Raw genomic sequence first — 66,430 nt, 5'->3', positions numbered from 1 at the left:
CTATTTTCCATCACAGCATTTCACATATTAACAAACATTGACAAGGTGTCAATCGTATCTACAGGAGAAATGCTATCTGTGATCTCAAAGACAAGACATTCAAGGCAGGTAGTGATTAATTAATTACCAGTGGCTTTAACAGACCCTTTGGCACTAACGAGCCTATGCTCTGGTCCGTGCTCCCAATCCACTGCTGTTTGGAAAGAGATGCATCGAGAGGGACAGTTTCCATGTATGAGGGAGTTCCCAGGGAGGGAGGGCAACAGGGGAGAAAACAACAGGTGATCTCACTTCAGGATGTCAGTGCCTTGAGAAACAGGACAATGGTGGGTACCGAGACTCGGTTGGGACGCAGCCCACTGCGCCAACGTGGACGGGGCACTCTGGATAGGGGGACAAAGCATCTCGGGAGAGGAAGGAACGCTGAGAATCAGAGAGGAAAGGCAGCAATGAAAATATGCATGTACAAGACTGTAAAAAAATAAAAATCCATCTCAACCTCCTGTTTCTGCTAGTGACTCCCATTCTGCTGTGCACGCAGCCGGCATCAACGTAATCCAGCACAACCTGTGACAGCAGAATGGGTTCAGATGCTTTCAAGCACAGCTGTTTGATTGCTTGTGTCCCCCCACCAGAAGGCAGGAGGGGAAATGGGAGGTGGGTCTTGATCCTCTCCTCTGAGGCCATCTCCCTGCAGATCAGTCTGATAGCCCCAACAGCACAAAACCTGCAGTCCTTGACTCTACAGCACAGCCCGCAGCCCCCCTCTCCCTGTAACTGCAGAGAGAGGATAAAGCTGATTGCTGCGGTTTTTCTAACTGTTGGGGAGCTCAGCCAACAAGCAGCTTCTATGCTAGCAGGTACAGGCACTAGGTATTCTTTTCCTCTTCAAACCTATGTCTAAATGCCAAGTAACACTGGCCTGCGAGCTTCTGGCAAGCTGCTAATGCAGCCCCTCTAGGTCCCAAAGCCCAAGATCCCTGCTCTAGCATAAGGGCTTCCTGCTATTCGCACAGAACTCTGTCATATATAAACTTAGCAAACAAAAGCGCCCACCCACAATTTCCCCATGTAACAGGCTCACCTGTCACCATTGGCAGATATGGCATCAAACTTGGCTTTCTTCTTTGGGATTTCGTTCTGAATGGAAGAGGTGGATAAGGTTTTCTGGCTAGAAAAATGAGGAAATTGTGTGTCAGAACCTGAATGACTTGCAGTCTAAGACAGAGAAGCAGATAAATATTCCCACCTACTTTGAACCTATTAAACCAATATTTCCTAGCGCAAGAAAGAATGATAAAAAATTCATTCCTTGAAGAGTAGCTGGAGACTAAAAATAAATAGAAAACAATGTGTCAGTCAGATCAGTACGTAGGTGAAGAACTCATGCTTCAAATCTACATTTCAATTATTAAATTTTACAAATGCAATTTAACTTTAATTGTGTACAAGTTCAGTAAGGTGAATCACTAAGAAGCACTGTCGGACTACGGAGTCTATGCCAGCACAGCGGGGTTTGCAAACTAGCAAAGCCTGACTTGGCCAGATTCTCCTGAACAACAGAAACTGCCAAAACCCATCACCAAGGTACCGAGCCCCCAGGCACTTCTCCCAGTGACTTCAGGAAGCGCATCTAAGGAGCGTGGAGCAGCCAGCCACCCCGTTTGCTCACCCCAGGGGCAAGCTCACCCTGCACAACAAAAAAGCTCGTGCGGGTTACCTGTTATAGTGGCTGCCACTGCTGAGCCTACTGTACTGTTCCTTCTCTTGCAGGCTTGCCCGGGAAGAGCTGCTCAAGTGTTTGCACTGCTCTTTGGTCTTCTGTAGGACTCGTTTATAGGATAGCGTGCATAACCAGCATAGCAGCTTTCCATCCACCTGGAAGGTGAGAGGGAAAGAGAGAGGGAGAAGTTTTGGTCTTGCTTCTTCCCCACAAACCAAATGCAGAGCAGACAAGAAGCACCTTCAGGCTTAACATCACATACGAAAAAGCAGTGCCTCAAAAAGGATCCCTTGAGTGCCTGGAAAGGGTAAGAAGTGCATCTGGCGTGGCTGGTGCAATGCAGCCAGTACTCATTAATAGCAGCTAGTCTGTCGTAACTACAGCCTCTGCCAGGCTTTGCTCACAGACCATCTTATAGCACCCATTCACCAGGACAGGCGAGCTCTAGTAGGATTTCTGTCGAAGCAACACCAAGGAATGCTATGTGACAGGGTAGTCACTGGAGACCAAAACAGCAAGGGTCTCTGCTGGAGGAAGAGCAGCAGGAGGACAGGGATTATCAGTGCAGCATCCCAAACAAACAATAGACGTTTATAGCCTGCAGAAATACACACCTCCTAAGGAGCACTTACGTTGTTTAAGCAAAGGGTGTGCAGAAGCCATGGAATGGGTTTCCTGGTGGAGGTATGACACTTCCAGCTCCTCAGGCTACCGCACATATATCGTTCCCCAAGCGGGCACCTCACATTTCAGAGGCCCCCCCCTCCTTTGCCAGCCCACCTACCCTTAGGCCAAATTCAAGAGATCTTTCTCAATAGATCTGGCAAAGGAGCAGAGGGGCTTAAAGATTAAACAGCTCCAAAACACAGCTCCCACAGCAAAGCTCAACTCCAGAAAAATACTTTCTAACCAAGAGACACCCCCTTTTGAAATGCTAGAGAATATGTGAAGGAGATAGCCAGACGATCACTGTGATCAGCCCTTTTACCTTTTTGGCCTCTTTTTACAGAGATACTGACCTTCTTTCTATCATCCTTCCGGTCAAACGCACACTGCTGCTTGCACTGCTCGCAGGAGTGCGGAGGTCCGTACTTCTTTTCAGAGTTTGTGCAACGCTGGCACTTGTTTCCAATAAATGCTGCTATAATGTTGCAGTACTGGCAGGGTTTTGGCTTTAAGAAACAAGAACAACTGATGCAGCAGTGCCTTCTAATTACATTAATACATTGCTCTTTCCCCTTCTCCCCATCACTTCGAAACTTTTATTTCCCCGTTCCAAGCTAATCGTAATGCTGATCCAGGAGACATAACTACATTTGGACCCTGGTCTCTGGCTAAGTGTATTTACCCATAGCACCCAGACCATTTATCAAGTGCTATTAAATCTTTAGAAAATACATATCACCAAAATAGAAACAATCAAAATCGCTTTTTCAGGTTTCAGACAAGAGGAAAAAAAGATTTATCACTGCTTTCTGCAGCAACCTCGGTTTGTGTAAGCACACTCTTGTTTCGACTGGATATCGAATAGTTCATTTCCTGGCCTCAAATGATGCAGAGCTGCTTTTTTCCGTACTAAAAGAAGAGAAAAGGTAAAAGCTTCACGCTTGAGGGACCCGCATATTATTGATCAGTCATGCTATTATAACAGAGCCAGCCCATAAAGTGCTCTGGGATTCAGCAGGATAAAGACAAGAAAGATGAAAGGAAAAGAGGCTGGTGAGAACGAGCCCCGCTCACTTACTGTTCCGTAGAGCTTCACGTTCTGAGCACACTTCTTGCATATTGTGTTGGTTTTGCTGTTAAAAAGAAGGACAGATCATTCTAATAACACTTCCCCAAAGAAAATTAAACCTCTGTGGTTAGGATCTCAGTCTCCCCTAGGCTCCATCTCTAGAGGCAAGACTGTATTCATCTTCACTAGGAACTCTGATGTCAAAGTGCATTTCCTATTCCCATCTGGTTGAGGGTATTTTGCCAAAAAGCGATATTACTAGGAGGTATCTTTTAATTAATGCAACCCCAGAAAACACCAGTTTTTTGTCCTTACAAATACAGGAATCTGATCACTGGCTAATTGGCAGCAGGTGTTATTCAGCACTGGTGACAGCCTCAGTTCTGGAGGAGGTCTGCTCCGGATGACAAGGTTAAGGCCAGTCAGGACAGAGATGTATTTGTCCAACACAAGAAAGAACACTCCACACAATGCCCACGCACCGCTATTGGGTTTACCAATCCTTCCTCTGTAAGCTACGTAACTTGCAAAAAGGCAAAAGCACAGCTAAAGGAAGCACATTAGGAGATATTTTTTGGATACCAGAAATCAGGTAAGAGGAAAACTCATGGGAAGATGCACCCAGATCCTTCACTGGAAGATGCATCTGAGTACCAACCGAAAATAAAAGCCAAGCAAAAGGTGCAAATCTAAGGACACTGCAGAGGCACACTGACTCGCCCAGCAGACCTTTGAAGAAGGCCAAAGGTCCCCTAAGCCTTCCACAGCAACAATCTACAGGTTAAGGCTCAGTCATCAAAGGTGTGGAAACATTACAGTTCCCCGGGTGCGTCTGTTCTAAAGAAAACATCAGTCTCCCCAGCTCAGCGGGCATTTACCTTTCCTGCTGGAATTCGGTCCTGCAGTAAGTGCATTTAACAATGGGATGTGCAATCCGGCACTCCTGCAACAACAGAAGCGTTTGATGAGATGCAGTGCTTCTCCCGCACACCATTTCCCAAAATCCCAGATCACTTGCTGACCTCCACTCCCACCACACACACACACACATCCGTCAAACTTAAAACATTTCCTCCCTATACAGTCATGCTGCTCTTACAAGGGCTGAGAGCAGAGGAAGGGTGACAGCAATGGTGTGTGTCACAGGTGAGCCAGAAGTAAACTGAGATTCCTAACAAGGGCTTATTTGTGCCCAACGCCTACAGACAAGGGTCATGGTGGTTGGCTGCACCTCCCAGGGCAGGAACAGAGAGAGTCCTGCCATGGTTATTCACACCTCTGCCCTCCACGGGCTTCCTGTGCCCGGAGTGCCTCGGGCCCGTCTCTCTTCTCACCCCATGTCTCGGAGGGTCCCCTGTGCCCGCCTGCTTTGCCCCACTTGCCTCAGCAATCCCAGGCTACTCCATTTCCTGCCCCTCATTCTCTATCTCATCCCTGATCTCATTCTTCCTCACCCAAACTGTCCCACCCACCCAGATTGTCCCCCAAGACTCACCTCCCTCCTTCAAGATACCATAAGACCTCCTCCAAATGTCCAGAGACCCTTTCAAACACCCTGGCATCCCCCAAATGCCCCGGGCCTCTCCCCTTGCTAACAGCCTCCCTCTCAAACAGCCCTTCAGTTGTGCCCAGACCTTCCCTCACGAACAGCATCCACCTCCCCCCCAATTTCCCCCCACACTCCCTTCCAGCACCCCCCAAATACCCCCAGCACCCCCAAACAGCCTTCAGTGCCCTCAGGTACCCCTGACAAACAGCTCCCCTATTAGCCCCTCAATACCATACCCCCACCCAACAGCCCCCAGGCTCCACCAGCTGCCCCCATGCCTCCAGCCCCTCAAAACCTCCCAAAAGCTCCCAGGGCCCCACCCGCACAGCCCTTAACTGCCCACCCCGCACCCTCAGGCCCCAAATAACCACCCCGAGGCCCCAGCTTCCCCAGATGCCCCCAGGGCCTCCCCATAAACACCTCCAATTACCCCCAGGCCCTCCAAAAGCCCCCAGCCCCCTCCAAAACACCCCCTGCCTACCCTCCCTCACAAACAACTCTCCAGTCGGCCCTTGCCCGCCCTCAAGCAGCTTCCTCACAGACAGCCCCCCCCCAGTCCCCTTCCCCAAGCGGCCCCGCCGGCCGCCCCGGGCCCCGCCGGCCGCCCCGGACCTTGCAGAGCTGCTGGCCCTGGCTGAGCGCCTCGAAGGGGAAGCGCTGGTGGCACTTGGTGCAGGCGTAGAGCGCCGCCATCCCGCCGCCCCGCTGACAGGCGCAGCCCAGGCCGTCCGGCCGCCCGTCCCCGCCCCCTCCCGCCGCTCCGCTCTCGCCATTGGCCATCCCCCGCATCACTCACTCCTCGTCTAGTTCTCATTGGTCAACACGGCCATCGCTCCTGGTAGGGGGCGGAGCTGGGCCGCCTCCTCCCCCCGCCCTTTCCCTCCGCGGGCGTTGGGGAAGGGGAAGCGTTGACGTCACGCGGGGAGCGCTGCGCGCACCGCGGTGATGCAACCAACCGCCCCGCCCCGCCCGCGCCCCTCCGCGTGACGCGTCCCGGGGGCGCGCGCGGCGCTGAGGAGGTCGCGCGAGATCGCGCAGGGTGTGTGTGGGGGGGTTGGCCGGCCCACAAGGCCTTGCGGGAGGGGACCCGGAAGTGGGGCCGGGTCAGGCAGGGGGCTGAGCTGGGCCAGGCCGGGCCAAAGGAGGGGGCTGAGCTGGGCCAGGCCGGGCCAGGGGAGGGGGCTGAGCTGGGCCAGGCCAGGCCGGGCCAAAGGAGGGGGCTGAGCTGGGCCAGGCCGGGCCAGGGGAGGGGGCTGAGCTGGGCCAGGCCAGGCCGGGCCAAAGGAGGGGGCTGAGCTGGGCCAGGCCGGGCCAAGGGATGGGGCTGAGCTGGGCCAGGCCGGGCCAGGGGAGGGGGCTGAGCTGAGCTGGGCCAGGCCGGGCCAAAGGAGGGGGCTGAGCTGGGCTGGGCCAGGGGAGGGGGCTGAGCTGGGCCAGGCCGGGCCAAAGGAGGGGGCTGAGCTGGGCTGGGCCAGGGGAGGGGGCTGAGCTGGGCCAGGCCAGGCCGGGCCAGGGAAGGGGGCTGAGCTGGGCCAGGCCAGGCCGGGCCAAAGGAGGGGGCTGAGCTGGGCCAGGCCGGGCCAAGGGATGGGGCTGAGCTGGGCCAGGCCAGGCCGGGCCAGGGGAGGGGGCTGAGCTGGGCCAGGCCGGGCCAAAGGAGGGGGCTGAGCTGGGCCAGGCCAGGCCGGGCCAAAGGAGGGGGCTGAGCTGGGCCAGGCCGGGCCAAGAGATGTGGCTGAGCTGGGCCAGGCCAGGCTGGGCCAGGGGAGGGGGCTGAGCTGGGCCAGGCCAGGCCGGGCCAAAGGAGGGGGCTGAGCTGGGCCAGGCCAGGCCGGGCCAAAGGAGGGGGCTGAGCTGGGCCAGGCCGGGCCAAGGGATGGGGCTGAGCTGGGCCAGGCCAGGCCGGGCCAAAGGAGGGGGCTGAGCTGGGCCAGGCCAGGCCAAGGGATGGGGCTGAGCTGGGTCAGGCCGGGCCAAAGGAGGGGGCTGAGCTGGGCCAGGCTGGGCCAGGGGAGGGGGCTGAGCTGGGCCAGGCCAGAGTTGAGGCAGGGGGCTGAGCTGAGCTGAGCCGAGCCGGGCCAAGGCCAAGGGAAGGGCGAAGGAGGGGGATGGCCAGGCTAAGCCAGGGCAAGGTGAAAGGGAGATCCGTGGCTGGTGTGTGTTAGGGGAGGGCAGGCTGAGGGGGACGTGCAGGCCCGGGGGAGGAAGGGAGGCTGGATTAGGGCAGGGCTCGGGGCTGGGCCGGGAGGAGGGAGCCCAGCGGGGCTGGGGAGGTGGGGAGCTGCTGCAGGGAGGGGAAGGTCTCTGCGGAGGTGGGTGAAGGAGGGTTGGGTCTGGAGGAAAGAAGGGAGCTGAGGACTGTGGGGAGAAGTGGGTGTCTCCACCTTTAGAGTGGGGCTGAGGGGAACAGAGCCACAAGGGCTGGAGGCAGGGGCAGAGGGAAAACTGTGCCTGAAAGGTTGCGAGAAAGAGAATTGGAGGAAAAGGAAGGGAGAATGAGGGAGGAGGTAGCGTCTGCAGCGAAAGGAAAACCTTCACGTGAACTTGTTTCCCTCTTTGCTCCGACTCCAGCAGCTGCTGGCCCGCTGCTAGGGCAGCTGCTCATCTGCAAGTCCCAGGCACAGCCAAGACTGGGATTTGCATGGGTGGATCTGCTTCTGGTTTGGGGCAGGGTCAGCATTGCAAATTGCAGCTTGCTGTGTTTACACCACAGCTTGAGTGCTGGAATTCGCAGCTCCAGACGCTGGGAAGATTTTCCCCCATTTCATTTCGGGTATGAGGTTGGACTCCAGTCGCTGCAGCAAGGGCAAATCGTTCACTGCACACACACTGAATAATTGCTTTTTTTTTTAAAAATCAAGTCGTCTTTTTTTACAATGTGACACAGAACAGGTGCTGTGAGCTTACGTATATACTGCCTGCCTGAACAAATGGGGGAATTAAAGCATTTTGGAGTTAAAAGTTCACTCTGTAGATCCAAGATCAAGTGGACAAAAAGCAGTAACTACTCACGGTTGTGTTAATAAACCCACAGCAGTGTGGCCTGGTCCCTTTTGTGCCTGTGTTGCCTGACGTTCTTGTATTCTTTACACCCTGCTCTCTCTCAGGCCATCAGGGATACCTTGAAATCTTTGGGAAACTTCTTTCCCCACCTTTTTTTTTTCTTTTTTTTTTTTTTTTTGCACCAGATGACAGAGTATTCCCAGTCTGAGCTTGTGCAAGTGGTGAAGCTGAAATATGAGATGCTCACCGCAGTGCACAGTCTTTCCCAAGAAGGACCGGGGGAGTGTCTTGGGTTTTTAGTAAGGCTGCGTGGGTGTGCATATTAAACTGAAATTCTGCTGTGCTTGGCTACCTCGGGGACTAGTTATAATCACCGGGCAAATATGCTGTGTGTAGGAGAAATCCTTAATTTCATGAAATTCGTTGCATTGTGCTGGATGCTATATTGTGATTGGGAAATGTCGGTCAGTGAAAGCAGAAGGCAGAGCTTGGCAGAGGCGGCGGATGGCTTTAAACAAAACCCTCCTCGCTGCTCAGGGGCTGCCATGATCCGAGGAGAGGTTCTGGGGGAAATCGGGCAGAGGTAGAGGGCTGGGGCTGCCCAGCTTTCTGGGGTTTGACAGTGCACCTGGAAAACGTACGTGCCGCGAGCGATTTGTTACAAGAAATAAAACCTCCTAAAAGTCATGGGAGGGGGTTGCAAATCTCTCGAGCTGAAGGAAAAGGAACAATTTCGTTTCAGAATGTGAACAACAAACCTGCCAGAGCAGTCATGGTCGCCAAGGGAAAAACATTTGGCTAAGAAAGAGCATTTGTAAAGCTGCTACTGAAGAAAGTCTAATAAGAAACATTTAAAAAGCCACTGCCTCGGTGATTTTCCAGGATAGCCTCGCTAGCAGTAAAGCAGTTTCTAGCTTTGCAGAACTTGGAAGACTGTTCAGATCACATTGGATGCAACCATTTGTACCCCAAAAAACCTCCAGTTACCATATTAGAAGGCAAAAGTGAGATGGCCTCCCCCTGGATCATAGTCTTTGCCATCCCAAAATCTCAGGGTTCTGCAACACGTGTCCTTTCCCTCCGTGAACCACCCAGCTCTATCCTGATCCGGAGACCCAGACCCCCAGGAGCCCCTTCCCCAGGACGTAGGAGTGTTGTTGGGAGCTTGTGATCAGCCCCCCCGGGTTGTCTGGAGCATTCGGGAGCCAAGAAGTTGCCAAAGCAAGTTTGATTCAGCTGCTGTTCTTTGACACCGTCTGTGGTTCTCTGTAAATCACTAGCAGATAATATTTTCATATTCTGGCTCTCTCCATGTCCCCTGCTTTCTGAATAATTACCTTGTTTTGTGCAAGCTGTAAGAGGTTTTCACAGATAATTCATCCAGCGCTGAAAGGCAGCCAGCTTTTGGGCTGGAGCACGTTTTCTGGCCACCTGGCATTGCTGCACAGAGGTCTGCGCTGGAGCGCAGCTGCCTCCGGAGGGAAGCGCCGTATCCAGGACAGCGGAGGGCAGGGCGAAAAACCAAACCCAGCTGAAATCCCAGCCGCCCTTCCTCGGAGAATAATTTAGCTTGGCAAACTCAGCCCACCCCGAATTTCTGGATGTGTGGACAGATTGATCCCACAGATCTGGATGCTCTCACCCACAGAAAGGCCGTTGCACTGGAAACAAAACACCTCTCGGGAGCTGTTTGTGGCTGTGTGCTCTGTCTCAGCTCGCTCCCCGTGTCCTGGCTGGCACTGGGCTGTGTGAGAGTGGGTGAGTCGGAGCCCAGTGTGGAGCTGGGATTGCCCCAAGATTCCCATCCTCGGGGCTGAGTTGCTCCGGGGCAGGCAGGAGGCGTGATCATCGCTGTGCCAGCTTATCTCAGCGACTCCCAGAGCCAAGCCACCAAAGATGTTGGGTAATTGCTGGCAGCACTGTACTGAGGGGCTTCAATGAGACAACATCAGCAATCCTGGCTTACAGCCTCCATCATCTGATGGAGAGCGCAGTGTCCTCATCTTTAATGCAGGCTGGGAGGGGCATCAGCATCTCCATCTTCACCGTAGACAGAGACGTTGTTGAGGTGAAAGTCATGGCTGGAGACACTCAACCTGGGAGGTGATGACTTCAACAACCAGTTGGCGGGCATCTTCATGGATGAATTCTTAAAGAAGCATCAAGAGAGCATCAGGCAGGATGGATGAGCTGTTTGGAGGCTCAGGAAAGCCTGCGAGGTGGCCACACAGGCTCCCACCTCCAGCATGAAAGCCACCATCAGCTTGGACTGCCTCTAAAGGGATCAGCTTGCAGGCAGACATTACACAGGCTCGGTTTAAGCACCTCAGCACCAACCTCTTGGTTGACAGATGCCAAGGAGGGGTGGCTGAACAAGGAGGAGACCCTTAAGGTGGCAGAGGACCACAAGAAATACCGAGTAGAGGACAGGGCGCAGGACTGGAAGCTGGTTGCCAAGGACTACCTCCGGTCCTGTGCTTTCAGCCTCTGGAGACATCTTGAACTACTTCACCCTGCAGACTGAGAAGATGGGGTTCTCAAGGGGGCATATGGGAGGTAGGTGCCAAATCCTCTCGGCTTTCACTCTCTGGGCAGTGCTCGCTCCCCGTAAAGCGCCAGCCTCAGCTGGTGTTTCACCATCAAGGTATCAAATTTGGGGAGTTTCCTGCATAGCTGGCAAGCTGGAGATGCAGGGCATGCAGGCAATGTGCCTCTTCCAAAGGAAACCTTAGATGCATACCTTTAGGCCAGCTTTGCTTGCAATATAAAGCAGGGTTCAGGGTGGTGGTTCTTTGCTACGCTCTGCAAAACCTGGAGCGACTCCGAGGTTCGGGTGTCGAGGGAAATTTGGAAGTCACAGCTCACTCGAGCTGGGAGCCAGAACCCAAGGCTGGCTCTGGAAACAGCAAACCTCTCTTCAGGTATGTCCTTTCTTATTTTCTCCTTTTTCAAATACAATAAATGGATCTTTTTTAAGTTCCTAGCCATCCTTAACTACCCATGCTCAGAACTGCTGTCCCTAATGCCACAAATGCAGAATTTCAGGCTCCTGCTAAATGCTTCCTTGGGGTGCAAAACCTCCAGCTCTGGAAGCCACCTACGTGTTCAGCAGCAAATTCAGAACATCACCTATCCAAAGGGAGCCTGAAAGTCACAGTTCCCTGAAAGTCAAAGCATGTTTTATTGACTGCAGTCAAGAGAATCAAAGATCTGGAGACCTGGACTCCCACAGAATAAACCACATTATTCCTGCGCAGTGATCATTTCTCTCCCAGACGCGAATTCGAGTCAGCACCCCTGCTGAGAATGATTAAAGACCACTTCAGAAATCAGTGCAGCAAATTGTAAAATAAGCAGGTGAACAAGTGAAAGAAAACAAGAAAATATTATGACCTGCCACCCTCAATTGGGAGCAATCACGTCGCCTGGGAAGAAGCGCTGCTCCGGGTGCCGCCGGCCGGTGCTTGCAGTGAGGCAGCACTGTGCCTGACCCTGGCCATTGGCTACACAAAATACGGGTGTAGCCATGGGGGACGTCGCTTCTCAACTACCAGAAACCCATTTGGGGGGAAGACGCAGCCGGTGCACATGCTGATACAAGCCAGGGCTGACTTTTCCCCTTTTGTAGGCTCTCCTCCCCAGCTGCCCGCCTGCTAATTGGGCTCTCAAATTAGGAAGGCAGAGCCTGGCAGTGCCAACAGCTCTCACCTGGGAGCTCTGGGCTGCCCACCCATACTGCCTGCCCAGCTCCATCCCCAGGGTGGATGTGAGCAGAGCACCAGAGCCCCAAGAATGAGCCCTCACACCATGCTGATACCCAGCCTGGACACCCCAAGAGCAGCACTGGCCTCGCCAACCCCTTGGCTCTTGGTCAGGCTTCCCCGTGGCCATGCAGTTATGGGGTAAAGCACTGGAGAAAGGGGAGATGAAAGGAGCATGACAGCTCTGGGGTGACAGCTCCGGGCCTGGCTGCTTCCAAGGAGGTTGGACAAAACCCCCCTGAAATGTCCTGGATGAAATGAGCTTTGGGTGTCCTTTGGGTCCATTTGGGCTCCCGCCATCCCAGAGGCTGTCGGCAGCAGGATGAAAACCCCCAGAAGCTCTGCTTTCCCCCCAGACTGGTGGGGAAACTGAGTCACCAAGCAGTCACCCACGTAGGAGCCTGGAGAGATGCTGAGCAGAGGACCCAGGTGTCCCAAGAGGCACCAGGCACTGGGGACTGCTCTGTCTGGTCAGGGGCAGCCCCCTTGTTCCCGGCATGATGCCGGCTGCCGGGACAGGGCAGAGTCCAGCTGGGAACCGGAGGGCCCTGAGCCCAGCCCAGCTTGCGAGAGTGGATTCAGGCTCCCTCCTGCTGCTGGGGAAGTGGGTGCCGGCACTTCTGGGAGTGGCACTGAAAACTCTGGGGTTAGGGCACACGTAATCCAAACAGGGGTGAGCCTGGGCTGAGCGTTGGGTGAAATTCATCACACAGAGGGCTGCAGAAGGCAGTCATGGCGAGGGCTGTGGTTGGCGGGGGACAGGCTGGGGCTGGCAGAAGACACCCCAGCATGACAGACAGGATCACTTCTACAGGCTTTTATTGCCAAAATGGTAAAATACCTCTCCAGAGGGCTGGCGGCATCCCCCGACCCCCCAGCTAAGCTCCCCGCCTCTGCCTCACAATCACTTCCTGAGGCCCCGCATCCCTCTGCCAGCCCCTCCATCCATCTGGAGCTGCCCGAAGGGACAAGGCACATGTGGGACCGTGTCCCATCAGGCCAGGATGGGGAAGGAGGCGGCGGTGGCCACACCGCAGTTGTTGTCCTTCATGGCCATGAGGATGTAGCCGTCATTGCCCCAGTACGTGGACCAGGAGTTCTTGATGAGCCAGTAGCTCTTGCCGTGCAGAACCCCGTAGCCCACGGCCAGCACGGCGTGGTCCAGTGCTGACGTCTCGTTTCCTGGCCAGAAGGAGAGAAGAAAACAGAGACATCTCAGTCCCCATCCCTTGGAGCTGGAGGCTGTTCCCGATGCAGCGAGTCGCCCTGTATCCCCTGGCCAGGAGCTTAGCGGGGAGATAAATCCCACCCTGCAAATATTTTTGCCTATCCCAGCCCCAACGAGCAGGACACGGAGCCTCCTGGGTCGACTGGACTCACCGCAGCGGGGCTCCTCGTAGACGCCATTGGCGTAGAAGGCGAAGGACTTGTGTGAGGCGTCGATGTTGACGGCCACGGGGCCGTGCTTGACCAGCGCAGCCTTCAGCGCCGCGGTGCTGCCTGGCTCCACGCTGGCGTAGCCGGCGAGTTGGGCCACCAGCTCTGACTGGTTGCAGTGGCAGTAGCCATTCTGGAGGGGGGGGAGGCTGAAGTGGCACCGAGGTCCTGGGGCAGGTTAGGGGGGGTCCGACCCCCCGCAGTGAGGGGGAAGGAGGGAGGGGGGCAGCTCGGATGGAGCATCCGTAAACCAAAGTAGAGCCTCCATCCGCTGCCAAAGGGCTGGTGGCTGTTTTGGGAGACCCTGGAGGGAAGGATGGGTGAGGGGGTGGCACTGCACACCCCTGCCCCGAGCGGCACTGCCACCCTCACCTGCCCCAGGTATGGCCCGTAGGACTCGGTGCTGGCGATGCCACCGTGCTTCATGATCCACTCGTAGGCTCGCCACTCCTCGCCCCCATCACACGCCTGGTTCCCGAAGCCCCAGGAGCAGTCGATGAGGACTTGTTGGGACAGGGGGGTCAACATGCCGGTCTGCGGTGGGGGACATGCTGCAGGGATGCGGCCGGACACCCTCCAGGCCCCCCGGCCATCCCTATGGGGCACATCCCCGCTCTCACCTTGAGGAAGAGGGCACCCTCCATCGCACCCGTCGTAGCGAAGCTCCAGCAGGACCCGCAGACAGCCTGATCCTTCACGGGTGTCACGGCGCCTGGGGACAGTGGGATGGGGACACATTTAGCAGAGCAGTGGAAGATGCTGGCTGTCCCCACGCAAACCCCGGCGTGCACAGCTGACCCCCAGCCTTGTGCACGGTCCGGGCTTGCATGCTGGTGGCACCGGCTCCCTCACCGTACAACCGCCAGTCGAGGCTCTCGGGCAGGGTGAGGCCGGCGTAGAGCTCGGTGGGGAAGGGCTGCCCGTTGTTGGGAGCCCCACTCCGGCGGCGGCCCCGCAGGGCAGCCAGCTCCTGGGGTGTGCGGTCGGCCAGGTGGTTCAGCGCCAGCGTGTAGGAGAGCGCGGCGCGGTTCCTCGAGTGCACGAACCTGCGGCGGAGCAGAGATGCTGCAGGAGACTGCGCTGGCCACCCCATCCCTGACCCCCCCCCAGCCCATGCCCCTGGCATCCCATACCGCATGTTATGGATGAAGGCGCGCTTGCGATGCTCGTGCTCCTCCTCGCTGCTGTAGCTCTTCCCGAACCGCTCCTTGTAGCGGTGGAAGAGGTGGTGGTGGACGTGGTCTGTCTCCGGCGCCCTCCCCACAAACTCCTGCATGGGGTTGGCCACGATGCGGTGCTCGGGACCGGCTGCAGGCCACTGCTCGCACTGCACCCCTGCCACGAGGCACAGACGGTGGCTGATGGCTCCCGAGCAGGGATGGGCTGTCCTGGCCCCCCAGCTGACATACACGGCACGGTCACCCCCAAAACCATTGGGGCTGTCTATCCCGTATAGACACGTGCGTGCAGGGGGGATGTGCACTCACACCAGAGCTGGCTCCCGAGCGCCCGCTATCCCACCCAGCACCCTGCGCTCCAGGAGCACGGAGGAGCCAGCACCGGGAAAACACCCGCATGGCCCCAGCTATCAACATTAATTACATTTCTCCCCTGCTTTTTTCCCAGCCAAACCAATTCCCACAAATTATCAGGCTTTTGCAAAAAAAGAGAAAAAAAAAGACCCAAAAAACCAAATTAAAAAGGTGGAAGGGGTGCTGCGTTTTGGTGGCAGCACCGGCCGCAGGCTCGGTTGCGGGGTGGCTGTGGACACTCACCCTCGGGGAGGTGGAAGACGCTGGGGGGAAAGCGATGGCTGAAGGAGGAGTAGTCGATCTCGTACTTGTCGTAGTGGGAGCCCAGGAGGCTGTTGAAGCCGCGCACCTCGTAGTGCAGGGGCACGGGGCCGCGGGCAGAGCTGCCCACCCGTAGCGTGTAGACGTTCTTCTTGCGGCCCCAGTAGGAGACGTTCTGCCAGACGGCGCAGTGCTGCCCGCGGAAGCGTTCCTCCCGCACCCACTGGGCACAGCGCATGCATCAGGGACGAGGGTGCCACGCCGGCACCAGCCCCGGCACCATGCCCCCAGTGAGCTGGGGCACCCCGCAGTGATGGCACCCCATCCTGCATCATCCCACGCTGGATGCAACCCCTCTACCTCCGTCACCCATGGACACATCCAACCTTGCATTTACCCATTCCCAGCCAGAGAGGGCTGCTCCGCCCTCGAAGACCCCCCGTGGGGGTCCCTTGTCCTGTCCCCTGCCCCATCCCGCATCCTGGAGGACCATTCCCGGGGCGCACCTTGAAGTTCTCCAGACTGGGGAAGACGCTCTGCGGGGCGATGAGGTCCCCATCGGTGCCGTTGATGCGGAAGCACTTGCGAACATTGACCTCTGTCTCCGTGGTCTCGGGCGTCACCTTGAAGCTGGCACCGAAGGGCTCGATGGAGCCAAACTGGTAGGTGACCACTTGGCCTGGGGACAGGGACAGTGCTAAGGTCAAGCCAAGCCCCCATGCCCTGGCGTGGTGATGGCTCCCAGGGCTTTGCTGGGGCACCCGAAGGTCCTGGGGCAGAAGGAGGGGGGTGGTAGGGGGTGGTGGGGTGGACCCCTTTCTGCACCCACCGCCGTAGTACTCGATGCGGCTCTTCCCCCCGGTGAGGTTGTACCAGGCTTCGAAGGGCTCCCTGATCTCCGCGTAGGGCAGGCTGATGACTCCTGCGGACACAGAGAGGACGGGCTCGGGGGGCTGCGGGGGGGCGAGTCCCGAGGACATCCCCCGTCCCCCTGCCCCAAGCCCGTGGCTGGGAGGGGAGTGCGGAGAAGGCAGGGAGCACCCGGGGCCCCGCAGCATCACCCCACTTCTCCCACCCATGGCCACCGCCGGCAGCACCCCACAGCAGCAATGCACCCCAGCCTCCGGGTTTTGTGGAGGGGTGCCCCGTCCCCGAGCGGTACCTGTGACATGGTAGATGTCCCCAAATGTGGGTGTCTCCAGAGGAGCTTTGCACTCTGCTCCTGGAAGAAAAACAAAAGTAAACCCAAACCCCTTCACGCTGCTGATTACCCACCTCTCCACGCCGGGGGAGACAGCGGTGCTGGTCCCTGACTCGCTGTCCCCTGGGAGAGGGGGACAGACCTGGGGAAGCCCATATGGGGAGCAGGGCTGGGAGGGCTCCCCCCTACCTGGGCAGGCAGGACAAGGGGTCCCCAAGCCGGGCGTCCCCGCTCCTCTGCCAGCCCTCTGGCTGACTTAGAGCCCCCACGTGCATCCCTGCTCTCCCTGGGGTGCAGCCAGCTTGGGGACACCCCAAAGCCCCCCCACGCACACCCCAGGGTGTGAGGGGCAACTGTATGCACCCCCGTATGTCACGCGCAGAGTGTGCCCACTGCCCCTGCACTGCTCCAGGCATGGGGACAGGGACAGAGCAGCCCCCTCCTGGGGCGAGGACCCTCACAGCAGCCCAGGACCACCGCAGTGCCCAGGCTAAAGGGCAGGATGGCATCACCCCGTGATGCGGGCACGGCATCCATCCCCCCCGCCCCAAGCTCGGCCAGGGTGGGTGCTCACCCAGCAGCATGGCAGCCCCCAGCACCAGCAGCCACCCCAGCCCCTCCATCCTGCGCACCCCAGCCCACGCTGCTGGCCTGCACCCACGGGTGGCTTAAATACCACTGGTGGGCGGGCAGGGAGCTGTCGGCAGCCAACGGGCAAAGCCCCGTCCTTCTCTTGGCCGGGGCTATACCAAGAGGGAGGCGTGGCTTTATGTTGCCCCCCTGCTCCCCCATGGGCACCCATGGGTGCCTTTCCCACCCGCAGCAGGGTGGGTGCTGATATTGCGTGTTTGTGGGGCTCAGGGCGGGGGGAGCAGGGTGGGACCCAGACCCCCGTGGGCACAGGTAACCCATGGCAGGGCCATTCCTTGGAGAGAAGGTGGGTGCCCCATGGATTGGGGGGCCTGGTGGTGGGTGCCGAGGGTGTCTCTGTGCTCCCACCCTCCCTGCACGGCAATTTGCAGCCAGGCTTTGCTGCACGCAGCGTGCTGCGAGCAGGGGGAGCATCGGCAAAACCCTGGGGCAAGGAGATGCAGTGAGACCCTGCCAGGCACCCCAAAGCCCCTCTGGGTGCTCCCCACCCTCCTGGGACGGGATCCAAGGTGTCCCCACCAAAGGCAGCGCTGGGCAGTCATGGTGAGAGAGGGGCTGTTTGCATCCCTGCATCCTTCTGGATACACCATCAGGACAAGCCCAGGACTGCAATTAGGGGATTTTAATTGGAGAAAGGGGAAAGATGCAGGTGAAATGTCAGGAGCTACATGGAAAAAGAGACCCGGGAAGGAGAGCAGCGCTGTCACCCCGGCAGGGTGGCCTTCACCCCTCCCGCTTGCTGCACATCCAACTGGCCCCCAGCCCAAGGTGACAGCAAGCGCCCGCGGGGCCGCCCGAGCCCAAAACAAAGCCGATAAGGGCTCGGCGTGGGCTGGCTGCACGCGCCACCGGGGACGAGTCGGGCCGGATTCGGCTGCACCCCCGGGTGCGGGGCTGGGCTGATGCACCCCATGCTGCAGCACCTGCCCAGGGACCACGGCCACTGCTGTCGCAGCACAGCGGTGCCCAAGGCGCATCCTGCCCCGAGGAGGTACCAGCAAAGATGGGAGACCACCAGGGTCAGGGCAGAGAGAACTTCCCACCCTGTTTGCTTGATCCTTGTGCACTGACCCCCCCCTCTCCCAGGAGGGCTCGAATCCAAACTAGGAGCACCCAGGTGAGCCGTGGTGTAAAGGGCCTTTCCCCGGAGGGGAGCAGCCCCAAGGGTGAAGGGGAGCCTGGCTTGTGGCATTGGCAAACGCCGCTGGTGACATCCCCACCCGTAGCCACAACAGGGACCCGGGCAGTGGGGCAGAGGATGGATGCCTTCCCCCCTCCCCAACACCCCGCGCCAGGAATTCCTCATCTCAGCAGAAATCCCTGGGATTGTTTGTGCTCCACCTCGAGAGATAGGGCTGGAAAAGCCGCTCCCCTCGCCCTGGGTGTCTGGGAGTGTGCGTGAGCCAGCTGGCTCTGCCAGGCGGGCACCGTCCCCTCCCCGGGAGGCCCCTGCCATCCCATGGGACAGAGAAAACAAGCCCGGAGATAGGGACCTGTGCAGGGGACATGTGTCACACGCTGTGGGCGCTGGGGTCTGCAAAGGGGGCAGAGCCGGCTGGGCAGCAATTGAATCCCTCCTGTAGAAGCAAGCCAGTATTTTTCCAGGGTCTTTATTGGCAAGCCCACAGCGGGGTCCCCATCCAGCCCCTTGTCCAGCACCCCATGGCCCTGTCCCACCGTGTCCCCGGCTTCCTCCTGCGTGATGTGTGACACCAAAAGGGCTGATCCAGGGATGGGTGCTGAGAGTATCACCAAGGGCTCTCCCCGCAGAGCCGAGGGGTGGCTCAGGCCAGGATGGGGTAGGTGGCTTCGGTGGCCACGCCGCAGTTGTTGTCCTTCATGGCCATGAGGATGTAGCCATCGTTGCCCCAGTACGTGGACCAGGAGTTCTTGATGAGCCAGTAAGTCTCTCCCTGCAGGACCCCGTAGCCCACGGCCAGCACGGCGTGGTCCAGCGTTCCCGGCTCGTTTGCTGCAGAGGATGACATGGGAGATGGCTCGCCTCTGTCCGGTGAGCATCCCTGCTCCGGGGGCTGCCGGCAGCGCTGGGGAGGGCTGCAGGGCTGGTTCCCTCCTCCACCCCTGCCCAAGCAGGGAGGAGAACCTGGGTGTCCTGGCACCTCCCTGGGCACCCAGGTCCTCCCGTGGCCCGAGTGCCACCCGACTCACCACACTTGGGCTCATAGTAGATGCCATTGGAGTAGAAGGAGAAGGTCTTGTGCGAGGCATCGATGCTGACGGCCACGGGGCCGTGCTTGTAGATGGCAGCTTTGACTGCTGTGATGTTGCCCGAGGTGACGTTGACGTAGCCCGTGATCTTGGCCAGCATCTCAGACTGGTTGTAGTGGCACAAGCCGTTCTGCAGCACCCAGGGGGGACAACACTGTGTCATCAGGAGCCCCCAGGTTCCCTCACTGGGACCCTGCCCACCCTGGCTGCCCCCATGCAGCTCTGCTCTGATGCAGGGAGTGATCTGGGACTGGGGCTGTGACAGCATCCAGGCTCTGACCCCTCTGTCCTCCCCTGCCCACCGTGGTGGGGACATTTTCCCGGTTGCTGCAGGGACACAGCATTGCCTGCACGCAGCGCGGGGAGCTGGCTTTGCACCCGAAGCCCTGGGGGGGCTGTTGCCTGCGTCTTGCAGCCACGTCCCTGTCCCCGGGCAGTCCTGCTCCATCCCTGCACCGCAGGGTACGGAGGGACCCATGGCACCACCCATGAGTGGAGGAGCCTTGTCCCTGTTTTGCAAGAAGAGAAACTGAGGCACGCAGTGATGAAACCACCGGGCTGAGCTCCAAGGCTTGGCTTTGAACTGTGCTTTGAATCACAGGGAGCCTGGTGCCTTGGGGACAAGGTGACATCCCCGCCTCCAGAGCCCATTAGCACCTCTGACCCATCCTGATCGGCCCCAGGGGGCACATCCTGAGACCTGGGGGACCCCGGCAGGGCCACGGGGCCACCCTCACCTGCCCCTTGTAGGTGCCATAGGACTCGGTGCTGGCGATGCCACCATGTTTCTTGATCCACTCGTAGGCTCGCCACTCCTCGCCCCCGTCGCAGGCGTAGTTCCCGAAGCCCCAGGAGCAGTCGATGAGGACTTGTTGGGACAGGGGGGTCAACACGCCGGTCTGCGGGGGGGGACACGCTGCAGGGATGCGGCCGGACACCCTCCAGGTCCCCCAGCCATCCCTATGGGGCACATCCCTGCTCTCACCTTGAGGAAGAGGGCACCCTCCATCGCGCCCGTCGTAGCGAAGCTCCAGCAGGACCCGCAGACAGCCTGGTCCTTCACGGGTGTCACAGCGCCTGGGGACAGCGGGATGGGGGGTGAGAGGCTGGGGTGGCACTGGGGGATGAGGGCAAGTGGAGGGGAAACTGAGGCAGGGGTTGAGGGCTCACTGTGCTCCCAGAGGCAGTGCAGCCAGGTCTTGGTGCTAACCGGGGGGAGGGTGAATGCACCCGCAAACCTGCAGGACCCCTGCCCTTGGGTTGGGACAAGCTCTGGGGGTGTCGCTCCCAGTTGATGGGGACACGAGGGAAGCCAGATGTGGCTTCAGATGTCACATCTGTCCCTGGGGCACCAGACTGAATGAGGGCCAAGTGCTGCCCAAGCTGCCTTTTGCCAGATAAGCCCTGCTTCCATCTCCCAGTTGCTGAGCAGAGCGGGGGCCACAGGGAGATGAGGGTCCCAAGGGACAGCGCAGCCCCACGGGCTCCCCAGCGCAGTGACGGAGAGCGGGGCTGCTCGGTCGGACTTTGCGCTGGCCTGGATAAGGAGCGCTCACACCCTCCACATCGCAGCCTTACACCACCCCGATGGCGAGACCCCATTTCCCCAACCCCGCACCTACCGTACATGCGCCAGTCGAGGCTCTCGGGCAGGATGAGGCCGGCGTAGAGCTCGGTGGGGAAGGGCTGCCCGTTGTTGGGAGCCCCGCTCCGGCGGCGGCCCCGCAGAGCAGCCAGCTCCTGGGGTGTGCGGTCGGCCAGGTGGTTCAGCGCCAGCGTGTAGGAGAGCGCGGCGCGGTTCCTCGAGTGCACGAACCTGCCGTCGCGGCGGAGATGGCATCAGCCGCCACCGACGCCGCCTCCCACCGCAGCATGTGCTCCCCATCCCCGCGGGGGGGGTCAGCATCCCTCCGTCTGCCTGTACCTCATGTTGTGCACGAAGATGCTCTGCCTGTGCTCCAGCTCCCGCGCGGAGCCGTACCGCCGCCCCAGCCGCCGGCGGTAGTGGTGGAAAACCTCGTGGGCCCAGGGCTGGTGCCGTCCCACCAGGTCCTCCATGGGGTTCGCCAGCACCCGATGCTCCGCCGCACTCCCCGGGAGGATCCCGCACTTCTTCGTCTCTGGGGAGCAAGGAGGAGACACCATCAGCCCGAGCCCCACGGGCAGGATGGGGGGGGTCCAACCCAGCTCACCGTTGACGGGGAGGTCAAAGATGGAGGGGGGGAAGCTGTTGTCGAAGTCAGTGTAGGAGATCTCGTACTTGTCGTAGTGGGAGCCCAGCAGGCTGTTGTAGCCCCGCATCTCGTAGTGGACGGGGGCCACCCCACAGCTGGAGTTGGTCACCCACAGGGTGTAGACATTCTTCTTCTGCGCCCAGCGGGTGACGTTCTGCCAGACGGCGCAGTACCGGCCCCGGTAGTACTCCTCCCGCAAGAACTGGGGGGGGACAGCATTAGGGAGGGGGGGTCCTGCACCCCTCCACGTGTGCTCCTCCCCACCCAGCCCCTTCGCAGGAGCCTGGTGCTCCCGGTGCATGTACAGCACCTTGCACCAGCCCGCACCGGGCTTTCGGGCCGGATCCAGCGGCTACATGGCCATTAGCACACAGCCATGCATGGGGCAGAAAGTGGGGCAAGGATTTGGGGTGCAACACAGGACAGACCCCCCCCGTCCAGCTCAGTGGTGCCCAGGGGACACCCCACTGCACACAGTGCAGTGTGTGCACCCATAGTGGGGGGCGCCTATAGCTGCACTCCCACTCCAAAATGCTCTGGGTTTTTCCTGCGTGTTTCCAAGCTCTCGCCCTGTGGGCATGTGTCCGGCTCCGTGTCCGGCTCCGTGACAGCTTGCTGTCCCCACTGCTCACATGCTGCACCCCTCCTGCTGCGCCCAGCCATGCCGGAGGCTGGGGCCAGCGGGAGCTGAGCCGCCATGCAGCAACTTGCCCAAGCCGTCCCGAAACGCTGGCGTTCGTGTGGGCTGCGACACGTCCCAACACGGCTGCCGGGGTTGGGAAAGGAGCCGGGAGTCCGGCCCCGATCCGGGTGGGGAAGTGACCCTCCCTGCGCCCCAGGGTACAGGGGCATGTCCTGGCCTGTCCCAGCACCCTGCACCCCCTCGGACGGAGAGGAGCATCTCCAGCTGCCCAGCACCCCCACCCAGAGCCTGAAGATGCTCCGGGCAGCGGGTCGGATCCAGGCTCTGGCTCCCTCACCTTGAAGCCATCAATACTGGGGAAGACGCTCTGAGCCTTGACCACATCCTCCTTGGAGCCGGGCAGCTGGAAGCATTTCCTGGTGTTCACCTCCTTCTCGGTGGTCTCCGGCGTGATCTTGTACCGCATCCCGAAGGGCTTCACCGCCGCCAGCTGGTAGGTTATCACCTGCCCTGTGCCAGTGGGAAGGGGAAACTGAGGCACGGTGGTCCTGCCCATGTCCTGCCTTTGCACAGGGATGGGGCCGATGCAGGACGGGCGCAGTCCGGAACAGAGGGATGCCCGCCTGCTTACCCCCGTAGTACTGGATCCGGCTCTTGTTTCCCGTCAGGTTGTACCAGGCTTCGAAGGGCTCCTCGATCTCAGCGTAGGGCAGGTTAATGACACCTGCGAGGCCCCCAGCACCGGACACGGGTCAGCCCCAAGGCCTCAGCACCCCGACATCCCTCCCCGCGCCCCCCAGCACCCACAGAGCTTGCAGACCCACAGCCGACCAAGCTGCTGTCCCCATGGGTGCCGGGTCAGGGAGAGGCACCCGGCTGCAGGAAGCTGCCCCAGTTTGGCACTGGGACGACCTGGTCCTGCCCGGTGCTGAGCATCCTCCGCTCCCGCCCCGTGGCAAAGGGCACTGCGGGGTCCTGTTACCTCGGACGTGGTAGATGGAGCCGAACTGAGGGGGTGAGCGGGAGAGCCCATAGTCCCGTCCTGGAAGGCAGAGAGGGGCAGGGGTGAGTGGGGGGCTGCCTGAACCACTGCTCCCCTTCCCCACAGCCCCTCCTGCGCGGGGCAGGGGGGCAGCTTGGCCAAAAGCAGCTCCACGAGCCCACCGGTGGCACACGCAAAGGGCGCTGCCGCACTGACACCCTCCCAGGGCCAAATCCAGGGTCAGCACCGTGCCACGACCTGCTGCCACGCTGGGGCGAGCCCTGCGGTGTTGCATCCCCAGGGAACCCCAGCTGCTGTTGGGTGATGTCCCCATGGGAGGCAGTGCCACCCCAGGGCTGGTGGCCATGGCTTCGGATGATGTTTGCAAGGGGGGATGCAGCCAAGCTGTCCCCCGATATGGTTGAGGGGTGCCAGGGAGCCGGCTGCTCCTGCCTGGCGTCTCCCGGTGACCTCCCCAACCTCCCTCCGGGCTCCCAGCTTGTGCAACCCTACGCCAACACACCCGCTGCTGGGAATGAGCCTTTCCCTCCGTCAGCATCTTCCTCCTCGCCAGGAGCCATCCAGCAGCGCCTGCCCCGCTCCCAGCCCCGGGCAGTTGGGACCAGACCTGGCTCTGCTTCTGTACCCGAAATCTGGGGCAGGCAGGGACTGGCAGCCCCCCCCGCCTGCACCCTAGGCCATCCCATGGGTGCCTGTTGCGCCCTGGGTCTGGGCACCCACAGACGGTGCCTGGGGCGGTGATGGAGCCAGCAATCCCACTACCCTGCTCGGCTTTACAGACGCCCAGAAAGAGGGTTCTGTGGGGGCACGGGCCCCCCCGACACCCCCATCCCCTCTTGCTGCTTCTGGCGACAGCCTGCCCAGCTTCCCTGCCTGCTCTTTGCAGGCAGCAATGCCGGGGAAACAGCTCGGGCTTGCGTGCGTGTTAAAGCCCATCCGCCTTGATTTAGCCTTATTTTCACCCGCTCCAGCCCCGCCAAGCCCTCGAGGTACATCCCCCCCTCTCTTTGCCACCTCAACTGTCCTCTGTCTTGGGGGAACTGCAAATCTGGGGTCCCAACAAGCAAGAAACCACTTTCCCAGCCTGCCTGCCCTGCGTTCCCGGCAACGCAGCGGAAGGGGAGACCTGCCTGGGTGCCCCCAGCTCCCATCCCCAGGGTGTCCCCAGAGGGGACAGTGCCACAGGGGGACAGACTCACCCCGGACTGCGATGCAGAATGCGGAGGCCGCGAGCCAGCGGAGAACACCCATCCTCGCTGCCCCGGCTCGCCCGGCACCAGCTCTCACCTTTAAGTTGGAGCCAGCGGCGGTGAAACCCGGCGGAGCCAATGCAGAAGCGGGGGCCCTCCCCGGAGGAGGGAAGGAACAGGCATCATGTGGTGCCTGGCGGGGTGCGCGGGGGGCCGGGCACCCCGGGGTGCTCGGCGGGGAGAGCGTGTCTCGGCAGGGTCCCCACGGAGGGAGATGGAGCAACGCTGGGTGTTGCAGGGGGACGGGAGGTGCAGGATGAGCCCCAAAGAGCCGTGAGCAGCGTTGTGGTTGGATCTATGGGGGGGGCCCCCCCAACCTGGCGGGGCAATGGGGTGCTTGGAGCTGTGTGTCCCTCCTCGTATAGGGGTGCAAGGAGGGGGGTGGGGAGCTCTTTGCCGGGAAGCCCCGATGCCGGGGTGATGGGCAGGAGGCAGTGCCCTAGCAGAGGGCCAGGGCTGTGGGCAGCTGAGCATTAACAAGCCAGGCCTGGAGACTGGGAACACTGGGAATCCTTTGCTGGGGGGCTTAAAGGGAAGAAGGGCTGAGCCAGCCATGGGGCACAGGGAAATGTGGGCACCCCACAGCCAGCCCCAAGGGGACCCACTGAGCCACCCCAGCCCCCAGGGTTTGGGCAGAAGGCTGGGAACTCTGCGTGTCACCCCTCGCTCGCTGCTCAGCCTCTCTGACCCCAAGGAGGGAAACTGAGGCAGAAGGCATCAGCTGGGCTGAAAGGGAGAGCCTGGTCTAGCAAAGCACCGGAGCGTTTCCTCCAGCGACACAGGGAAACCACCCGCCTTCCTCCACACCCTTCCTTGCCTCCGAGGGCTTTGGGGGCTCCCCTGCCACTCGCTGCCGGGGCTCCAGCCTCCCCAAGCGGTGGGGGCAGAGATGGGGACGCTCCTGGGGGGGATTTATATGCCCCCCCCCCTTTCCATCCTGAACATCAGGAGCAGCCCACCCAGGGATGGGGGAGCCCATGGCAGCCCCCCTCCACACTATTTGCCAGACTCACCCCCTCTACATGCTGCTTGTTCCCGGGGGACGGGTGTTCAGCATCTCCGACACCCCAGGACTTGCCATGTCCCCTCCATGGTGGCAGCACCCACCCTGCCTTGTGCCAGAGCACCCTGCCGGGGTGCAGGCAGCTGGGGGGGGGGCAGGCAGAGGCAAGTGCCCTCCCTGGGGCTGAAGCCACCCAGAAACACCTGAGGCGGCGATTTGGGAAGGATCCTGGGAGCCCAGGTGGAACCTGGAGGGGCCCATTGCTCTGCAGGTGACCGCCGATGAGCAGCCCCTGTCCCCGCTGTGCCCTGTCCCCTCCCAGGGACACTGGCAGGGCTGGCTCCATCCCCAGCAGGGTCTGAATCCGCCCCCCCCCCTCCCCAGGTCCCAGAAAGGCCCGAAAGCCCCCCAAACTGGGACTAAAGTGGAGCTGTGTTCCGCATCATCCCCAGAACGAGTCGGGGGGTGACAAGGGGAGCGTGGCATCAGCCCAGGGAGCGTGTCCCCATTCCGGTGGGACCTGGGACCTCCACCAGCCCTGGGCCCCCCCCCTCGTGAGAACAGGAAACTCAGGAGTCGGACTCACCGTCACACAGGAAAGAGGTCAGCCTGCAAAGGCTAACCGCAGGGTGAGGAGGAGGAGGAAGGCGGCTCTGGAGAGATGGGGAAGGACGCCCATCCACCAGCACGCAGTCCAGCCCGGCTGTGTGGGGGAGATGGGGCGGCCGAGCTGGGATGCAGCCAGCTCCGGGCTGGAGCACAACCGCAGCCCCCTGCCCTCCCTGCAAACCCTCACCCCTGCTTGGGAGCACGGCCCTGTGCCGGAAACTGTGGCGGGGGGGAGCGCATAAAAATATCACCAGCCCCTCGCTGTCGCCGTCCCCTGTGGCAGGAGGGCGGCTGGGGGCTGGGGGACTGTGCAGGATCAGGCCCGAGTGGAGCTGTGGAGGGTATTTCCAGCCAGGAGGCTTTGCCTTGGAGGGGTGGCTGCCCCACACCCCAGATTGGCATGGGGGTCCCCCCAGCAAGGGACACCCACCGAGACTGCCTTGATCCGGCGGTCCGGGTGCCAAAAGCTTGAGGTGCTCTCTGCGGGGTTGATGCCTCAGCACCCTGGACCGGGAGCCCAGGCAGGGTGCAGGGTGGCTCAGGCAGGGTGCTGGGGGGCTCACCCCCTCTCCCAGAGCTCGCTGAAGTTTGTGGGTCAGCGTGACCGATGCCAAATCTTGGGGTCGTCCCACCAGCAGCTTTATCTGGACAAGGAGTAGATAAGGGGTCCGGTATCTGGTGGGCTATTGATGGCCACAGCAACTGCCTGAGCTGGCCAGGAGCTGCACCCCATCCTGGGGGTGCACGTGGGAGCCCCCCAGAACATGGTCCCAAGCTACCCCCCATCCGCCGGGCAAGGTGGGCTGCTCGCCACCCCTCCACAGCTCTGCCCTGCCCCAGGTTCACCCCGTCCCGGCAGAGCCGCCGTGGCAGAGACCCCGTGCCAGGCAGGGTCACAGCCCCCCTGTGTGCCATACGCTGTCCCCGTGCCGTCCCCTGCCCGGGGAAGCTGCGGGGGGGGTCAGGCTCTGTCTCGGGATGGGTGCAGGCAGCACCCCAGGCTGGCACAGGCTGCCTCTGGGAGCGGAGCTGGATCCCACAGAGCCAGGTATCCCCACGCACACCCCATAAATCCCGCAGGCAGAGCCCAGGGAGCCACAGCGGTGGCCCCCCGTGCTGCTGGGGACCGGGCACCCACCGATGCCAACCTGTCCCCCCCCATGCCACCTCCATGGGCAGGCGGTGGGCCTCGGTGAGCGGTGCTGGAGGGTGAGCCGGCGGCCGCCCCGGCTGGGCTGGTTGGTACAATGAACCATTGCTGGGAGCGCGGGGAGGAAGGGGGGGCGAGGGGAGGGGAAGCTCTTGCTCTGCTGCGAGAACCGCCAAAGAGACAGGGGAAACACACGCACAGGCGCTCCCGCTCTCCCCACGGCACCCACCTCGCCCTGCCCTGCCCTGCCACCCGCCTCGACACCCCGGCCCCCAGTGCCGGGCGGATCGGGGTGCTGCGGTGGCACCCCAGTCTGCGGTCCCGCCGGGAGCCGGGGGCAGCGTGGGTCCATGCGAGCCGGAGCAGGAGGGCTGACGGTAGGAGGGATACATGGGGCTGCGTGGGGCGTGGGGTGCAGGGTGGTGGGGGGCTCTGCCCCCTGCAATGGGGGGGTGTGTGTCTCTCAATCCCCTTGCCATGTGCTGGGAGGGTGCTGAAGCTGCGCCCCCCCCTGCCATGCATGGGGTGGCTCTGGGTCCGGAGTGGGACGGGGCGCTGAGCCGTGGGGACAGAGGGCCCCGTGCCCCCCGCGGGGGGCTGCCGGGGGGCTGCCACTGGGCCCTGCCCTCGCTGCTCCCCCCTGGGCAACACCAGCCTCTGCAATGAGCTGGGGGGGGGGGTGGGCAGGAGACCCCCATCCTCCCTGTCCTGGGGGGCAGCAGGTCAGCAGGGGGGCAGCACGCCCGAGGCCTCGGCGTGGGGAGGGCTGGGGGCAGCCGCCAGCTCCAGCTCACCCTCCCGGCACTAATCGGTGACGACGCCGCGGCGGGGAGGCTGCGGAGGCAAATGGTGCCTTCGCCTGTGCCAGACCCGAGTGCTGGGGAGGGGGCAGGTCACAGCACCCCGGGGGACACCGGGATGGGGGGACACACACACACCTGCTCCCCCCCAGGTCCCGCAGGTGCCCATGGCGTGCCAGCCCAGCAAGCGCTCCGAGAGGGATGCCGGGGGCTGAGCTCTCCCCGGCCAGGGCTGGGGGCAGCTGTGGGGGGCTCAGGCCCTGGCCCGAGCGGGTGCTCCCCCCGCTCCCTGCAGCTCTGCCTTGTCCCCGGTCCTTGGTGTGTCCCAAGGAGGGACAGGAACTCGCCGCTTCCTGCCCTGCACAATTCCCTCCCCACCCCGCTCCTCCTGGGACATTGTATTTGGAGCCCTGGCCGGCTCTCTCCCTCCGCCCCTGCAGCCCCTCGGATCCGGGAATTGCTCTTCTTCCAGCGGAAATCCTGCTTTCCCAGCCAGCGATGGGGCTGGGAGGCCAGAGGAGGGGGGATCCCACCGCCGTGGGCATCTCCTCCTAGGGTGGGGGGCGAGGGGACACCCCCTGCCATGGGCTTGGTTGCTCGCGGGTGGGCTTGTGGGGACAGATCGCTTTTGGGGGGTGACGTGTCCTTCCTCTTCTGCTCCGGGGTATTGGCGGGGGGGCAGCACCCTGCCACCTCCTGGGGCTGGCACAGGGACGATGCCGGCAGAGCGCTGGCCATGCCCATCTGGAGCACAGCTGGTTTTGGGAGCCAGCAGCAAACTTTGAACCCTGTCCTGCTCACGGGCAGGCAGGGGAAGGGGTGTCCCTTCGGGCATCGCCGCTGGAAAGTGCCCAGGAATAGCACCGTGCCACTACCACGTCACCGATGGGCACGGCCGGCGCTTCCAGCCCCCTCCGTGCCCCAACCGAGGTGGAATGCCTTACCGGGAAACCCACGCTCTTGTGGCTGTCACCCTATCTGCATGTTCCTGGCGGAACATTGCACCCCATCCCACCGCCTCTGCCGGTGTCCCCACGTCTCGCAGCGGTCTGGAGCCATATGCTGGTGGTGTGGGTCTCTCCGGCCACAGCAGCACCCTCCCCATCCCTCCTCACACCCCCTGTCCTCAGGGAACCTGTTCCCACCGAGGCCGAGCCAGGCCAGGGGCTGCCACGCTCCACTGGGAGCTGCAGGGGACTTGCCAGGCACTGGGTAAACTGGGGGGACTGGAGCAGGAGCAGGGCTCTACCCCAGGGCCCTGGCTCCGGGTTGCAGGGTTGAACTCGGGGCTGGGGGCAGCGGGGAAGGAGCAGGGACATGCCACCGTCTGCCACCGTGCCGGGATGAGGAGCAGACAGTGGAGAGGCAGAATGTGTCCTCTCGTCGCCTCCCCTGGGTCCTGGGCACGGGATGGGGACACGGCTTGGGGTCGTGCGTCCTAATGAGCCACCTAAAATGAGGCACCTTCCCCAACTGCGCTGCAGCTGCTTTGTGCCTCAGTTTCCCCCCTGGGACCAGAGAGGTCCAGAGCCACGGGGCGATGGAGGAGCCCGGGCGGGCTCCGGGCTGGGCTGTGCAGTAGTCTTGGTTCCTCTTCCCCTGGGGAGGCTGCGGCAGGGCGGCGAGAGCCACCGGCGTGCAGGGCCACACGCGAAGGACAGGGGTGTGCAGGGCGAGGGCAGTGGGTCAAGGCATGGGGGGGGCACAGGGTACCCAAGTGGCTGCAGCCACTGCTCAGCCCCGCTGTGGTCCCTCCCGGCTGCCACCGTCCCCAAAGCCTAGGATCCTGCCAGCCCTGAGGTTCCCCTTGGTGGCCACAGCACCATCCTCTTCCTCCTTCTCATCCCCCACGCCATCCTGCTCCTGCTCCTGCTTCCTCCTCCGGCTGCGTAGGTGCCGGCTGGGTTCCTCCGGCAGCTGCCCCTCTGCCACCCGCCTGCTACCCGGGGAGCTGTGGCACACCTGGGTGCCGGGGACCCACCCTCAGCCTGGCAAGTGCCACCCTGGCTTGTCCCCGCGGCACTGGGTGCATGACATTTCCAGCAGCCCCCGTATCTCTCCGTGCGGCGGCATCCCCCCGGAGCGTGACCCCTCCATCGCCCATATTCCCCAGAGGGGGAATGGAAGCAGGGGATGGGGGCGATCCCCACGGGGTGCCTCGGCACTGGGGGTGACACGCAGGGTGACACCGGTGTGCACCGGGACATTGCGCTCCGGCTCAGAGCTGGGGATGGGGCTGACCTGCCCCGTGTCCCAGGGGAACCGGAGAGCAGATGGATGGGCGGCCGGGGATGCGGCTGCATCACGCCCAGCCGTGCCCAGCAGGGCGGGGGCAGTGATGGGGGTAACGAGTTGGCTGGGTCTCAGCACAGGGTGGGAGCTGGCAGCTTGGCCGGGACCGGTGCCGGTGGAGCCGGTGCGGGAAGGGCTTGGTTGCCATCTGCTCCCAGGCTCCAAGCAGCTCCTTTTCAGGAGAGCCAGGGCCAGACACCAGCGTGCAGCCATCGGACACGAGGCCGGTTGTGTCCCCTCCCCAAGGACGACACAAGGGGACGGTTTTCATGCCACCGTGCCCAGCTGGGAGGTGGCAGGGACCACCTCGGGGGTTTTGTGGGTGCCCAGAGAAGGGGAAGTGTGGGTGCAATGCTGCTGTACGGCGCCTGGGCACGGCACGAGCAGCGGCTAAACCCTGCGGTGCTGCGATAATTCGGGCTTGCGCTTGCCTAGAAGATGCTCCTTGCCTGCCCGATCCCTGCCGGCAGCCGTGGCAGCACCGCCTCCGCGCTCGGCACGGAAATTCAGCAAAATGGGAAGTTTCTGAGCGCGATGCCGGCAACGGGGTGGGTGATTCCCACCCAGAGGGGACAGGGTTTGCGAGAGCTGGGGACGTTCGTCAGCTAAAATAGCCACTTATTGTCAGCAAAAATAAAAACCCCAACCCGGCAAACCCTCTCGGATTTGGCAACGCTGCCCCGTCTGCAACGGCCGCGGCCTTGCCACACTGCTGGTGTCGAAAGTGAAGGTGGAAGGGGGAGAGCCGGGCCCTTTCCACCCCCCGCCGGGAGAGAGGAAAGTGAATCAAAGACCGTGACCGGGAAACCCGCCTGAAACGTCTCATCCGCCCTAAAACCTCCGTCTCCTCCTGCTCTCCGGAGCACAGGGGACAGGACGTGGCTGCCAGGCGAAGCACGGCTTCACGGCACCTTCCCTCTGCTCTCGGGCTGGAGACGGGGCGAGCTCCGCCGTATCGCTGCAGAGCCCTCGACTGGAAAGCTCTGCCCAGTCCAAACTGGGCAGACTGGTGCGGGTGGGTGACTAGCACCCAGGGGAGGTGACAGGGCTGGGGACAGAAATGTCTCCTTGCAGCCATGGTGGGAGAGGTCCGATTTCCTCCTCTTCCTCCGCGACACCTTCGCTGCCGAGGGCGGCTCTGGCCGGAAGAGCGCAGCCCTGACCGCAGCGAGGCGAGCAGGGCCCTTCCTCCCCCGAGACACCAGTTCTCCTGCCGAGCGCAGGGGACAGGGACAGGGACGGGGATGGGGACGGGGACGCTTTGAGGGCTCCTTTCCGCCCAGCCGGGCTCCCTCCAGCCTTGGGGCAGCCGGGGGACACGTCTCGCCTTGGAGGGAGGCGATCGGTTTGTGGAGGACATGGCGGGAGAAAAACCTGCTCGAGGATGTGGTTTCAGCCTGTGCAGGGGTGTTGCAGCACATGCGGGAGTGTTTCAGCACATGCAGGGGTATTGCAGCCCGTGCAGGAGTATTACAGCCTGTGCAGGGGTGCTTCAGCCCATGCAGGGGTGTTGCAGCGCATGCAGGGGTGTTGCAGCGCATGCGGGGCTGTTTCAGCCCCTGCAGGGGTACTGCAGCCCATGCAGGGGTACTGCAGCCCATACAGGGGTGCTGCAGAGCGTGCAGGGGTGTTGCAGCCCACACAGGGGTGTTGCAGCACATGCAGGGGTATTGCAGCCCGTGCAGGGGTACTGCAGCCCGTGCAGGGGTGTTGCAGAGCGTGCAGGGTTGTTGTGGCCCATGCTGGGGTATTGCAGGCCATGCAGGAGTATTGCAGGCTGTGCAGGGGTGTTGCAGTCTGTGCAGGGGTGTTACAGCGCATGCAGGGGTGTTGCAGCCCGAGCAGGAGTGTTGCAGCACATGCAGGGGTGTTGCAGCCCGAGCAGGAGTGTTGCAGCCCGTGCAGGGGTGTTGCAGGCTGTGCGGGGGTGTTGCAGCCCTTGAAGGGTTGTTGCAGCCCATGGCGGGGGTGTTGCAGCCTGTGCAGGGATGTTGCAGCGTATGCAGGAATGTTGCAGCCCAAGCAGGGATGTTGCAGCCCTTGGAGGGTTGTTGCAGCCCATGGCGGGGGTGTTGCAGCCCATGGAGGGGGTGTTGCAGGGCACGCAGGGGTGTTGCAGCCTGAGCAGGAGTGTTGCAGCCCATGGCGGGTGTGTTGCAGCGCATGCAGGGGTGTTGCAGCCTGAGCAGGGGTGTTGCAGCACATGCAGGGGTGTTGCAGCCCATGGTGGGGGGTGTTGCAGCCCATGGTCTTGCCCACCGCCTGATGCCCTCCCGTGTCCACAGGTGCCTCTTCTCCTCCCCGGGGTGACATGGAGCAGCTGAAGTGACCGACGGAGCCGTCGCAGTGAGTGGGGTCGCCAAGAAAGGGAGCGCCCACGGGTGCCAAGGGGGACGCGGGGTCCCCTGGGCGGTACAGCCCTCCTCACAGCCTGGTCCCTGCCGGTGGCAGTGCCCATTGGGACCCCGGTGTCCCCATGTCACAGCCCAGGCACCCAGCTTGCTGTGCCAGGGGGTGGCAGGACCCCGCTCCTCCTGGGGCTGGGGGCGTGGGCAGGGGCTCATGCGTGCACCCCGGTGCCTCTAATGGGGACCACGTCTGCACACGCGTGTGCACACGCGTGTACCCTGCCGGGGGGGGCGCGGGGCTCACGGTCCCTCTGTCCCGCAGGCCGTGCCCAGGATGGGCTGTGTGCACTGCAAAGAGAAGGGGTCCGGCAAAGGGCAGGTGGGGGGTGAGGTGGGTCCCCCCCCGCCCCCCACCTCCCAGTACGACCCCGACCCCACGCAGCCGGGCGCCGTCTTCACCCGCATCCCCGACTTCAACAACTTCCACGGCGCGGCGGTGCCCTCGGCTCCCTCCTTCGCGGGGTCGGGGGTCTTCACCTCCAACACGCTGCAAATGCGGAGCGGGGGCATCACAGGTCAGCGGGGGGCTGGGTGCTGGGGCGGGGGGGGGGGGTCTGGATGCACCCCTGTGGCACCAGGGGGGACCCGGGGGCTCACCGCGGTCCCCTCCGCGTGCCGCAGGCGGGGGCGTGACGCTCTTCATCGCCCTGTACGACTACGAGGCCAGGACGGAGGATGACCTGACCTTCCAGAAAGGGGAGAAATTCCACATCATCAACAACACGTGAGACCCCCCCCACCCCCAGTCCCCCCATGCCACCCCGGGGAGGTGCCTCCGTGCCACAGGTACCCCAGGCAGGACCCAGGCTCTGCCTCGGCTCCGTTGCTGGATGCCACAAGAACCAGGGCCACGTGTGTCATGAGTTGGGTGGTCTCAGCAGTAACCCAGGTGTGGGTGCCCTCTGTGGCGGGGGAGAGCGGGATCTGGGGGTGCTGTGTGCGGGAAGGTGCAGGGTGGCCAGGTCTGTCCGTCTGTCCTTCTTCCTCGCTCCTCTTTCCCCAGGGAGGGTGACTGGTGGGAGGCCAGGTCGCTGAGCTCAGGCACCACGGGCTACATCCCCAGCAACTACGTGGCCCCAGTGGACTCTATCCAGGCAGAAGAGTGAGTATGGGGGGGACACGGATGGAAGGGGACCCCCACCCCGTCTGCCTTGAGCCCAGGTGTCTTGGCACCCCCGGCGAGCCCCGGCACCGCCGCGGTGCTGGCAAGGGGCCGTGGCATGTGGTCCCGTGGGTGCCCCTCGGCAGTGCCCTCCCGGCGCTGAACCCGGCCCCGTGGCAGGTGGTACTTTGGGAAGATCGGGCGCAAGGATGCAGAGCGGCAGCTCCTGTGCCACGGAAACTGCAGGGGCACCTTCCTCATCCGGGAGAGCGAGACGACGAAAGGTATGGGAACGGGGACGGGGACACCGGGGGCTGCACCCCGTGTCCCTCCCTGACCCACCCTGACCTTGCCCCCACGTAGGTGCCTACTCCCTCTCCATCCGGGACTGGGACGAGGCCAAGGGAGACCACGTGAAGCACTATAAGATTCGGAAACTGGACAACGGGGGCTATTACATCACCACCCGCGCCCAATTCGACACCATCCAGCAGCTGGTCCAGCACTATATAGGTAGGGTGGGATGGGGGGCACGGGGGGGGGTGATGGGGAGGGGTGGGGAAAGCCCAAGAGACCCTTTGGCAAGAGGGGGATGGCTGGGCTAACTGGGTTTAACTGGAGAAGGAGGGTGCTGTTCTGGTGGTGGCATTTGGGGGACCCCCTGAGGGTCCCCCCTCTTCCGTGTCCTCGGTGCGGGGAGCACCCGGCCTCTCTGGAGAAGGTAAATAGCCCCTGGGTCTGGGGGGGCATCAGCCGCTCCCCGGGCACAGCCGGGGGGATTGGGGGTCCGGCCCAGCCCGAGGGGGTGCGGGGCCATCCCTGGGGAAGGCGGAGGGGGGTGCACCCCATTTACGTGTGTGCATGTTGGGGGGTGGCTGGACCACGCAGGAGCCCGGGCGATGCCCGGGGTAGCGGGTGGGGGCAAAGGGCTGGTGGGGGTCTGTGCCCGGGCTGACGCCTGTCCCCCCCCTTCAACCCCGGTGCCGCAGAGCGGGCGGCCGGGCTGTGCTGCCGCCTGGCCGTGCCGTGCCATAAGGGAACGCCCAAGCTGGCCGACCTCTCGGTCAAAACCAAAGACGTGTGGGAGATCCCCCGCGAGTCCCTCCAGCTCCTCAAGAAGCTGGGCAACGGGCAGTTCGGGGAAGTGTGGATGGGTAGGGCCCGGCGGGCAAGCCGGGGCGAGCGGCGGGGAGGGGGTGGGTGGCGGGGGCACCCCCAGGCCTGGCACCCCCCCCAGGGAAGGGCTCCTGCTTGCCGGGACAGGCTGAGCGACACCAGGTTGCCGGCATGGGGAAATGTCCCATGTCCTGCTCTGGGGTCACAACGGGTACCCCAGGATGCCCCGTGACGTCCCTGCATGGGCAAGCAGCCCCCCCCCCCATTTCAGATGGGACCGCAAGCAGGAGACGAGACCAGGCCGGGGGGTCCCCTCTTCATCATCCTCTTCCTGCGGCGCCCCGCGCTCCCTCCGCTCGGCGTGCATGCTGCATTCATCCCATCGCACCCCCTCCCTCCCTCCTCCCCTCCCTGCCCGCCCCCCCGCAGAGTATAACGACGGGTTGTGCCATCTGCTAACCCGCGCGTGCCCCGCCATGAAGCCCCAGACCCTGGGATTAGCTAAGGACGCCTGGGAGATAGCGCGGGAATCCATCACCCTCAACAAGAAACTCGGCATGGGATGTTTCGGAGACGTGTGGATGGGTAAGGCTGGCCCAGCCGGCCGGGGCGGGGGGGCACGGGGGCAGGAGCAGTCCGGTCCTGCCCTGGCAGGCAGCATCGTGGGGTGCCGGGTGGTACCCACTGCTGTGGGGGAGATGGCAGCTTGGCACAGGCTTCCCTGTGGAGGGATGGGGAATGGGGTAAGGTCGGCATGAGGAGGTGAGCTCACGGGTGCCTTGTCCCCATGCCACCGGGTGAGGGGACCTCCTGGGTGGGGTATGGTGGTATCATGCCCCTTCCTTGCCCTGCCCTCATTTCCTTGCTCCTCCACCCATGCATCCCTCCATGTATCCCTCCCTCCATCCATCCCTCCATCCCTCCATCCCTCCATCCATCCATCCATCCATCCATCCATCCATCCATCCATCCACGCAAGCATGCACCCACGCACCCCTCCATCCGTGCACCCCTCCATCCACGCACCCCTCCATCCACGCACCCCTCCCTCCCGGCCCTGCCGAGGCCGGCTGTCCCCTGGGCTCGCGGTGACGCCGTGTCCCCGGCCCAGGCACATGGAACGGCACCACGAAGGTGGCGGTGAAGACACTGAAGCCGGGCACCATGTCACCCGAGGCCTTCCTGGAGGAGGCTCAGATCATGAAGCGGCTGCGGCACGACAAACTGGTGCAGCTCTACGCCGTGGTGTCGGAGGAGCCCATCTATATCGTCACCGAATTCATGAGCCAGGGTGAGCGGGGGGCACTGCCTGGGGGACCCCCCTGCTCTTCTGCAAGTCTCACCCTGCCTGGGCACGGCTGGGGTGGGCAGGGAGCTGGTCCCAGGGCTGGGGGCTTGCAGGGGAGGGCACCCTTGGGTGGGCACGGCAGGTTCTCGGGCGTTTTGACTGGCACCCTCTGCCCGCAGGCAGCTTGCTGGATTTCCTAAAGGACGGGGATGGACGCTACCTGAAGCTGCCCCAGCTGGTGGACATGGCTGCCCAGGTACCGGGGAGACTGGCACGGGGTGGGGGTGCCCCTCAGGGGGTGCATCCGGGGGGTCCTCACTGCTTTCCCCCCCCCAGATCGCGGCGGGCATGGCCTACATTGAGCGGATGAACTACATCCACCGGGACCTCCGCGCTGCCAACATCCTGGTGGGAGACAACCTGGTGTGCAAGATCGCCGACTTCGGCCTCGCTCGCCTCATCGAGGACAACGAGTACACGGCGCGCCAGGGTGAGCCGGCTCGGTGCCCCGCTGCTGTGGGGACCGCCGCCCTGTCCCCTCCGTACCCTGGGCATGGACCTGGTCACCCCCAGTGCTGGGTGTCCTGGGCAATGGGTGCCCCAGGTGGTGGGTACCCCAGGGAATGGGTATCCTGGGTGATGGACACCACGGATGATGGGTACCCCGGGTGGTGGGCATCCGAGGGGATGGGTGCCCCAGGTGCAGGGTGACCCTGTGCAAGGCGCCTTGGGTGCTGGGTGCCCCATGTGTGGGGCAACCCCAGCAGAGGGTGCCTTGGGTGCTGGGTGCCCCCAGCGCAGGGTGCCTTGGGTGCTGGGTGCCCCATGTGTGGGGCAACCCCAGCAGAGGGTGCCTTGGGTGCTGGGTGCCGCCAGCACAAGGTGCCTTGGGTGCTGGGTGCCCCATGTGTGGGGCAACGCAGGCAGAGGGTGCCTTGGGTGCTGGGTGCCCCATGTGTGGGGCAACGCAGGCAGAGGGTGCCTTGGGTGCTGGGTGCCCCATGTGTGGGGCAACGCAGGCAGAGGGTGCCTTGGGTGCTGGGTGCCCCCAGTGCATGGTGTCCCAGTGCAGGGTACTCTGGGTGCAGGACACCCTCAGTACAGGGTGCTCCGGGTGCTGAGCACCTCTGGTGCAAGATGCCCCAGGTGCAGGGTGTCCCCAGTGCTGGGTGCCCCAGGTGCGGGGTACCCTGGGTGCGGGTGCAGCGGGGTGCCCCAGCTGTGGCTCACCTGCCTGCCCTCGCAGGTGCCAAGTTCCCCATCAAGTGGACGGCCCCGGAGGCCGCGCTCTTTGGGAAGTTCACCATCAAGTCGGATGTCTGGTCCTTCGGCATCCTCCTGACCGAGCTGGTGACCAAAGGCCGGGTGCCTTACCCAGGTACAGGGCAGCAGGCACCCTTGGGGCGGGCTGGGCAGCGGGGTGCAGGCAGGGCAGGGGCTGACCCTCCCCAGCGCTGCCACCAGCAAGGCTTGCCCCGTGCCTCAGTTTCCCCATCAGAGAGACCAGCGCTAAGCTGGGCTCCTTATCCAAACCACAGCGCAATGCCGCCGCATCCCTCGGCGTGCCTCAGTTTCCCCACTGGCTTGTCCCATGGGGATGCTGGTTGCCGAACGGGGTGTCCTTATCACGCAGGGATGAACAACCGGGAGGTGCTGGAGCAGGTGGAGCGGGGGTACCGCATGCAGTGCCCGGGCAACTGCCCCCCCTCCCTGCACGAGGTGATGGTGCAGTGCTGGAAGCGGGAGCCCGAGGAGCGCCCCACCTTCGAGTACCTCCAGTCCTTCCTCGAGGACTACTTCACCGCCACCGAGCCCCAGTACCAGCCGGGGGACAACCAGTGACCGGGCGCTGGCACCCCCCGAGCCGGGCTCTTGGGGTGGCTTTTGGATGAATCTCCCCCTTTTTGCAGGGGGGGTGTTACTCCCTTTGCCTGTGGCCCCCCCACCCCAAAACGCCTGTGGGGGGGTGCTCGGGATGCCCCGGGGAGGACAGGGGGCTTTGCACAAGGATTTTGGACTCAGAGAGGGGGCAAAGCTGTGCCCCCCACCCCAGCCCCCCTTTCCCCCCCCCCGGCCCCTCTCTCGTTGCCTTCACATCCAGCTTTGAACCTGAGAAGTGCTTTGGCTGGGGGAGGAAGGTGGGGTACCCCACCGCGCCCCCCCAGACACCCCTAGCCCCACAGCAGCAGGGACCTTGGGGGGGGGCAGTGTGTGCTCCCCATGCCGACCCCAATCTCATCTCCCCCAGCTCAGCTGTGTGCACCTGGGGGGGGTTCAGCCCCCCAAATCCTGGCGTGGACCTGGGGAAGGTCACCTCAAACCCCCCCCCTTTTATATCGTCTTTAATTTATAAGATTTTATACCCCTTACCCCAGCAGCCACCTCACCCCCAGGGATCCCTGTATTTGGGGGGATCTCCTTGCCCCCCCCCCCCCCCCCCTTTATCTCCTCTCCTTATAGTAGAGCCAAATCCTGAAAGCCATAAACCTCCGCTTGCGCTGGGGGGGAACAAGGGGTCCTGGGGGGGGGGGGCACAAGGGGTCCTGGGGGGGACCAGGGGTCCAGGCTACGGGGGGGCAGCTCTGCCCTGGGGGCTGTTTCCCACTGCCCCGTGTGGGGCGGGAGGGGGGTACGGGATGGGGTCACCCCCAGAGCGCTTGGGGGGGGGTCCCGGCTGCAGCTTGGCTCAAACCTCTGCGGCAAGCATTAACGGGGGCTGGTGGGGGGGACTCGGGGCGCAATGTGAATATGATGGCACTGGAGGGGGGGGGGATGCCACCCTGCTGGCTGGCTCCTGGGGGCCGGCTGCCCCCCTGGGCCCCCCCTTTCCTGGGGGGGGGTGTGTGCCTGTAGTCCCAGGCTTGGCCCAGCCCTGCTCCCCATGGCCAAGAGCTCCCCTGCACCCATGGGGCAGGGCTGTGGGTGGGCAGTGCCATCCTGGGGGGGCGAGGGAAGGGGAGGGGGGGGGTTCTGTTGTTTATTTTTTTTTAAATCCAGTCTGTAAATAGAGAGAAATAAAACCTTTCTAACAAGCGGGGGGAACCCGGGTCCTTCTGGCCCCCCTTGGGGCAAGGGGCTGACCGGGGGGGGGGGGTGATTGGCACCGGCCGGGGGGGAATTGGGGGGGTTGGCTAGAGCTGGGGGGGACAACACTGGATTGCAGGAGTTGGGGTGGGGGCACCCATGCCCACCCAGGGGGGGGGGTCCCAGGTTGAGTCGAGCCAGGACTGAGGGCCGTATCCTCACCCCCTCCAGCCCCAGCGCATAGATATAGCCCGGGCTGGGGGGGCCACCTCTGCAAGGGAAAGGCCCCCCCGGCCCCCCCCCCCTAGGCCATTTGGGGCTGCAGCACCAGCTCCCCTTGCAAATCAAAGCCTGGAAAAGCGGGGTTGGGAAACATTCGGGTTTGCAAAGCTGCCCCCACGCCAGGCACCCCACAGCCCCCCCCTGCACCCCCCATCCGCACAGAGGGGACCGTCCCCTCCCGCTAGCTCCCAGGCGTGTGCCTTAACGGGGCAGCAGCCTGGGTTTAATTAGCGGGGGGGGGGGTCCCTGGGTGTCTGGTGGGGGGGAGCTGCTCACCCCCCTCCTCTGTGGGAGGGCAGGGGTGCTGGGGGGGGGGGTCCTGTGCTTGGAGGCTGGGGAGGAAGAGGTTAATTTTCCTCGCAGCTTGGCCTCCCCAGCAGGGCCCAGCTGTGGCCACTAATGAATTCCCCAGCACTGGTGGGAAGGGGGGGACTGGCCCCAGCCCCATCCAGGGGGGCTCAGGCTGGGGTGGGTGGGGGGGAGGCTCCAGGCAGGTGGGGAGGGGGACACGGAGCCAATGCCAGCGGGTTTGGGGACATGCCAGGGGGCTTGGGGACATGCCACCCTCCCTGGGCACCAGCGGGCACCTCCCCGGCTCCTGCTTCACCCCAGTTCCTCCAAGGGCTGCAAATCCCCCCCGCCTCAGTGCAGGGGAGCAGGGCTGGATGTGGCCGTCACCCCCTTCCCCATCCCAGGGAAAAATCCCTCCGGGAAGGGCCAGGCCCCCGGCCAGGCTTGGCTGGGCAGCGTGGCACGATGCCCGGTGCCGGGGGTGGGGGGGGGTGGCCAGGCGAGGAGAGCAGATTGCGTGGCACTGCCAGCCGAGGCGAGGAGGCGGTTGGCACCGGACCGCAGCGGGCAAAGCCCCGGTGCCAGGTTGCAGCCACCGGCTCCGGCCGCCCCACGCCTGGGCCTGGGCACACAGGGGCACGCAGGGGTGTGGGGCCAGGGTGGGACGTGGGGCACGGCACGGGCACGGCAGCATCGCCGTCACCCCTGAGCCACGCTGGGGCTTGGGGCTGTGCTACCCACCCCCCCGGGTTGCCAGCTCTGCCCCCCGCCTGGTATCACCCCCGCGCTCGGCGTGCACACACCCGCGTGTTCACTGCACGTGTGTGCGCACGCATGCACGCTGCCTGTCCTGGGCGCGCACACGCGTGCACTGGGTGCAACCCTCCCCGCAGCTTCGTGCCCGCGTGTGCGCACACACGCACCCCCTCATATTCAGTGCACACAGGCTCTGACACACACCCAGCACCCCAAAACCACTCTCCCTTTGTGTGAAGGGCACACGCCTCACCCGCGCCATGTGTCCCTTGTCCCCAGGCCCATGGGGACACGTGTGCTGTCCCTCTCCAGCCTTGTGCAGGGGGCAGAACCCTCCAGCCGGGGCGGGGGGGAGCACCCCGGTTCACCCCCTGCTCTCCGAGCGCGGCAGAGCACTGCTCGGTGAAACAAAGCAGGGTTGGGGTCCCCCCCATGCCCGCTGTGCCCCCCAGCACCGGCGCTGGGCAGGGTCTATCCGCAGCTCAGCCCCAGTGATTCAAGTCTCCCACTTAATTGCAACTGGAGGTTTCATAGAGCAGGGCTGGCTCGGGGGGGGGCATGGGGACCCCAACTTCCCAACCTGGGGGGCCAGGCAGCAGCCTCCGGCCGCGGCTGCTCCGTGCCGGCTCCGGGAGGAGATGGATGTGGCTGCAGGTGGGCACCTGCGGAAAGAAGAGGACTGGAAAGCGGAGGTGGGTGAGAGGAGGGAGCAGTTGGGCACCACTGGGGAGGAAGGCTCACCATCGCCTTCACTGCGCCCGCAGGCAGCCCCTCCATCCGGGGTGCGATGGACTGACGGACGCTGCCGGACGGACCCTGGTGTGCTGGGCCCCGGCTGCGCTGGCCCCCCAGCCGTGCTGGCCCCCCAGCCCCGACTCCATCCGTGTTCCTGCCTGGTTCCTGCCCGTTCCTGCCCGCTTGGGCATTCGGAGGGGCTGATCCCACTGTGCTCCGGCTGCCTGGCGGGGTTACACCGGGGCAGCAGCGAGCAGGATCAGCCCCTCGCTCTGCCGGGTTGCCAACGTGGCAATTCTCTCCAGCGCAAAATTCACTTAAAAAGGAATAAAAATGTAAATCCGGGACCTGGCCCGGCGCGGAGGGGCAGGCTGGCGATGCAGGCTCCCCGCTGCCGCCCTCCTAACGCTCCGCTTTCGCCTCCCCGCAGCCTGGGCCAGATCCTGCCCTCCTGATGGGAAGCAATGCCACCCCTCGTGTCCCCAGCCAAGGACCCCCGTCCCCAGCGGTGCCGGTGGCAGGAGTGGGTGGGCGCTCCCTGCTCCGCTCCAGGGCCAAGGCAGAGGGGTTGTGCCGTGCCCCCCGGGGACCCGCGTGGATTTGGGCATGTGCGTTTAAATGCAGTTGTGCCGCAGCAATCCCTGCGGGATCGTGGTCATGTCACCGTGGTCTGTCCCCAGTTTTCCCCTTTGGTGTCATGAGCGTGAAAGCTCTTGGGGACAGAGAGCGGGGGCCCAAGATTGCAGGGGCTCACGTGAAGGGGCTGAAGGGAGGGACCCCCATCCTGGCCTCCGTCCTTCTGTCCTTCCTCCCTCTCCCCCCGTGGGTGCCCCGGGGTAGGGGCGAAGGGGTTAAAGGGTTTCACCCTGGGGTGACCGCAGGCTGGGCAGGGGAGGGGACATCGATTTTATGTTAATGCTGGGCCACATCGACCAGGGATGGAGGGACAGACGTGGGGCATGGCCACCCGCCTGCTCCTGGGGCCACCCTCCGCAGAGCCCCCGCAGCTCCTGGTAGCCCAGGGCAGGGCCCACCCCGGGGTGCCACCAGCCAGGAGCGATGGGGAGGTGGGGAAGGAGTCTGGGACCCCCGCCCTCGAGGTGCTGCAGGGCTCATCTTTGCTGCAGAGCTTTGGCTGGGTGCTCCAAGGGAACAGAGCTGCGGGTGCTGGGGAGGGCGAAGCTCAGCACCCAGAGCCGGGGGCTCTGGCCCCTTTCCCTCCCAGTGCCTGCAGCAGCGCAGGCAGCGCCGCAGAGCTGAGCCCTGGCTGCAGCATCTTCTGGAGAGAAGGCAAAAGCAGCTCAGCATCACCTCCCCTGCCCTCACCCTGCCTGCAGCTGAGGGCCGAATCCAGCATGAGGCTGCGGCGTGAGGTCCCCCCCCCAATGCTCCCCAGGACCCCCATCCCCATGGTGCCCAGACCTGCCTTCCCTGCTCCTGCCTGCAAATCCTGCCCGTGCCTGCCCAGCCCACGCGGTCCCGCTCCGGCTGGCTGCTCTGCCTGCGCCGTGCCAGCCTCGGTCCGCGCGAGCGCGGCGGGAGCTCGCGGGCAGGGGGGTTCTGGAGCGAGCATGCCCACCCGGTGCCAAGCGCGCGGTGGGCGCAGGTGTGAGACCGCTGCAGATGGCCGGCGCTGCAGACCCTGGCACGAGGGAACCGTGGCACTGCCACCCTCCCGGGGGGGGTCCCTCACTCAGAGCTGCTGCCGCCGGGAGCCGTGTCTCCCTCGTGGCCGGGAAGGAGCCATCCCCACCCAAAACGGGCCTGGGGACTGGGTCTGTCCCTGTCCCCTTTGGCCCAAGTTCCCCAGGGTCTGGCAGAGCCCGCAGAGCTCCTGGGTCACGGCTCAGAGCCGCGTCCCCGTGGTGACGATGGCCAGACAACAGTGGAAGATGGCCAAAAATGCGGTTTCAGGCTTGACCGGGCTTGGGATGGCTAGTCCAGGCCTGCAGGGACTGTGTCCCCACAGGGGAAACTGAGGCACGGAGGGACTTATCCGCAGTCACCCAGCAGCTCAGCACCAGTCACGGGGAGGGGACACCTTTTTCCATGGAAATAATAGATGGTATTTGGGAAGAGCCATGCACCAGCCACAGCAGCATCTGTGACAGCCATCGGGGAGCAGCAGGATTTGGGGATGGAGGTTTCTTGGGTGAAATGAGGTGTGGGGATGGTCGGGTCACAGCGCAGACGTAGGAGGATGGGGAGGAGGCGCAGCGGGAGCCTTGCTCTGCCCGGGGCGCGCTGCTGCTCGGGGCTGCTCAGAAATGGTTGCGCCGGGGAGAAATCCGGGCTGGTTTTGCTGCTGCTCCGGGGCAGCACAGGGCTGGAATTCAAGGATGGATGGGGCTCTTCTGCTGCTAACATTTACCAGGGTAAAATCTGGATGGTGCCAATCTTCCGCAGACGCCGGAGGGGCAGGATCCCCCCCAAACCCGATCGGGGTGTCTGGCCCGCGCTCTCCGCAACGGCAGCTCCCGCATCCCAGCAATGCATCAAACGCCTTTGGCCGTCCCCCTCGCCTCCCTGTGCCCGTGCACCCCAGCTCTCCCCCGCTGCACCCCGCTGCCTCCAAACCCCCCTGCTCCCACCCTGGGGAGCTGGTGGCTTTCGGGGTGCCCACTGCCACCCAGCCAAACCCACCCGAGCTTTCGGGGGACAAACCCAGGCGGGTCACCCTCTGGCCTGATCCGGGCAAGGGTGATGGCGAGTGGGGTCTTTGTCCCCCGGGTTTGGGGACGGGGGGGGGTGGACACCCGTGGCAGCCGCCCGCAGGGTGCGGGGACACGGGCCGGGAGCCGGGGACAGCGGTGGCCCCGGCTCGGCAAAGCAGCCACTAGATGGTAGCGTAAGTCCACGCCAACGCTGCTGACACAGCACTTGGCTGGGAGAGGGGACAGGGTGCCCCGGTGACCCGGGTGGCCCTGGGGACCCGCCTCCGCCACCCCCTTCCCCCGGTAAAAAGAGATACCGGCTGGGCTGAGCACCCGCGGAGTTGTGACACGGGTGGCGTGGGCACAGCTCCCCCTCCCCGATGCCCCCCTGCCACGGCTGGGAGCCGCCCGTGCCCGCCGGCGGCTCTCCGAAGCGGGGGGCGAGGGGAGGACCCCCGCTCCCAAACCCATGGCACCCATCTCCCCACCTCCACCCCAAACCCAAACCGCCCCGTGCAGCCGAGCTGGGGACAACCGCGGGGCACAAGCCTGACTCGAGGCAGGGGGACAAACCCGGGCCTGGGGACAAAGCAGGGTGACCCACAAGGCACCCAGCTCAGCGTGGGGGTGCTGGGCACCCACGGGAGCCTGGCAGGGCCGGAGGACGGGTGCCCCTCCGCAGGGACCCTGCTGCAAAGCGCCTCGCTTTGCTCCTCGTCCCCGCTCCCAGCCCTGCCGAGGGCTCCATGCCAGACTGATATATATATTTTATGATAACTATAGAGATGCACTTCAAACCTGACAAAGGACTTTGACAGTTTTAAGCATCTCTTTGATTAATACATGACCTTTTAATGCTTCGGATTAAATTAATAAATCTTTTACATTCTAACCCGTTCTGCTTGCAATGTAATGTTTTTTGCACGACCTCCTTCTCTCCCTGCCCGTGCAAGACAGCTGACCCGTCCCTCCGTCCCGCTCCCCCGGCGCGCACGCAGGTACAGCCATACACAGCCTTGCAATATTCATAGGGCGCGAAAGCCCTGCAAGGCGAGAAGGGAGGGATCCTCCTCGTTTTTTGAACAGTCCCTAAAAATAGCAAGAAAATTCAAAGCTGACATTCAGGGCGAGGGGACGAGGAAGCCTGCAAAGTTGCTCACTCAGCCACCAGCAATTGCAGCGATCCTGTCTGCGTGTGCAGATTCCTCTGCTGACCGGGCTGGAGCCCAGGCCTCCTCTCCGCACCCGCTTCCAGGAGCGACGCAGACCGCTCCCCATCCTCATCCGGGGTGCGCAGAGCCCAGCCGCTCCCCGATCCATCCCCGCCGATCCCAGCGGGGTGCACGGAGCCCCGGTGAGGAAGCTGCCGGCTTTTCGGGTGCGATAGGTCCCCGCTGGAAAGACAAACTCTCAGCTTGACCCCGGCTCACCAGTTCACCCCAGTGCGGCGGCGAAGCTGGGGTGCCCAGCGCGTATCCTGAGCGGAGATTCGCTCTTCGCTGCCTGTTGATCCAGAAACCCGCGTCAAACCCCAACCTGCACCACGCAGGCGAGGCAGAGGGCTGCTTGTGAAGCCAGGTGCTGCGTCTCTCCCTGCACCCATGTGTTATTTCATCGATGACTCACGTGTTATTAGCAGCCAAGCAATATTCCCAATTCCCTGGAGTTAACCCTTCACTCGTCACTCACCAAACCACAATGTCATAACAAACATCAGCGGTATTATCTACTTTAATTATATTGTATCTACCCGGCTCCGGGAACATTAACATCGGCGGAGACTTGGAGGGAAGGTGTTGGGGAGAGGCTCGAGGGAGCCACGGGGAGGGAGGTCACGGGGTGCTCAGGGAGCTGGGGGGGCAGCTCCCCGCTGTGCCACCGCTGTCCCAAGGGGCCTTGGTCACCCATTGCCCTCCTGGCATCCCCTCTGGGACTGGGGCGAGAGGGGACACAGCGCCGTACCCCAAAGAATGTGGAGGAGCAGGGTGTTACCAAAGAGCGGGGAAGTTTCCAGGCTGCAGAAAGAGCTTTTGCTTAAAAAAAAAAAATTAAAAGGGGGGGGGGGGGAGGGAGGAAAAGGGGGGGGGGGGGTGTCTTGGGTGGTTCCCTGGGGGTAGGTGAGGGCGCAAGGGTGCTGAGACAGGGAGGGTGATGAAGTGGCAGGGATGGGGGGGGCTGCAAAAGGTGGGTGTCCCCCCCCCTCCCCGAACCCTGCGGGGGGGGGGGGGGGGTGCGCAGTGCGGGTGCAACCCGGGAGAGGGCAGCAATGCCCCGCGCATCCCAGTGGGACCTCGGGGGGGGGGGCACGCGGGGGGGGGGGGGGGCAAACCACCTTCGGTGGTTTGCCCCCCCCCCCCCCCCGCGTGCCCCCCCGGCTAAGTAGGCGCGCAACGGAGGCGCGCAACGGAGGCGCGCCCGTTTGCGCCCCTCCCTGCGCGCATCGCAACGGCGGGGAGGAGAAAGAGGGGCGGAGGGGGGGGGGGGGGAGGAGGAAAGGAAGGAGGGGAAAAAAAAAAAGAGGCGGGGGTTGGGGGGGGGGGGGGGAAGGAAGGACTACAAGGCCCGGCATGCCCCGGCGGTGCTGCACGGCTCCCCGGGGTGCCGGATGCTGACCGTGCCGCTGACAGCGGAGCGAAGCGGAGCCGCGGTCCCCGCCGCGCACGGAGAGGAGCGAGGGGCAGGGCGCGCCTCGCCGCCGGCTGCGCTCCCCCCCTTTTATCCCAGCCCCCACAAAGCCGGGAGCGGCAGAAGGCAAGAGAGAGGGAGGAGGAGGAGGTGGAGGAGGAGGAGGGAGGAGGAGGAGGAGGAGGAAGGGGGGAGGCAGCGGCAAGCCAGGGCTCTGCTGCGCTGTGTCTTTCTTTGCTTTCCGCAGGCGGCGAGCGGCGGAGGCGCAGAGGGGAGGTCGGTTCCCCTCCGCCTCCCGCTCCGCTGCCTTTTGTGTGTGTGAGAGGCGAAGGGGGGGGGGGGGGAGAGAGGGGAAAAAAAAAAAAAAAGGAAAAAAAAGGGGAAAAAAAGGGGAAAAAAAAGGGAAAAAAAGGAAAAAAAAAAGGAAAAAAGGGAAAAAAAAGGGGAAAAAAAGGAAAAAAAAAGGAAAAAAAAAACCAACCCCCCCCCAAAAAGCGCTAAGCGGCAGAGGGGAGAGAAAAGCCGGAAAAAAAAAAATATATATATATAAAAAATAAAATAGAGGGGTGGAGGGGGGGGAGAGGGAAGGAGGAAAGCGGAGAGGAAAGAGCAGGCAGGGGACGGAGGAGGGGGCGGGCTGGCAGAGCGGAGTTGCCTGGGGAGAATGTGAGCAGGAGGCGCTGGAAATGCTCTCGTTGAAGGTGGCGAGCGGTGCCGAGGGCTCCGGGACCCCCGCGGCCGGTCAGGAGGCAGCCCCCCCGGACGGCAGGAGCCTCCCCAAGCGGGCGGGCTCCGAGGGGCTCGGAGCGCAGGAGCCGGTGGGTGAGTAAGCGGGGACCCCCCGCCTTTGTGTGGGGCTGGGAGGCGGGGGGGGGGACACACACACACGCACACACACACACACGCGGGACACCCCCTCCGGGGGGGTGGGGAAGGAGGCGGTGTGTGTCCCCCCCCCCCAGCGCCGTCCCCTCCGCTGAAGTTGCGCGGTGAGTTGCTGCCAAATTGCCGGAGTTTAATGGCACTTGGGGCGGGGAGGGGCGTGCGGGGGGCCCGGGGCGAACCCCCGACGGGGCGGGGGGGGGGGGGGGCTGTGAGCTCCATGAGTTCAGCCACCTCCCCCTGGCCGGCCCCCCCCACCCCGGGCCTCCTTTCCCCCCCCCCCCCCCGGCTGTGAGCGGTGAGTGACAGCTGTCAGAGCCGGCGCTCCCCGCTAGAAGGCAGGGCCGCCACCGGAGCCCCGCACGTCAACAGCACCGGGGGTCAACCGGGCTCCCCGGGGGACATGGGGGGCCCCCCCGGGGCAGAGCATCCCCCCCCCCTCCTCGCCCCTTCCCCTCGCTCCCGGGGAGCAGCGGGCTGGCCAGCCCCGCGGGTGGGGTGGGGTGGGGGGGTATAGGTGGTGAGGGGGTGTCTCACCCCAACCCCGCTGGCGAAGTTGCGTGGTCCGCGGCGCGGGGTTCGGCGAGCGGTTGTCGCTTCGGTGCCTGTCATCCCCCCTCTGATTTGTTTTTATCGATCAGCTGATTTAAATCCGCCACCCCCTCACACCCCCCCCCCCCCCCGGCGCGGCCCCTCGGCGCTTGCACGGCAATGGGGACCGCGGGGGAGCGGGGGCTATGGCCGGGGCTGGAGTCACCCCACGGGGTCACGCTAACACCGGACCCTCTGCCGGGGACGCGGTTGGCGTCCCCAAAGCCGGGGCAGGTGGAGACACCTGGGTCCCCGCTTGTTTACGTGCCGGGGGAGGACGTGGCCCCGGTTGTGACCAGGTGGCCTCGTGTATCCAAGCCCCTGGGCACCGGTGGCTGCCAAAACGGCCACCGAAAGCCACGGGCTGAGCTCATTGTGTGCCGCCACGAGCCCCGGCGCGCGGTGGAGTCGCTCCAGATTTATCCTGGCGTGACAGAGAGCAGAAGCGAACCCCCGGGGCGACGGGCACGGATCCTGCCCGCTCGCTTTCCACCCAGGCGCTGGGGGCGCGTGGCCTGAATCGGGGCCCCCCCCCAAGGCCTCCCCCCCCTCCCTTCCTCGCCCCCCCAGGTGTCCCCTTACACTGGCTTCTCCTGCTGGGCTGAGGAATTTGCAGGGGAGGGTGGTGGTGGTGGTGGGGAGGGGGGGAAGAGGAGGGCGGGGGGCTGGGGGGGGGCTGGAGAAGGGATGGCGCGGCGCCAAATTCCGCTCTGCCATGTCTCTGTAACCTGAATAGGCCAACTCCATCCCCGGTGCGAGTCCCCCGGGGCTCCGCCGCGCTCCGATGCAGTCAGGCGGGAGGTGGCTTTCGCTCGGCCGCCAGCCTTTCCCCCCCCCCCATCGCCTCGCCCCATACGCACACCCCATGAACCACAGTCCGGTTCCCTCCCTCCGCCGTCCGGCGAGCGGATGCCGGCCAGAGCCACCGCGTACCCGCCGAAGCCACCGGGCGCCCGCCGGGAACCCGTCGGGCAGGAGGCGGAGGTGGCCGAGGTTTTGGGGGGATAGAGAGGGTGAAGGGTTGGCACCGCGGCGGGGTAGCCAAGGACACGCCGGGAGCGGGGCGGCCGGCGGAGGAGAAGCGATGGAAGCCCGTGGAAGGTTACGGGAAGCCTGGGGGGGCCGAGGCTGCCCTGGCCTCCTTAGAGGAGGCAGCAGAGACCCGGGGCGGGCTATTTCTGCTGAGATCCCGAGGAAAGCTCTGGGAGAATTGTGGGCTTCTATAAATAGTGTGTGTCAGCCGAGTGGAAACAGGGCCTTGAAATGCTCCTGCTATTCTCCCGAGTGCTTGGAACCAGCTCTTGGTAAACAGGGCAGCGGTGGGGAGGGCTGTTTCCTTCTTCCGGGCTCGTTAAGGGGAGCGTGGTGGGGGGGAGCTGGAGGGACGGAGGGGGGGGATTTTTCCCTGGCAATAGGGCAGGGCTCCCCCCTCCCCGGGGCCGGCCAGCTGGATGCTGGGCTGTGGCCGCGCTGCCCGGATGCGGGGTGGCCCCCCGAATGCGTCGCAGATGTTGTCCGTGTCGTGTGTGTGTCCCCCCCCCCGCAGCCGCCGTCCCCTCCCCAGCCCCGCCGCCCGCCAAACTTCGGGGCTGGGATGCGCCGCGTGGTCCGGCCGCGGTCTTTGGGGAGCCCGGCGATGCCGGGGGGTGGCTCTCGGGGTGCGAGGGCTCGGCTGGCCGGGAGATGCTCGGCAGCGTCCCTCCCCTCACCGGCATGGGGGTCTGCGGGGTCGCAGCCTGGTTCCCTCGCTCCCCACCGTGTGTCCGTCTGTCTGTCCGGGCTGGAGTTGTTCCTGTTCTGCCTCGGGGGCACGCGCTGAGCGATGCCTTGGTCCGGCGTGGGTGCTGGAGGGCAGGTATTCGGTCCCGTGGGACCTTCCCCAGGCTCCCGGGGACACTGGGGACCCCATCCCTCGGGGCCCTTTGCATGCAGAGGGGACGTGGTGACATGTGTCCAGGGTGTTTGCTCGGCTCCGGGGTGCATCCCAGCGGTCCCATCGCCACGGGTGAGCGTTTCGGCTTCGCACGAGGACCCGGTATCGCGCGCGGCATCACCCACACCCCAATATTTACCCTGTGCTGCAAACAGTGGCTCGAAAGCTGCGTCGTTATTATTATTTTTCCTTCAAAATAACAGAGAGGGGAAACAAACAGGGTGCCCTCCATGAGTTTTTAAGGCGACGTACAGCGGGCTGCGCGCTGAGAGGGCTCCGGCGCGCTCCCGGTGGGATTTGGCGTTGCGAAGTGAAGCAGCCGGCAGTTCAGCGGGGTGTCGCGGGGCTGGGGAGCTCGCCCCGGCCCCGTGGGCTGGCTGACCCGGGCGAAGGCTGGGCCGCTCGGTGCCGGCGCAGCGGAGCGTGCCGCTCCGCGTGGGTGGGAAGGGGCGAGCGCCAGTCCCTTTGGTTGGGTTTTTTTGGTTTTTTTCTCTCCATCTCATTTTTTTTCCCCCTTTTTTCCCTTTTTTTTTTTTTTTTTTCCCCTTTTTCTTTTTTTTCCCTCCCTCTCTGTGGGTTGAGCGTTGGGGCGACAGACAGGGAAAGTCTGAGCAATGGTCTCTGCGCTGGTGCTGTCTTCAATCACCACCTCCCAGAATCCCTCGCTCTGGGCCTTCTAGGCACAAGGGCTTACAGCGAAAATCGGCAGCTGCAGCTGCGAGTGAAAGCACAAGAGCCCGGCTGGGTCTTTGGCATCGGCAGGAGAGCAAAAAGCTGGGGGAGGCGAGGAGGGAAAGGCGGGGGGGGGGGAAGGAAAATGTGCCCTGTGGTTTTTTTCCAGGCTTGCCACCAAGGGTTGTGTTTCAGAGCATCGGTTCCCGGGCGCGGGAAGAGGTGGGAAAGGGGGGGGGGTGGGTTTGCGGAGCGATGCCTCCGGGGAGCTCATTAAAATCCGTCGGCTCCCCCTTATTTTTTTGCCGGCCGAGGGAGGCTGGGTACGGAGGGGAAGGAGGGAGGGACGTGCTGGGAAGGAACATGTCTGCAAACCGGCTGCCCGGTGGGGACAGTTCCTGGCCCAGGCAGGAACGCCGCCCCGCGGGCTCACCTGTCGGGGCACGTAGGCCGCCTGCGTGCCAGCGGGGCCGTGACAAGGGCTGGCGCGCGCCGCCACGCCGGGGACTCCCTCTGTGGCAGGGCGAAGACCCCCTCCCACCCACCCACCCACCCACCCGGGGATGCCGAGCTGGGCTGGGAGGTGTGACGAGCTGCGGGGCCGGGGGGGGCTGCGGCGGCTGGGCTGCGGAGGGGTGCTTGGGTGGGGGTGCAGGGGGTCAGGCGGGAGGGGGTGTTGGCATCGGCGCGGGCAGGGTTTGGTGGGCAGGGATGGGGCTGACGTATGGGGCTGGGGGGTGAAGGTGGGTCTGGGCAGGTGCTGGCAGGGGACTCGGCGCCGTGGCGAAAACACCCCCTTCCCCTCCTCGGCGAAGGGGATGGAGAGTGGCAGGGACCCCCCCCTCCTCCCCGTGCCGAAGCCCACCCCGCGCAGGCGGGCGAGCGCTGATGCAGCCCCGGCCTGGCGCGATGCGGGGAGCTGGGGGAGCGGCGAAATGTGGTATTGATCCTCTCGGAGGGAGAGCGAAGCAGTTCTGGCATCCGCCAGCTCCAACCTCTGCCCTTCCCGCTGCTAAACGAGCTCCAGGCGGAGGGAGCAGCATCCCATCCCATCCCATCCTGTCCCATCCCATCCCCACGCCGCCGCCGCCACCCCCGGGGCCCCGAGCCCCGCGCACGCTCTTCGTCTCCTGCTGACTTCAGCGCATCGGCTTGGGCTCGGCGCCTGTACATTCCTCGCAAAACCTGGGCCTAAAATATCTGGAGGAGGACGGAGCGCCTTGGGCGAGGGAGATGAGCTCTTCAGCTGCGGGAGAGAGAGAGGCTGCTCGGCTGGAGGCAACGGGGCCGCCCCGCTCCCCCGCAGGCTGCTGGCCCCCCGGGAATTCGCCGGGAATAAATCTCGCCCGGCGAACTCGGTGGCTCGGTTTGGGATGGATGCGCCCGAGCAGAAGCAGGGGCGAGAGGGGAGCGCGGCACCCCCATGCATCGCCGGACGAGCGGCATGGGGCGCGGGGTGGCATGGGGCGCAGGGTGGCATGGGGCGTGGGGTGGCGGGGAGCGGGGTGGCATGGAGTGAGGTGGCATGGAGCGGGGTGGCGGGGAGCAAGCTGGGGCTGGGTGGCTGAGGAGGGACAATAAATGCCGAGAGGGAGGTGCTAGGCGGGAGCCGTGTGAGAACCAGTTTGCGAGGTCCAGATTGGCAGCAGATCCTGAACCAGGAGGAGCTGAGCATCCATACGGCCCCTGCCGAGATCAGACGAGACGACAGCGACTCGGTTTGGGGGAAGAAATTGGAGGCGGGGGAAGCTTTTTTGCTGAAATGAAATTTGAACCCCAAAGTGGGAGGGAAGTGGAGGTGGGGGGCACGGCTCTCTCCACATGGTTATTACTGCTGTTTTCCACCCAGCTGAAAGGAGAATGTAGCTTAATATGGACCCGCGGGGAGGAGAAGCGATCGGGAACGGGGATTTGTCAGGAGGGAGCTGGGAAACAGCGAGCGAGACGTAGAGGTGAGAGTGGCCAGCGCATTGCCCAGGGAGGTGTTTGCAGCCCGGCAGGAGAGGACTGAGCCGGGCTGGAACAAGGCGCTATTGTTCTTGGCGAGCGGGGGGCCGGCCCGCGGCCCCCCCAGACCCGCAGAGCTGGCGTGGATGCGGGGAAGGTTTTTTGGGACTGGTTTTCCCGGCGGATTGCTGGCTGGGGAGTGGGAAGAGCTCACGGTGTTGGGGTGCACCAAAGCGACCGGCCGAAATGCCGCGGGAGGCGAAGGGGCGGCGTGCCGGGGCCTGGCGGGCGGATGGGGGGTGATGGCAGGTGAGCCGGGGAGAGGACAGGGATGAGCCGGGGGAGTTTCGGAGCAGTGAGCGGGAGGGTGGGGGTGGCGGAGTGGGGGCTCGGTGGCCAAGGGACGGGGCTGTGTGAGCGGTGGCGGGGCAAAGCCCGGTGTCCCTCGGCTGGCAGGCGCGGCGGCTCCTCCTTGACGCGTGCGTGGGGTTGGGGAGAGCGAACCGGAGGGGCTTCTTCCCTGGCTGGCTCCCCGTCACCCCGCAGTCCCGGTCCTGCTGCCATCCCCTCTTGGCTGTGGGCATCTCTCCGGCAGCCCCCAGCCTGTCACCGCTATCCCGCGTGTCCCCTCGGTCCCTTGCCCCATCGCCGCCCTCGCCACACCGCCGCTGCCATCGGCATCTCGCTTTCTGCCCCCAGCACTGGGTGCGGAGGCGTTGGCAAGAGCAGCGGCCCCGTCCCACTGCCGGCATCAGCTGCCACGTCGCTGCAGCTGCCGGCTGTCCCCCGGGCCACACCGGTGCTCGGGGAGACCCCAGGGTGCTGGCGAGCGGGAGCGTGGGGGACCAGCGAGGCGCGTAGGGGCTGGAGGAGGAGGAAGAGGAGGAGGAGGAGGGAGAGACATACAGCCCCGCAGGGTCTGGGGGCTGTGGCGAGGAGGGGGTGGCGAGGCAGGGGCCAGCATTTGCACGGTTCGCGGCGAAGCTGAGCTTGTCCAGCCCTCCCTGGGCACCCTGCGCTGTGGCGGGGGGTCAGCCTTGGCCCCCCCCAGCCCAGGTGGAAAGGAGAAACTGCCCCCCCCAGTGCAGCCCTGGCATTTGCTCCCCATCCCCCCCAGTTCCCACCTCTCCGATGCTTCAAACGCAGCGATGCCCTAAAGGCAGCAGAAGCACCTTAGCAAGTGCACACTAAATATTTGAACACGCACGAGTGGCTTTGGGTTCGCTGCTGCTCTCGCCCTTCCCCAGCCCCTTCCCCGGCATCTGCCTCTCTGGAGCCCCCAAGTTTGGGGGGTACCCACGGGGGCTTCCCCTCTCCTCCCAAAAAGGGGTGTAATATTTGCTTGGCGGCTCTCGCTCGGAATTATTACGGCTGCTCCAACCAAGCCAGCGCGGCGCTCGGCATTGCTGTGCCACCCCGGGTGCGTGTCATCGCGTGTCCCCCACCCCTCCAACCCACCCGCTGCCAACCTCGGCCGCATGTGGTGGTACCACGGCATCCGCGCGACGCCCGCCTCCCCATCCTTCATCCCCGCGCCCTCCCCTCCTCTTCCTCCTAGCCTCAGCACCCTGCAGCCGGGCTGGGCGCCCGTTCGGGGCGGGGGGAACAGCGTTCCCCTCCCCGGCATTCCTTGGGAGTGAAACACAAGAGCTGGCAGGGCATTCCTGCTTTCTCTGGCCTCCGCTCCTCCGGGTGCCTGAACAAAGCCCTCCCGCCTCTCCTGGGAACCGGGGGTTTGAACCAGGAGAGGCGGCCGGTGCTGCGTGGCAAGGCGAAATGTCCTCCTCCAGCCTATTTGGGGTCTCTATAGGGTGAGGGGGGACAGAAGCGGGCACGGTCCCCGCGGTCTCCGCGGGGGGCAGCTCCAGCCGGGGTACCCTGGCTGGAGCTGCCCCCCGCGGAGACCGCGGGGACCGTGCCCGCTCCGTGGCATCCTCCCCAGCCTGGGAGATGCCGGAGGGCTGGCCGCTGGCCCTTGGCTGGGCTTTGCGTCCCCGCCATCTCGCTGCCATCGTATTGCTATGGAAACTGAGCCCCGGAGAGGTCCGCTTCAACCCCAGTTTGGCCCCACTTCAGGTCCCAGTTTAGTCCCAGCTCTCACGCACTATCCATCCATAGCAATACAGGTCGGTGTATCCAGACCAGCTTCGCCCCTTCATCCCGCCATCCGGGATGATGCATCCCAGAGGGAATGTGCGCTCCGGCCCCCGGCTGCCTTCCCAAAGTCTGACCCCCCCACACACACCCTGCAGAACAAAGCCCCCCCCTCCTGCCACCCGCTTCCCCACCGCCCCCGGTGAAACAGGCCCCTGTCGGAGTGCAGTCCCCGACAGCGAAGGTTATTTTAATGGATGCATTACTTTAAACGAACCCTCCGCCATCTGTTCCACCCCCTAATTACGCATGCAAAAAAAGCCCATCTCACAGCCAGCGCAGGAGAAAGTAAAGATATAAGTGATTTAAATGCATGTATCCGCAGCTCCGCCGGCAGCTGGGCTGGGCTGCGCTCCTCGTCTTCCTCCCGGCTGCCAGGCGAGCCGGGCAACTTGCGGGCAAGAAGGCAGAGGGATGGCTCTCATGGGTCCGGCAGCTGCCGGCACCTCTGGCGGGTGGCCACGCTGCCGGACAGTGGGTGCAGGCAGGGGTTGGAATTTGGTGGCTGCATCCCGCCCCCCCCCCCCTCTTTCCCCGTCGCCTCTCCCCGCCGCCCCCCTGAAGGTTAGCTCTGCCCGCCGGCTGCCAGCCTCGGCGTGGCGGCTGCTGAGCCTTCAAAGCGCGGGGACACGCCGCCGTCCCCGGGCTGCCGCGGTGCATGGCGGGGGTTTGGGGGGGAGCACCCCCAGCTTGGCCGGGCTCTTCGCCTTGCTGCCGTTTGGTGGCGGCTGACACGGGCAGGGGGTCCCGCGGTGCCGGTTCTGGGTGCGGGCAGCCCCTCCCCGGTGACAGTGGGGTCCTTGACCCTTGGGAGAGGGGCCGGGGCCGGGGGGGCTTTGCCCCCAGGCTGTGCTCAGGGGTGCGGGGCTGTTTCCATGAGCCATCCCAAAATCCAGGGCTCCCGGACCCTGAGTGCCCCCGGACAGTGTTCGACCCTGGGGGTCTGTCCCTCGGGGCTGCAGAGGGTGAGAGCAGGGTGGGGGGGTCTGAACAAGCCCCCCCCCCCGAGAGGCAGAGCCCGTAGGTATTTCAACAACCCCATTTTTAAGTCAGCCTCCCGGTTTGGGGAGTCCCAGCCATGGGTGGCGGTGACAACGCACCGGGGTGCAGGGTGCCCCAGCGTGACTCAGTTTCCCCCATCCCCAGCACAAACCCTCTTCTTGCGCCACCACCCATGGGGCCGGGATGGATGACCGGCGTGGCTTTGGGTGACCCCACGATGACAACGCAGGACCGCGACCACCATAGCAGGGCCACCGCCTGGCGCCGGAGCCGGCGGCGGTTCTGGGTGCCAGCATCCCCCCCTCTCCCTCCGTCTCCCTCTCTCCGTGCCTGACTGCAGCAGATGCGCCAGCTCTGCAGGAAGAGGGAATTAAGTTGGGCTGGAGGAATTTTAAAGATTGCTGCAGGCCTGAGGGTCTTAGATCCCCCCGCGGAGATGGGCAGTCATGCAGAATTAATCCTATCGGCAGCCTGGCTCGGCTTCAGCCGGTGCAGAGCTCCAGGAGAGCGCGAGGGAGCGCGGGGGGCGATGCTGGGGGCGGCTGAGCGAGCCCCGGCGCCTCTCGGCGTCGATGGGAAATTAATAATGAAAAATTAAAAGCCCCAACTCAGCCTTTCCTCCCCCCCCCCCCGCCCCAGCCCGGAGGTGGGACTCACAGGGGAGGAGGAGGTGGGAGGATTCTGCAAAGCTTAAGGAAAACCTGTTTGCCGTAGCAAAGGGAGCCCGGTGGTGTGAGAAAACGCCGGGGCTGCATCCTGCTCTCGGTGAACGGTGCTGTGGTACAGCCGGGGCTCTGCCGTGTGCTGCGCGGGGAAGGAGGTGGGGGGGCTGGCTGGGTCTTGGGTGGGGGCGCCCCTTTGGTGCCGTCACCCAAACCCATCTGCAATGGGCTCACGCGGTGACAGGAGGCAGCTTGGGGTGCTGCGCTGGCGCAGGGGACGCGGGGATGCACCGGACGTCCCCATGCGCTGCACCAGCCACATGCCACATGCCACATCCAAGGGGACGCCAGGGTGGCATCTGGGCGCCCCGTGGTTCTGTCAGCCCCACGGGCAGCCTCGTCTCCATTGTCCCTCCTGGCTGCTGGGACTGCGGTGCCACCGTGCCAGCGGGCTCGGTGGCTGCGTGACGCTGGGCAGGGTGGCCCGCGAGGGCTCTGCAGCTGCTGCCGAGCCCTCTGCTCCTCCGCTTTATAAATAATGCAGCACTGAGGCGTGTTGGCAGTGCCGCACACACGCCTGCAGCCCCGGCACAGCGGCGGGCGCTTTGGGGGCGAGCGGCGGGTGCTGTCACCCCGTCTGGGTGACACCAAGCCACACCATCTCGGTGGGGAGGAGGCAAACACCGGTGTCCCTGTGCCCCCTTACTCCCCACGCTGTCCCCCAGCCCCACATGCCCGGGGTGGGTGGTGGTGGTGGTGGCGGGTGCCCGCGGTGACCCCACGCGCGGGGACGTCCCTGCGTGGCGGTGGCGCCGATGGCGGCGCGCAGCTTGCATGGTTGCCATGGTGATGTGCTGGCGCTAACGAATCTGAGTAAACATTAACGAGGGAGAGCCCCACGTCGGATGGGTGGGAGGGTGGGGGGCCGCAGCGCTCAGGCCGGGGGACCCAGGCGTGCTGCGGGACTGGGTGCTGGGGGTCATGGGATCCTCCGTGTGTCTTAGGGTGCACCTGGGAGCATCGCCCCGGACAGCTGGGTCCCCTCTAGGTGCTGCATGAGGCTGTGCTTTAATGGTCAGACTGGGAGCTCTGGGTGCTGGGCAAGGGCCTTGGGGGCAGGATGTCTGGGTCCCCTTCCCAGCTCGGGGGCACCCATGGTGGGAAGGTCCCGACCCCAAGGACCCAGGGGTCCTGCCTCGCCTCCACACGGGCACCGGTGTAGTGCACGGCACCGCTATCCAGCACTGGCCATCATCGCCCTCTCCGTGCAGCACCCATGGGTGCAGGCGTGGGGTGGGGGGATGCAGCCGCGGCCGGGTGCCCCCCGGGGCTGGCGGGGAGCTCGGGGCGTTCCTGGCAGCAGCTGCCACACAGCTCTGCCACCGCCAGTGCCTGCAGTTGTCACCATGACTCAACTCCCCGCGTCCCTCCCTTGTCCCCGGCCACGCCGGCATGGGGACCCACACCATAGCTTGGGTGGGGGTCAGGGTGGGGGTCAGCCCTCCACACCAGCAACCCCACCGCACCCGAGGCCCCCTCCGTAGCCGGTTTAATGGCGTTGCAGCTCATTAAACGGAGGTGCAGGTGCCCCGGGTACCTTCCTCCTCCCAGAGGGCTCTTAATGAGCGGCTGCTAACGAGCGCCTGCGCTCCCCGCTCGCCTCCCCAGCCCCGGGAAGAGGCTGATTGGCGAGCAGGCACCCGGGAGCGATGCACGGGCTCCTTTCAGGGGCTTTAAGGGGTCGAGTGACCCCCAAGTCCGCTGCCCCTTTGCCGTGCTGCGGACGTGGCCTTTGCACCATGCGCGAGGGTCCCATGTTGCCATCACCGTGCCGGTGCCGGAGACGGATGGACCACCAGCTCGGTGCCAGGGAGCACCGACGGCTCTTGCAGCTCTCGTGGCCCCGTTGTCTGTCAACCCGAGAGTGGGGGCCGACAGCGTGGCAGCTCCCTGCCTGCAGCCTGCCTGCAGCCTGCCTGATCTTGCAGCAGAGCACCGTACCTGGGGAGAGTGCTGCGGGCTGTCACCGTCCTTCCAAGCGTGCGCAGACGTGGCAGCGCCGTCTCTCTCCCCGGCTCCTTGGCGCTGGGTTGCTGCGGGATGCGCGTCATGGGGACCTGGTGCCCTGTGCCTCAGTTTCCCCTTCCCAGCGACACGGGGCCCTGGGGGCAAGCGCCGGGGCTGGGTGGGCATGCGGGGACATGGGTTGAGGCTCGTGTTGGTCCCCCCAGCCCCATTTTTGTCCCCGTGGTCACATCGTACAAAGCCACCTGACCCCTGGGAAGCCCTCCTTGGGTCTGTCTGCACGGGGGGGGCTGGGGAGGTCAGTCGAGGGTCTGTGGCTCCCGTGCACCCCAAAAATAACCCAGTGGCACTGATGCAGTGCAGGGGCGCAGGTCTGTGGGTACGCCGGAGGAGGTGGGCTCGGGGCTGCCTGGCTGGGGGGGGCCCTTAGCCTCGTCCCCTCTCTTTCGGGGGCTGCAGGGGGGCACAGCCCATCCTGCACGGAGCCATCGACCCGCTCCGGGGCCGGGTCCCCCAGCTCCCCACCGAAGGGAGCCCTAATCCTCCGTGACACGGTGCCCGGCTCCGCGGTGGCTAATTGCAGTGTCCCCAGCTGAGGATTACGGTTTAAAGCAGGGAAGGAGCAGCGGGAGCAGATGAGCTCCCGAGCAACAAAGCTCCCGTTTCCCTGCAAAGCGACTTTTATTAGGGGTATAATTAAAAGCTGACAGGAGGGGAAAATCACGGGGATGGTCAGGGCGAGGGCTGGGGTGAGGGATGAAGCCACCCGAAGGTTCCCGTGCCCCCCCAGGCATCCGACCCGCCAGCCCCCCGCTCCGACCGCAGCGTTTCTGGCAGGGCAGGAGGCAGCCGAGGTGCTGGGCTGGCGGAGGAAATCCAAACTCGGCCCCTATGAAAGGGGCTTTGTGTGCCCGGGAAGAAGCAGCCCTCCTCCTTTTTCTCCTCCTCCTCCTCCTCCCCGGCTGCGGGGCCGCTTTCCCGCCTGGGGGTGGCCTTGCCATGGGTGCCGGAGGGAAACTGAGGCACGGGGCAGCACGGCAGCCCCGTGGCCTCCTGTCCTGCTTGGGCTCCCGCAAGGGCTTTTCTCCGTCACTGACACCCGTGGCATCGGCAGGGGCCACGCGCTGCGGGTGAGCCGGACCTGGGGGACGTGCTGGGCTCTCCCATGGGTGCCCCAGGCGGTGCTGTCCCTGCGGGGTCCCTGCGGTGGGTCCTCCCCGCCGGGGCTAGCCAAGACTCTGGGAGGGGGGAAGGAACCGCGGGGACAGAGGGACATTTTCCCCCATCCTCTTCATGTCACCATGATTGCCCTTTTCCCAGCACCGCCGCCTGCCTCAGTTTCCCCCTTGTGAGCGTCGTGGCTGCCACCCGGCATGGCGCGACCCCAGATCACCTCGGGGGGGGGTTCAACCCGCGTCAGTGACTCCAGCTGCCTCTGTGGACGTGGCCGAGGTCCCCTGGGAAGGGGACACGTTGCAGCACCCGATATTTTGCACATCCCTAGGTAGAAGCTCTCAGGAATGTCCCTCCTGTGCCGGTCGGGTCCCATTGCAGGGAGGTGGGTGGGTGCAGGCAGGGGCCCCCCAGCTGGGTGCTGGCCTTGCCCTGGCCCCGGCCCCGGCCCCAGCGGGCAGCGGGGGGCTTGTTCTTCGCCTGGACAGGAAGACGAATGAATTCCATTACGGGATCGCGATTTTATTCCACGTGTCAGGGAGCCTGAGATTAACTTGCTCACCAGGCTGTGACAAACCCAGACGCCCGCGTGCACGCGCTTGGGCGCGGGGGCTTCGCACGCTCGCCGGGCACGGAGCCACCCGAGACCCCGCCGTGCCCCCCAGGGCAGGCAGGGCTGTGCCCATCCCCGCTGCTGCCAGTTGGGAACCCTCCCGGAACCTGGGGAGGGTGGCATTGGCCAAGGTGGGAGCCTGGCGCTGCCACCACGCTGTCCCCTGTCCTAGAGGTCCTTCGGCCACCCAAGGATGCAGGTCTTGCAGCCGGGCAAGGGGTGAAGCGTCCTCCCAGTACAGCTCCCCTGCAGCGCGGCACTGTGCTGGGAGGCAGCGTGCTGCCAAAAAATGGGCTGGGAGGAAGGTGGGAAAGGGGAGGTGGAGGTTTGGGGGGCTCGGGGGACGTGTCATGAGGGGCTGGCAGTGCCGGGGCCACGACAAGGCCAGTGGACCACTCTCATCTCACCCCAGCTAAGCGTCTGTCCGCCCCGGGAGAGCGTGTCGGGGCCGAGCATCCACGTCGGGGCTGCGCATCCGCGTGCATGGAGCCGTGCCGCGCCATGCTGTGCCGTGCTGTGCGGTGGGGCCGGCTGCTCTCCCCTCGCCGCCCCCCCTGCGCGGGCGCAGGCAGCTGGCTCTGTTTGCTGGAGGCTTTGCGCATTCCAGTTCGTGGGTCACTCGCCTTCGAAACCTCTCCGGGGACGGAGGCAGTTGGGAGCCGTAACAAACAACCCAAGGGCTCCGATGACGCCCGCGCCCGGTGCAGCCTGCCAGCACCGGGGGGGGCCCTGGGGGACAGCCCCCCGCTCCCCTGGGGTGCGGAGAGGAGGTTTGGGGTGGTGCTGGGAGGTCCCGGTTAAAATAATTGGGGAGGGGGACACGCCGAGCGGGTCTCCTTGCAGGACGTGGGAGCGATCGCTTTTTGGGGAGCGGCGGGGAGCGCAGGAGGGATGCTGCGGTCCCCTCTGCTTATGGGGTGTCAGGGCTGGGGCGTGGAGTGCGGTGCTGGCAGCAGGGCATCATCCGGGATCCGTATGGGGAGGGATGGGGGAGCCGGCGGGACACGGCGTGGGCGAGAGGGCGGCACGGGCAGCGGGCAGCGAGCTTGGGGTGGCGGGGCTGGGGCTTGCTCAGGGCTGGTTAATGTGTCCTGGAATGTGCGTCGGAGCCGTCCCGGGGAGATCAAGGGTCCGGCGGGGTGGCGGGAGCGCGGCCTGGCTCGCGGGCTGCGGGGCGGCGCGCCGGGGAGGCTGGGTGGCCGGGGAAGGTCAGCCTTGGCCAGATGCAGCCACTCCACCCTCCTCCAGTGCTTTGCACATTAATGCAAATGCACTGGCCTGAGTGGTTCATTAGCAGCATGTGGAATGGAATAATGCATCCGCATCCCATTAGCCTAATGAAAAAAAGGGAGCCGGCACCTGGAACAAAGCTGCCGACTCTTGGCTAGTGCTCTGGCTCGGCCATGCTGGGCCGTGGGGCCCCCCCCTTCCCTTCCCCTCCCTTCCCTCCGCCACCCCAGCCATCCCATCGCCTGCCCGCTCCTCCGAGCATCCTGCACCCCATAAGGGGACACCACCCCCGGGATGTCACCACGGCGGGGTGCGGCCCCAGGGTGGGCAAAGCCCGTCCCAGCATCACCCCTCTGCATCCCAGGGTGGGGCGGGAGTGCCGCAGAGGCGCTGGCCGGGTGTCGGTGCCGGGCGGTGAGATGTCCCCGCGTCCCTGGGGCTGGGAGCCGGGAGCCTGAAGGATTAGAGGAAACATTGCCAAACAAACCAGGCTGTGCCGGAACCAATTAGCCTCCAGCAGGCAGAGTTTCAGATGCTGTTATTTCTGCCTCTTCTCTTTTCTCTCCCTCCTTCTGTCTCCCCCTTTCCCCCTCCCCGGCCCTCCCCAGCCCCTCCTGCCCGCCCCCAGCATCTCTGCTCTCGCCATTCCTCTCCGTGTCGGAGCTTGTTTTGGGCACTGGCTCTGGAGTGAGTCATGCCGCGCGTAGGGGATTTTAAAAGCTTTCTGCTGTCGCTGGGAAGCCGGTTTGGGCTGCTCCGACGCTGGGGGTGGAGCGCCATGCCTCGCAGACAACCCTCATCTGGGGAACCCAAAAAAATCCCCCACCCCAACGCCCCGAACCTCCCGGGGTCCCGTGGCTGCTCACCCCCCCCCCCACCAAACCCCTTGCCAGGGCCGGCTCGGTCACCCAAGCCAGCGGTTGAGTCACAGCCGAAACTTTCGAGCCGTTGGAGCTTCCTCCGCCGGGGCCCCTCTCCGAGGAAGTGGTCTGCTGGGGTGTCGAGCCCGGCGGGGCGGTTGCCCCGGCCTCAGCGGGTGCAGCACGCAGGCGCGGGCAGCCGGCGCTGGAGGTTGAAGCGTGGGAGATTTTTCCCCCCCCCCCCTTCCCTCCCTCCTTCCCTCCACCACCGCCTCCGCCAGCCCCGCTGCCAAGCTCGGGGTGGGGGCCCTTTGGCGCGACCCTCCCGTCCGTCCGCAGCTGGCTCCGGTTCTCCCCCCGCCGCCGCCTTCATCCTCCTCCTCCTCCTCGCCTTGAGCTGTGCTGCTGAGGGACTGCAGCTCCCGTGGATCAGGAGGAGATTTAGGTCAAGCGCTCGACTGAGTCGAAACAGCCATCTGTGTGCGGAGGAAACCGGCCACCCAGAGCCCCCGGCAGGGCTGGCCCCGGCATCGCCACCGGGTCCCGGCACTGCCGGCACCCTCCGAACCCTGCGGCCGGGCGCACAGGCTGCCTTTGTCTCCAGCAAGAAAAAAAACCCCACCCAACAAATAAATAAATGGGGGGGAAAAAAAAAATCCCCCTACCCACCCCTTCCGTCACCCCCAGCTCTGCCGTGGGCATCGCCGCTGAACGCCGGGAAGTTTGGCGCCAGCGGCCGCGGCGCAGCTCCAAGGTCGCCCTGACACGCCGAGCGGGAAGGTGTGCGCCCGGTGCGAGCTGGGCTGGGGATGCGGGTGCCGAGGGCCGGAGCTGGCCCCGGGCGCCCGCGGTGTAGGCAAGGGAGGCAGGGCGGGAGGCGTAGGCAGGAGGGAGGCGCTGGCTGCCTGCCCGGAGCCCGGACTCCTGGGTTCCTGCAGGAACAGGGTGGAGCGGGAGAAGGCCGGGGAGCTGGTGTCATCCCGGCCGCGGCAGGGGGGAGCGTTTCCCTCCCCGGGAGGGTGGGGGGCTCCGCACGCACCACGGGGTGCGGAGCTGCTCCCCGCTTGCCGCCGTGCCTCAGTTTCCCCAGGTGGGGAGTCGCCTGCAGAGCAGACTGGTGCTGGCAGCACGGCCAAACACCCGGCGAGGTGGGTGAGCCCCGGATGCCCCCTCGCACCCCACGCCGGGGCGGGGGCGGCCGCGGCCCCTCCTGCTCTCCACCTGCCGGCTTCTTCTCGCTTTCTCCATTTCCTTCCGGAGCCTTTTTTCGCTCGCCGGTGTCTCTGTCGCTGCGCCTGTGCACACGCCCGTGCACGGGGAGAGGAAACGCCGCCGGTGCCGTGGGAGGGCCGGTGCGCGACAGACGGGACTTCCCGCCGCGATCGGTTCGGCACGCCCCAACCGTGCAACGAGTTGTGCCTGGTCTCGGGCCGGAGCCCAGCCGGGCGCGGGGATGCTTCCCGACACCTCGCCCTGTCCGCCGCCCGCCCGGCGCTCTGCCTGCGCCCCGCCGAGCCCCTTGGGAGCCTGTCGATCTGCCCGTCGTGCTTGGTAAGGAGCTTTGCCCGCAGCCCGTTTGCACGGTAATCCCGCCTTGGTTGGGGGGATTACGCCTGGGGAGAGCTGTGGGGGGCCCGGAGCGCCCAGGGGCTGGCAGCCGGCTTTTGGAGGATGGGGTTTCCCTCGTCGCGGCGGGTTTTGGCCGGGAGGGTGCTGGGGACCTCCTCGCGCCGGAGCGGGTCCCGCCGACCGGGGTTCACCGGTGTTCACCGCCGGCTTGCCCACCCAGCGCGCAAAGCAGGCGGGAGCCCAGTCTCCCTGCAGAACCTCAGCGGGCAGAGGGCTGGCAGCCCTGTGCCGAGCCGTGCCGGGGCTGGGTGCCGGTGCTTCCCTCCGGCGGGATCGCGGCGAACGTGCCTGCATCCTTCGCCTGCATCCCTCCCTCCCCGTGGCGCGCTGGCGTGGCAGCGTGCAGGCACGTGCGAGCAGCGGCGAGGCGAGGCGGCTGCGAGCGGGGACATGCAGGCAGCATGCGGAGGAGGTGTTCGGCGTGGGGACGAGGGACCTGGGCTCGGGATGGGCTCTGATGGGGGGGTCCCAGCCTGGCTTCCCCACAGCCCCAGGTCCCCGGGGGGGGCTTGGAGGGGGCTGGTGGATGCCGGGAGCTCGGCGGTTCTTTATGGTCTCAGAGGGCTCCATTAATTCTTTAAATATCCAGCCTTTCCAGGTGGGTTTTGTTGAAAATTAATTTCCGGAGCTATTTTAATTTTGCTGTATTTAATTTGCTGTTTATTTTAATTAATTAACGTCGGGAAAATCTCTTCTCCCGAGCATCCTGCAGCCGTCTGGGGTGGCTGCACCCGGGAGGCGACAGCAAGGGGGTGTCGCGGGTGCGAGGGGCACCGGTGGGGAGCGTGCCCGGCCCCCACGGTGCCCACCCGGCTTTGCCGTACCTGCGCCGACCTGCCCAGGCAAACAGGCTGTCAGCACCCGCCCGCTCGCCGGGGTGGGCATGGGGAGGCGGCGAGGTGGGTCTCTTCCCAGCTCCGTCCCCGGCTCCGGGGTTTATCCTGGGGTTTGCTGCCGGCTCCCCGGGATGGTCATTGCACCTCCTGGCTGGGAGATGGCTCGGGTACCGCTTGCAGCCACCTTCCTCCTCCTCCTCCTCCCACAGATGGCTGGGGACCTGGGGGTCTGGCATCCGTGGGGATGCAGTGTGCGGTGGTGCGGCCGCGCCATGCCATGCCATGCTGTGCCACGCCATGCCGTGCCAAGCGGCAGAGCCCCGGTTTAAAAGCCCAACACGGAGCTGTTTCGACCCACACCCACCGCAGAGGGATGTGGGGCTGAGCTCAGCCTCATGCTCCCATCCCTGCATCCCGCCCGGTGCTGGATGCTCCAGCCGTGGGGCTGGCCGGACCCCTGCGAAGGGGTCCCTGGGGGGAGGCGGGCGATGCCGGGGGGGGGGGGAAGGGATGGAGCCGCCTTCCTCCAGATCAAGGCCTCTGGTCTCTCGCATGTCTAGACGCTGCCACACACACCTAATGTGGTTCTTGGCAGGAGCCGCGGCTGCTCTCTCGAGGTTAATTGCTGCGCGCGGAGCTCTGCAGACAGATAGCCTGGCTCCACGCTGCCCCCCAAACGCCCGCCTCACCCAGCCCCTGTGTTGGCTGCAGCCCCCCAGGGATGCTCGGACCCCCCAGGGATGCTCGGACCCCCCGGGGATGCTCAGGTCCCCCTCCGGAGTAGAGAAGCGGATGGGGGATGCAAAGGAGGTGCTGCTGTGCCCAGCTGGATAGTTTGGGGTGCAGCACTGAGCGATGAGGGGAGGGTCCCCCGGTTTTGGGGAGCAGGCAGGGATGGAGGAGAGGTGCTGGTGGCGCTTTGCAAGGGGCAACGGCGGTCCCGGGGGCTTTGGAGCCGGAGCAGGAGAAGAGTTAACGGCCTCTCCCTCGCCGGCTCGGCGCTGCCGGCGTCCTCCTGCCTGCTCTTGGCAAGGCGGCTGGGCTAGATAAGGGGAAGCGCGGCGGGGGGAGCCGGACAAAGGCAGAGCCTTATTCAGCCTGCGTGGTCGGATCCAGCCTCCGGAACGGGAGCCGGAGAGAGACGCGGCGGGGACTGGGGTGGGAAGAGCCATTTCATCCTCCGGCCCTAACATCTGGTGGAAAACAGGGCTGGGGAGAGGGGAACGCCGGGGGTGCCGCAGGGATGAGCCCTGGGGCTCGCCCGGATCCGGATTCCTGAGACAGGCTGGATGAGCCCATTCCCAGCGGCTGCTCTTGCCAAGGAGCCCCAAGGTCTCCAGGACCCACAGGGAGCTCAGGGCAGCCAAACACCGGCATCTTCCTGGGAGCACCACAGGCGAACGCTGCCGTAACACCACGCTCAGAGCCGCCAGCACCGCGAGCCCAGTCCCTGTACGGCCCCGTGCGTAGGGACCGGCTTCCCCGTGGGCAAACCAGTGCTTTGCCGGGCCCGTTGCTGGCTCCCACGTGCCATTATCGAGGCCGGGCGATGCAGAACAGGACTGGAAGTGGTGCATTCCGAGATGGGAAGCACATTGGGTCGGCAGGGAGAGATCCCCAAAGCACGACGTCCCCTCGCCTCGCACACAGCCGGCGCTGGTGTTGGGGTCCGGGCTCAGTCCCACGTCCCAGGGCCATGTCAGGGTGAGCCCCAGCCCCAGGACCTGCCCCGCACAGGATCCCCGGGGAATTGGGTGAAGGTTTCGGTCTGAGCTGTATTTTGGTTTGGAGTTTCGTCATGTTTTCATGGCAGGGAATTTCCGTTCCTAACCAAAGACAAGAAAAAAAAAAAAAGAAAAAGCCAAAACCAAAAA

The 66,430-nt window shown here is 64.4% G+C and overlaps 4 protein-coding genes across 8 annotated transcripts in view; 1 reads left to right on the top strand and 3 right to left on the bottom strand.

The window, feature by feature from the left end:
• Nucleotides 1-5,700, bottom strand: part of FAM76A (family with sequence similarity 76 member A) — a 14,340-nt gene extending 8,640 nt beyond the window's left edge. The window contains exons 1-6 of one of the 3 annotated variants that reach the window (XM_059830828.1): nt 5,620-5,700; nt 4,337-4,401; nt 3,468-3,522; nt 2,743-2,895; nt 1,721-1,878; nt 1,085-1,171 (exon numbers count right to left, since the gene is read on the bottom strand). In XM_059830828.1, coding sequence (XP_059686811.1) covers nt 1,085-1,171; nt 1,721-1,878; nt 2,743-2,895; nt 3,468-3,522; nt 4,337-4,401; nt 5,620-5,700 — 599 coding nt within the window. The remainder of the gene's footprint in view (nt 1-1,084; nt 1,172-1,720; nt 1,879-2,742; nt 2,896-3,467; nt 3,523-4,336; nt 4,402-5,619) is intronic. The other 2 variants (XM_059830829.1, XM_059830830.1) reach the window with 2 other exon arrangements.
• Nucleotides 5,701-12,765: 7,065 nt separating this feature from the next.
• Nucleotides 12,766-16,825, bottom strand: LOC132319642 (digestive cysteine proteinase 1-like). The gene is made up of 11 exons (XM_059830904.1): nt 16,777-16,825; nt 16,164-16,223; nt 15,831-15,923; nt 15,508-15,680; nt 14,984-15,224; nt 14,342-14,543; nt 14,061-14,254; nt 13,829-13,920; nt 13,581-13,742; nt 13,152-13,341; nt 12,766-12,953 (listed from the first exon to the last, which is right to left on the bottom strand). Exons 1-11 carry the CDS (start codon nt 16,823-16,825, stop codon nt 12,766-12,768), a joined length of 1,644 nt encoding a protein of 547 aa, XP_059686887.1.
• A 1,812-nt stretch (nt 16,826-18,637) lies between these two features.
• On the bottom strand, nt 18,638-24,350 carry LOC104258019 (digestive cysteine proteinase 2). The gene is made up of 11 exons (XM_059830907.1): nt 24,162-24,350; nt 22,942-23,001; nt 22,591-22,683; nt 22,297-22,469; nt 21,275-21,518; nt 21,007-21,202; nt 20,705-20,898; nt 20,068-20,159; nt 19,820-19,981; nt 19,023-19,212; nt 18,638-18,825 (listed from the first exon to the last, which is right to left on the bottom strand). The coding sequence occupies exons 1-11, from the start codon at nt 24,211-24,213 to the stop codon at nt 18,638-18,640; spliced, it is 1,644 nt and encodes a 547-aa protein (XP_059686890.1). The 5' UTR covers nt 24,214-24,350.
• A 2,948-nt stretch (nt 24,351-27,298) lies between these two features.
• FGR (FGR proto-oncogene, Src family tyrosine kinase) lies at nt 27,299-38,034 on the top strand. 3 transcript variants are annotated; one of them, XM_059830899.1, is made up of 13 exons: nt 27,299-27,351; nt 32,352-32,412; nt 32,737-32,989; nt 33,096-33,198; nt 33,478-33,576; nt 33,757-33,860; nt 33,940-34,089; nt 35,122-35,277; nt 35,804-35,983; nt 36,160-36,236; nt 36,317-36,470; nt 37,227-37,358; nt 37,614-38,034. In XM_059830899.1, the coding sequence occupies exons 3-13, from the start codon at nt 32,749-32,751 to the stop codon at nt 37,820-37,822; spliced, it is 1,605 nt and encodes a 534-aa protein (XP_059686882.1). In that variant the 5' UTR covers nt 27,299-27,351; nt 32,352-32,412; nt 32,737-32,748; the 3' UTR covers nt 37,823-38,034. The 3 variants fall into 3 exon arrangements, with proteins under 3 accessions (XP_059686882.1, XP_059686881.1, XP_059686883.1); XM_059830898.1 differs by lacking the exon at nt 35,122-35,277 and adding an exon at nt 34,566-34,730; XM_059830900.1 differs by lacking the exons at nt 27,299-27,351; nt 32,352-32,412; nt 35,122-35,277 and adding an exon at nt 34,566-34,730 and having other exon boundaries at nt 32,734-32,989.
• Nucleotides 38,035-66,430: the final 28,396 nt, after the last annotated feature.

This window comes from Gavia stellata, chromosome 29 (assembly GCF_030936135.1).
Source record: "Gavia stellata isolate bGavSte3 chromosome 29, bGavSte3.hap2, whole genome shotgun sequence".
NCBI lineage: Eukaryota > Metazoa > Chordata > Aves > Gaviiformes > Gaviidae > Gavia > Gavia stellata.
Note: the sequence above shows the minus strand (reverse complement) of the source record. Positions and strands in the feature narration are given on the sequence as shown.

Bases quoted from the DNA above. Each gene is read 5' to 3' on its own strand.
- LOC132319642 (XM_059830904.1), bottom strand. From the start codon at position 16,825: ATGGAGGGGCTGGGGTGGCTGCTGGTGCTGGGGGCTGCCATGCTGCTG. The intron at 15,225-15,507 runs GTGCGCCCCGGG...CGCTGTGCCCAG, and splicing joins CCAGTCTGGAGAACTTCAAG to TGGGTGCGGGAGGAACGCTT. The intron at 14,255-14,341 runs GTATGGGATGCC...GCTCCGCCGCAG, and splicing joins GCCTTCATCCATAACATGCG to GTTCGTGCACTCGAGGAACC.
- LOC104258019 (XM_059830907.1), bottom strand. From the start codon at position 24,213: ATGGGTGTTCTCCGCTGGCTCGCGGCCTCCGCATTCTGCATCGCAGTC. The intron at 22,684-22,941 runs GTAACAGGACCC...GGGGCCTCGCAG, and splicing joins CTCCATCTACCACGTCCGAG to GTGTCATTAACCTGCCCTAC. The intron at 22,470-22,590 runs GTAAGCAGGCGG...CCACTGGCACAG, and splicing joins CCGGATCCAGTACTACGGGG to GGCAGGTGATAACCTACCAG.
- FGR (XM_059830898.1), top strand. From the start codon at position 32,749: ATGGGCTGTGTGCACTGCAAAGAGAAGGGGTCCGGCAAAGGGCAGGTG. The intron at 35,984-36,159 runs GTGAGCGGGGGG...CTCTGCCCGCAG, and splicing joins CACCGAATTCATGAGCCAGG to GCAGCTTGCTGGATTTCCTA. The intron at 37,359-37,613 runs GTACAGGGCAGC...CTTATCACGCAG, and splicing joins AGGCCGGGTGCCTTACCCAG to GGATGAACAACCGGGAGGTG.